Genomic DNA, 65,931 nt, shown 5'->3' on the forward strand with positions numbered 1-65,931 from the left:
ACGACTTTTTAGTTTTTATAGTGTTAGTGTCCAATAGAAAGGGGTTGAAGATGTTACTAGCCTTAGACGACCATTGAAAATGTTGTAATAATATCTACGTATTATAATAAATTTCAATTAACAAATCATAGTAGATTGAAAACAATTGAAAAAAAGAAAAAGAAAAAAAGAAATGATAATTAAGAGAGGAGAGAAGTCTTGTGGTGGGCCCCGGGAGACCCTACTCGAAGTCATTTTGACTTTGTATTTACCGTCCAATTCAACCCCACCATTGGGACCATCCTCTCTCTTTAAAAAGTTATAATAAGAACAAAAACAATAAATAATCACTGTTCATGCTAATATATTTTCTCTATCAACCTTCTCAACTCCAATATTCTTATCATTTACATTTAATATCTTTAACTTAAAAAATCATTTAATAAACTATATTTTTTTAATTTTATAGGATTAAATATTGAATATTGAATTTAATCTGTCAAACATCCAATTATTATCAAAAGTTCAGATTTTATGAATGATTTTTTAAAAATAAATAATAAATTGGGCTAAGCTAATTATTATATTTTTTTACTTAAAACTTTATCTAAAAAGAATATTTAAAAGTTATATACATAAATGATGCAGCCAAAACACGTCTTCTAAAAAGTTGACAAATTAAAGAGAATTATACCGTGACTATTTTTCCATGCAGGAGAAAATAGGTTATAGTACTTTTGTAAACTTGAGATTATTTTTTATTTTATTTTTATCTAAATTAGATAAATAATAATAATGATACTCAAAAAAAATATATTGTAAAGTTTTTCAAGGTGTAATGGAAAAAAACAGTTTTTTTTCAATTATTATTCTTTAAAAAAAACCCTAAGTAAATATATTGTGGGTTAAAAATACAAAGATTAAATTTTGGACAAAAGTAACTAAGTAATATAAAATCTTGAAGTATAAATGAAAAAGTTATTTTAGATAATAAAATAAGATCCATCAAACAAGGGAGATGTCGGCATATAATCCAAACTTCTTACTTATTTTATGGATTAAATAATCCTGCAATATTTCAATGAACTTGACCATATAACGAAAATTTTCAATACTAACAAAATAAGTTTTCAATTAATTTAATGAAGATTATGTATTGTCTAACTATGTGGGATTATGAATTTAAAAAATATGGATTCTCTTCCCATGTGATCCTTAATGTCCTTTACCTAATGATGTCATCATATAACATTGTCAATTATTGCATTGCATTACTATTTATAATATTACTTAAATCTTATAACTTTGACCTACTTTCTTCTACTTCGTACGTCTTCTATAATATTTCTTTATTTCTTGTTAATTAAAGGATTATAATTTATAATATAAAGATTAACTACCTTTTAAAAGGCACTTAATTTTGTTTTTAGTTTTAACACTACTTTTAGCATTCATATATGTGTATGGTATAAGTGAAATGTGACGTCTCAATTGATGTCATTTATGTATTTTGGGATTAGCTTTGTCATTTTTTTTTTTTTTTCAATACTCAAAAAGAATTTCAATATTAAAATAAAAGGTTTTGTTATTAATATTAAATAATACAAGTTTAATTTCTAGTTTCTTCAAATTATCATAAGTTTTTTTGATAGATCATTTCCATAATGTTCATATTTGGTCCAATAGAATCTATTTGATATATATTCAGTACAAAATTGAAAGAGTCGTATTAATATAAATAGTCTAATTTTAGTTTTTAAAACACCAATTGATTGTTACAAATATTTTGAACATGTGCGTAAAAAATATTAGAAACACAATTGAAAATAAGAGTGAGTATGACGATAGATTGATAAACCGAGCTGATCGAATTGAAGGTAGTCGGTCGGAGATAGGAAGGGATACGGTTGGGTGTCGATCGGTTAGTGAAAATCCAAATTGACCACATTTATTTAAAAAAAGTTTTTCGACCTAAACCTACTGATTCGATCAACCGACCGATTTGTACTCCTTCATGGTTGGCGTTGATTTAAGCATTTACTCGAGTAATATTAATATAATAGAAAGTATAAATTATATTGATTTTATTATATGAAAATCATTTGTTGTTAATAATTAATAGCTAAAGATTTTAATTCACACGATCACAAAAATTTTATTTTATTGTAAGGTTATAAAGTGATATTTAAAAAGAAAGAAAATGAGAAAAGGTGTTTTAACATAAAGTGTAAAGCATTAAAGAAACATATGAAAACTCCAAGATGTGAAAAAAAGAATTGAATTGCCCACTCATAAGAGACAGCTTCATTTTTTGCCCTAAATAAAACCCTAATGTCCAATTCATAGTCCACTTTTTTCTTATTAAAAAAGTTTATTTTTCTCACTTTTTGAAATTTATTATACACTCTTTTCAAATATACTTTTCCCTCCTTTTTAATTTTTTAAAATTAAATTGCAAAACTTTTGAAAACCAGGTTGAAATCTCAACTCTCACTTTTTCTCAAGTTTGATAACATGAGTAAAGACTTTAACACCTACCCTTTAAGACAAAATGTACGATACAATTTTTCTATTTTCAAGTTTAGGAATTATAAGAATGAGAATTAAACTAATCTTTTCAAATGGGAATTAACTTATTTAACTTTACTACTTAATATTTAAATTAGTATGTCTTGACTTATCCAAGCTAATTGTGTTAGTTAATTAAAAATATAATTTTATTTTATTTCATAAAATCTTTAACTATATCACATTCAAACTATATAAAACACAAATTTAAAATGGTCAAATTAAGCACCATAATTTATTATTTTTGTCTTTATATTTTAAATAAATAATGCAATACTACATTTTAAAGCAAATCCCTTAACTAATCTACATCATAACACCGCCATTCATTTCTCTAATTTTGCGGACTAGTAATTACGACAACCAAAAATTCATATATCCATTATAGATCTAAGTTAACATGTCTGTTAACACAAATTTACTCATTCTAGTAATTGTCTCCCATGATATAATAGATCAACTTTTTTTCTAAGAGTAGAACCATGTCTAGAAGATTAACGAATAAAATTTTGTGGATCAACCAACGTCAAGATTGTGAATAATGAAAAAGATGTGTTTTTAACCAAATAGAAAATAACTTCTTTATAGATTTATTCGTAGCTATTCAAAAATTCAATTATTAAAAATCATGAAATGATGCATCAATTCATGAAGAAACACAAACCATTACTATTTATTCCAACAAGAACATTAAACATTTATGTAAAAAAAAGATAGAACCATGCTAGTTAACTAGTCTTAATAAAAAGGAACACAATTTTCAAAACTAAAAGCTAAAAGTATAGAAAAATATTACAGTTTATCCATAATAATATATCGTATGGAAACTACTATCTACGACCCAAAATAGATATGAATAGTAGTCTATCGTAATTTATTGCAAATAGAGTATTGTGCTATTTTGCTATATTTATAAATATTTTCATTAGTTTTATAACATTCAAAATAATAGCGTATTGAAATAATTTAATTCATAAAGCCAACATTCTCTTGCCAAATTCTAAGTTGTCTAACTTTTCACCAAATTATAAAAAATCAAATCAAATTCTAAATACTAAATTGAACATTATATTAAATTTAATTTCACCTCTCCATTTAAATTTTAAAGTAATTTGTACATAAAAATCCTCCATCATAGTTGATTTAAGATTAAAAAAAAAACTCTAGCTACGATGAAAACAAAAATAATAATTATTATTATTGAAGGGGAAGTTAGGAATTGATAGGTGTATAATAATTAATAATTTTAAAGAAAAAAAGAGAAAGAAAAGTTGAACTAAAATTACTACAGTTTTTGTTGAAATATAATGTTCTTTAAGTTAAACATTATTTTTAAAAAGTGCAATAAAAATTGATGGTTTACGTGGGCATTAGGATAGAAAATTGGAAAAGGCTATTTGATTCCTTCCACACATTGGTCAACTAATTGGCCACATAACTCAAACTCATAATGAAAAGCTCTAATTAATTACTCATAATTAAGTGCTAATTGGATTAAACAAATCAAATCAATGATTATTAATGTATTAGAGAGAGATTTCCTCCAACGTTTTGCCTCTAGTCAAAAAGTAACTACAAATTAAATGATTTTTTTTCCATACATATGGTTGTCCCTAAATCATAAATTATTTAATAACAACGTGTAGATAGATACAAAAGATATATCATTGAAATTTAATATAATTTTGAAGTAAGTTTATGTTAATGAAGATTGATATGCTTTCATTTCTTAAATTGACGGTTTGATCCTAAGATCTTATCATTGTTGTATAAAATAATTAAGTTTTCTATACCATACTTATCCTTTTTCATGCTATTTTGAGGACTAACAAAGTTATTTATTTGAAGCGTGAAGAAGTAATTGTTTCTCTCTCCTTAATTTCTTATTTAGTCTCTCACACTGTTTGAAATATTACACATTTTGAATATTTAAATTTATATTGGAACATACTATATAACATAATAATATTGTATTGTAATTTTGAAACAGCTTCTACGTTACAAAAATAAATAGTAGAAATTAAAACAACTTCGAATAGAACTTGCAAAACATTAAGCTCGTTAAAAAGAATGCTGAGTTGCGGATCACGCTCTTTTTAAGACGTTTTACGACTCTGTTCAATGTGAAAATAGTTTCTAAATTTTTATAGTGCTCCCCGTGATAAAAACAACCCAGTTCTCGTCTGTCTCAACCAAAATATGCATCGAAAGTTGATATAAATTTTAACACTCTTCCGACATTGCTTAAAGAAGGAAAAGAAAGTGTGCTTGAAAAAACAAACAGAGAATGATCGTAAAAGACTTGAGTAAGAGCAACTTGACGAATGACGACAGCGTACACATTTACCTATCTCTTCACTCCTCTCGATCTCAAATATTTGTTTAAATAAAAGGAAGCACACCATATATATTCCACTAATTTGCTTTTATGGTGGGAGGAGGGCAGAGGGTATGTCCCTATGAAAAGAGGGAATGAAATGCAATCTAACCTAATCTCCAACATCATATAAGATTCTTCCCCTAATGAATAATGTCTTTTAAATGTTGTAATTGTGGGTGACTCAAAGGACTATCCTCCCTCCTAACTTCTTTTCAATCCTACGTTAACTTTCACTTAATTATACATCGTACACTCTTTTAATATTCTCAAAACGTTTTAAGTTACATTTATAAATAAATAAATATATGACCTATTTTTTTTAGAAAAAATTATTATCTAAAGATTTATTGTAAGTAATATAGCAAGCTAAGTAAATACAGAGTTAATAATAGCATTTTAACATGATAATTTTCATGCTAAGAAATGTGAAAATAATTTCATAAATTATGATAGAAATTCTAATAAAAACAATACCATTATTCTAAAAAACCAAATTGTCATTTTAAAAACAAAGTTTTTTTTTTTTCTAGGAAAAGGCAAATTAGATTTTAAAAATGATGTATGGGAAAAATAGAAGAAGAAAGTAAATAGTCACCATCAACCATTTGTCAAAAAAGCACTCATCCAATTATGCTAATTTATTTACCCTTTTTTGATGGAGGTAGAGAATTTCAAAGATTTCAGCTGCCATACATATCATCTGTGTTCATTGACTATATAAGACCACATTCCCTCTATTCTCAATCCTTTTTTTTTTTTTTTTTTTTCTTTTTCAAAATGACCCATATTGCCTAAAAAACTAAAAATTAAACTATATATATTTGTTAGTCTCTTAGTTATAAATAATAAATGTATTTTACCTTTAAATTTTTAAAATATACATTTAAATATTTAGTTATTCTTCATTTTATATTTATACTACTTTTAATTTTACGTTACTTTCAAAATATGTGTTCAGCTTTCTTTAATTTCAACTCTGAGTTGTTTTGGTGTTTGTGTTGTTATAAAGTTTTGGTTTCCTAAAAAAGAAAATGAAAGAAGTATAAAAGGAAATAGCCAAGAGTTGAAAATTCATAATTAGGGTTTATATTATTTGAATTTTTAAATTATTATTTTAAAAAATTAACATGTCATTTAATGTTTTTACAAAAATAATTTTTCCCCTCCCTTTATCCTCCTTTGATCTTCTTCTTTAATTCTTATTTTTAGTTAATTAAAATGAAATGTTGATCTTTAAACCGAGATAAAAATGAGAGACTTTTTAAATCAAATTTAGAGACAAAAAAGATACACTAACCAATATTTAAAGGTTGATTGATAGAGCTAAACTAAATGTTGATATTGAATTCTAAATTAAAGAGGAAGGTAATTTAAGAAATAATAATTTAATATATATAGCAAAATGTATGAATAATAATATATTCCATCACTAATTATCTTTATAAACTTATTTGTTATATCTAATAATGCTTAAAAGATTATTTTTTTTATATTTAAGAAGGTTAGAAAAATATATGTAATTTATGAAATAATAAATACAAGATATTTGGGTATATATTCGGCCATTGAAATTATAGAGATAAGTTGGCCTCCACTTTAGATACCAACCACCATTGTATTATGGTTTAGATTTTATTTAAAAAGAAGAATTTTTAGTGGCCAAAACGCATGCTTTCTCTTTTCAAGTACATCTCCATTTCTTTTATGTTTGACTAAGTCCACGCCATCTTTCTTTCTCTTTTTCTTTTTCTTTTTCTTCCCCTTTATAATTATCCATTAAAAGGATGGACCCAAATTGAAATCATACTCAAATAAATCAAATATCTCTAAAATGTTTTTATTATATTTATAAGTATTTTCAAGTTAACTAGTGGGGTTTTTGTAATAATGTTAAAAGTATGATATGAGAGAAAATGTCAACAAAAATAAGTTAGTGTGAGTTACTGAAATTCAGAGTCCACGACTTCCATGAGTTGTTCAAGTCGAATCGCAAGACTCATTTCATCATGCACACCTTTTCATACATGATTGTCTTTACTTTTTATGTGCACATAACAATTAGCTAAATAACAACATAAAGACTAATGGTTTAAACATATATCATTTCACAATCATTTGTAGCATACAAAACATAGCGTAAGCTTTTCATATGAATCTCTTTTGGAAACATTCATTTTGAAATCATCACTTCAAACCAATAAATACTTTAAAGAAACTTTTCAAACATATGAAATGTTTTGAAGAAAAACACTCATACAACTAGAACTCATATCCCAAATGCTCCTTTTCGTCTCCTTCTCGCATAATCACTTCAACATCACTTTTACACTTAGCTTTTCTCTCCAATTTTCGAGAGTAACAATTACTTGACAATTTGACTTCACCCCCCTATTTATACTAATTAATCCTAAAATTGATTGGTCACCTTTAAACTCTTGTCATCTTGCCAGCTCTTACTCTTAGTGGTGTACGTGTAAACTTAAAGTTTAACTTAACATGCTTAGCTTAAAACTTCTACATGTGGCTATTAAGTAAACTCACAAATTTTTTCAAAAGTTCCCTCCCTTCAACACCTAGTTCCAACTCACGAAGACCCTTAATCGCCTAGCTGTACAATAACGCCAATCATATCCTATCACATAACCCTTCCTCGTGAACTACTTAAATACTAATTCCTATCACCTAGTTCTAATCAAAACACCTTCTTTTATCACTTAGTCAAATTTGACTCAAGATTTTGTCTATCTTAAGTCAATTTTTTGTCTTTCTCAGTACGAGTCTCACAATAGTGTTATTGATGACATTGATACAAATCGATAGAATCTGAAATTTTCATATATCTTGTAAATAGTATTATCCACAACTTTCCCTTTTAATTACTCTTTCAAAAAAAGATTTAAATATATTGTTATTTAATTTTAAAATATACTTAAATTATAGGAATATTTTTAAATATAACAAAAAAAAGAATGAAATTATTTACAACAAAATCTATCAATTTTTTTACTATTTTTTTTATAAATAGTTTCAATTTTTTTTAGATTTTCCCTAAATTATATGATACTGTAAACAAACTTATTGTTCTTACTAATTTATTTAATTCATCCACAGTAGTGAAAAATAAAAGGTATATATAAATAGTAGAACTTTTGTAAATGAAGGGATAAAAATACAAAAAGAAAGATATATTCTAAAATTAAGAGTATACGATTTAAAATTACCTTATTAGATAACCATTACCAAACACTCCTCTAATTATTCAAAATTATTTTGACATGATTAAATTTAATTTTAAATGATTAAAAAATATGTTTAAAAGTACATTTAAAAAAAAATGTTTATAAAGAAAATGATGTAGCTGCTGCTTTGAATTATATCCTTTTTAACAATATTAAAAACTGTATAAGGTCAATGTCCTTTCAAATACATTTATTAAAAGAAAAATGATGACAGAATCATCTTGAAAAAAGAGATATCAACAAGTTTGATGTCTAAAAAAAATAAAATAGTTAGTAGGTTTGAAAAAAAAAAAAGAGAATTGTGTTGACTTTAGCAATAATAATCTCAAAAGTTAGGACATTTAATTTGTCATTAATACCTTCTAATCATCTTAAAAAGAATTAAAATTAATTTGTCTTCTCCCTTTATTTCAACCTTGAAATGAATACATGATAAACTAAAGTACGACTCAACAACAGTCCTATACGTCAAGAATTTGACACTCATGATTATTTTAAAATTCCTCAAATTCTATTTTTAATTTATTATATCTATATATCATTGTAATTTTAATCATAATGAAACATTGCTCTTATTAATTCAAATGGCTATGGCTCTATTTTTTTAAAAAAAGAAAAAACTATGGATTTGTAGGGGAAAGTGGATGATGTCCACTACTCTCTGTCTTCTAATTAGCATCCAATTTAAAAATTGTATTAGGTATGGTAGTTTGTTTCATCTATAAATATCTCATTTTAGTGTCATTGAATGGACAAAAGTGTATGCCACGTGTCTCAATTAACAAATAGAATCAATTAGGGCTAAGCTATATATATCAATTTGTAATTAGCCTAAGTTTGGTATCTTATTTTAAAATGGGGAAAAAATGATTAAGGAAGGTCAAAGCAATATAATAACTATATATATATATATACACATGCCACATGTTTTGAAACAAATATAAAGCATGATCACTAAATTGTACCTCAATAATTATTAATCTTACCTTGTTATATTCCCATATGGGTGTTGGTTTTATCACTTATCCAACTAATTAAAATCTGTAATTATGAAATTTAACTTTAAAATAATAATGTGTATTGTTGATCAAAATGCCAAAAATTTAAATTCAATTTCCAAATATGATTGTAATATCAATGTCAATCCAAACAATAATAACAATAATAATTATTATTGTCATCAATGAGAAACCATTGAAGGGTGTATTTTTTTTAAAGTTTATTTCTATTGGTTTTATGGTCCATGAATGCAACATGGAATAACTCAAAACTAATTAAAAGATACTCTTTTTTCGTCCTAACAAATTTTTGGAGAATAATATTATATATATATACACATTTTATTAAATATAACAAACTAAACTAAAAGAAAAATTTTAAATTTTATCGATGATATATATTAATAAGCAATAGACTTCTATCGGTGTCTATCAATATGATTATAGGATACTGACAAAAATTTATCAACTTCTATCATTGATGGTTAAAACTAGAAAAGAGATGGTAAAACACGAGACATAGAGAAGAAGACAATATTAATAAGGACAACGAATATAAACCGAATAATGACAAAAGAAAGAAAACATATTATTAAAACTAATGTCCTTAATTCTTATCTATATTTCATTTGAACCATACAATATGAGTGAGGAAGACAAATAGGGAGACGTGAAGAATGAAACCAAAGAATCACATTCTCATGTACAATTATAAGATCATGCCAATCAATTTGCCCTTACATCTTTTTCTTACTTGTATTTTGAAGAAGAAGGCTTCGCCAATTACTTTTCTTATTCAATAATCACCTTGACTTGACTACATTCCTTCCCTTTCTAATCCAATACTTTTAAGTGAACCATTGAATTTAACTATTTAAACCAAAAACAATTTTAACTTAATATCTAAATTTATAAACATGGCCAATTAGTTATTCTCCATAAAAGGGTTAAATTTATTGTCGTCCATCATCACCGTTATTAAAATTTACTAGAGTAGGAACATATCAAAATTTCAAATAGACATTGGAACCTAAACGAACGTGACTATAACAAGAAAACAACATAGTAAGCTTATATATCAATTTCTAACTAACTCATTGCTACTAGTATTACAAGAATTCTAAGATTGACTTTCTAAGTTTTAAAATATACGTTCCAACGTGCAAAACAATAATTATTTTAAAACACTAAAAAGGTCAATCCAAATGGACGATGTACTTTACAATTCTAAATTTTATCAGCATTTTCTAAAGATGAATGAAAAGTGAAAGGGTAATATTGTAATATAGGAAAAAAAAGAATGTACTCTTTTGAAATAATGGAGAAACGTAGGGATATATTTGTAATTTAGTTTTATTTGAAAGTTGCCCAATTAACTCATCTTAAATACATCCGATATGAAGTTTCACTTTTCACTCTCACAACATTTGAGAAAAAAGTCTAAATAGGAGCATTCATTTCTACCATATTATTAATTGCCAAAGTATCTTTTTTGAATCTCTTTTTTTCTCACCAATTTTTTTCTTATTATTAAAAGAATAGGAAAATGGAAAAGAAACCTTTAATAGAGCAGTAAATGTTAGTAAAGAGGTTGCTAATTTAGAGTTGACAGCGATGAAAACTAGGAAGTTGGTTTTGATTTTGTTTTTATTATTGCTATTTTATTATTATTTTCTTAAGAAAATAAATTTGTTAGAATTGGCACCCTCATCAATATTGTAAAATTGTTAAAAAATAAAAATGATTGTATACACTGACAGATATGAAGGTTAATGATAAAATTAAATTGAAAATTTGAGATGAGTTGTAAACTTACAATTTTGTATTAAGTTTCTTTTAAATTCTTTTATATTTTTAGTTGAAGAAAATGTATGAATTAAAAGCTTAGAGAAAGTGATCTTGTGATTGATTTCAAAAGCGAGAAGATTATTGCGTGTGATTGTAGTAATTTTTTATATAATGAACTTTTTTATAATTTGTAGTTTTTTCTCATTACTAAATTATTGTATTTTTAATTTATATTTTTACCTATTTCCAACAATAGAAGTGTGAGGTTTTCTCACACCAAGTATTAATGTGTATGATTGACAACCAACCATATTTTCCTATATATATAAATAAATTGATATATTTGTTAATAGGAAAACAACCCTTAATTTACTTGATATTTGTTATAAAGCGTAAAAAGAAAAAATAAAATGGATAGAGAAGAGATGAATTGTGATAAGATAAAGATATGACTTCAAAACAATTATTTAAAAGAAAAAAGAAATAGAATGAAAAAAAAAAAGGTGAAATAAAAAATGAATAGAAAGAAAAGAAATTAAGAACACATCTCGAGAGTACTCTTTATGCTTATCTTTCCCATCGTTGCAGTTAATGGACATGAGTGCTCGAACTGGATGAGGGCGAGTGTTTGGGAGATGAAATTAAAAACCGACTACATGACAAAAATATATTGTTGTTCTTCTTCTTTCTAAATTATCTTTTTACTTTTCCATAAAACTGCTAATATTATTTGTAAATATCCAAACCTCTCAATTTTCCTTTTAATACTAATATTATCTTACTCTTATATTTTAAAATTTAATATATGTATTTTGAATAGTAAATATTTGGACTCCCAACTTACAATAATACTCGTGTGTTTGATTAATAGTTAAAAGCATAACTGGCGCTTCAACATATTGAAACCATTTCAAGATTCTCATTCTCGGAGCTTATGACCTACTAATATTGGTAATAACCAAGTTTTTAGAATGGTAATTTAATAAAAGAAAAAAAAAAGTATTTATGTATATTATTTTGGAAAAGGTTGAAAGTATTATTTATAATTGAGTTTAGGAAGAAGGAGATGGCAATGGGTCCCACATATAGCCACGTGGTTTTCACACCCTTCCTTTCACCACTTATAAATAATCCCCTTCACCCTCTCTTCCATCTTCATCATATAATTAATTATAAAGCAAAAGAAAGAGAAAAACTCCATTTTTGATTTGAAGCTTTTGGAGTTTTAATTGAATTAAAGTCCATTTGAAGTTTTTGTTGAAAAATCCTTGAAGGTTGTGTCGATGGCGCAGTTTTAGTGTCAGTACTTTTTAAACCGCCCTGTGACTTCGGGACAGGGAACAAACACACAACACACAAATCTTAATTACATACATACATACAAAACACATTTTCCAAAATTACACTCTCAACCCCCTTTCCAACTCCTACACCCATTTCCTCTTAAAAGGGCCTTTTCGGCTTTTCAATCTTTTCCATGGCTAACAATCACCACCATCATTCCCTCAACATTTCTGCTCCTCCCCACCCCGCCTCCGCTGCCGATACTGCCTTCGACGACGATGGCCGCCCCAAGCGAACTGGTATGTCGTACAGTTGCCAGGTTATTTATTTATTTTTTTTAAAAAAAAAGAAAAAAATTGGAATTTGAGATTTTCATTTTTTTTTGTTTGTGGAATAGGGACTGTTTGGACTGCAAGTGCTCATATTATAACCGCGGTTATTGGGTCGGGGGTTTTGTCGTTAGCTTGGGCGACGGCGCAGCTTGGTTGGGTGGCCGGACCCGTCGTGATGATGTTGTTTTCGTTTGTGACTTACTATACTTCTACGCTTCTCGCTGCCTGCTACCGGTCGGGTGACTCCGTTAACGGCAAGAGGAACTATACTTACATGGACGCCGTCCGAAATAACCTCGGTAGGAATAACCACCGTCCATCTCCGTTACGGAGTTTTGCATAAATTTATATTCTAACTATTTTGAAAATAATAATAATAATGGTGATTAAGAGACGTTTGAAAAATCATTTTTGCCACTATTGGTAACTGTTTATTTTTTTTGTTTTTTATTTTTAAAGGTTATATTTTTTTCCCCCAATTTTTTTTCATGATTTAATCTATTTTCTTACTTCTCAAAATTTCTCCATTTTTTTTTAAAATTCTAGTAGAAATGAAATTGTGTTTAGCCTAGAGTTATTTTTTGGTAATTTATTTTTAAAAAGCATTAGTAGAAAAGGAATTGTGTTTTTAGACTAATTTTAAAAAATAAAAAGCAATATATGTTTCTATGTATGGTTTTTTTTTCTTCAAAAAAATTAAATTATAAAGTATACACATACTACTTAGTACCAATTAATTTTGCAAAGGTTGTGAAAATTTTAGTAAATTTTTTGAAAAGCTAAGAACAAAAGGTTTTTGTGTGGTTGGTGATGCAATAGCAAAAAAAGAAATGAAAGGAAGAATTTTATTTAAAAATTAAAAAACAAAACATAAAAAGAAGAAAAAATATGTTTTTCATTATTTTCTTTTTAAAACGTGTTTGGTACAATGAAATTATTTTTTAAGAACAAAATTTCCCAATTGAAATTGAACAAATTATATATATATTTTTAATATTGAATATAATTTTGGTTTTTTAATTTACTTAATTTTTGTCACAGGTGGGTTTAAGGTGAAGCTGTGTGGGTTGGTTCAATATGTTAATCTTTTTGGAGTAGCAATTGGATACACAATAGCCTCATCCATAAGCATGATGTTAGTATCAATTTTTCATTCCTTTTATTAATTTTTTAAAAATCTTAAATAGCAAACTTGTTAAATAATATTTACAAACTTAGAAGTAAATTTTGCTTATTTTAAGGGAGTGTTCGGATTAATGAATGAATTAATTTTGGGTTTTGAACAGGGCAATTAAAAGATCAAACTGCTTCCACAAAAGTGGAGGGAAAAATCCTTGTCATATGAACAGCAATCCATATATGATTTCATTTGGAATTATGGAAATTTTCTTATCACAAATTCCAGATTTTGATCAATTATGGTGGCTCTCCATTGTTGCTGCTGTTATGTCTTTTACTTACTCCATAATTGGTCTTGTTCTTGGAATCATTCAAGTTACAGGTTCATTTCTTTATTATCATTATTATTATTATTTCTTTTACCTATGATTATTATATGGTAAATAATAAATATAATTTTATTTATCTTCAGATAATGGAAAATTCAAGGGGAGTTTAACAGGAGTTAGTATTGGTAGTGTCACTGAGTCTCAAAAAATATGGAGGAGCTTCCAAGCCCTTGGTGACATGGCTTTTGCTTACTCTTTCTCCATTATCCTCATTGAAATTCAGGTATAACTAATTATGTCATCATTAGTTCTTCACTCAAGTGGAGATTTGAATCTATGATCTCTTAGGAATATCAGATTGGCAATTTTTGTTGTTGTTTTTTGTTTCAAGTTTTGAGAAACAGAATTGTTGGTCTTTCGAGAAATTGTTTTGTCTCAATTTGATACCGTTTCTTTTTTTTCTTCTTCCTTGATTTGAGAAACAGAAGTGATGGTCTTTCAATAAGTGATTATCTTTCGATTTTTCTTTTAGAAGTACTCGTTTAATGTCTGTTTTCTTCCTCTCGTTTACTGTTTCTCATTTCCACTTTCCAGTTTTGGGAAACATAAACGATGGTTTTTCAAGAAATGATTTTGTTTCACGTTTTCTTTAAGAAGCATTCATTTGATAATGTATCTTTGTTTCTCGTCCCAGTTTTGCATGCAGTAGAAGTGTTGATTTTGTTTTAATGCTTCTTTTAGAATCATCAAAGGTTCTACAGAAGTCGAAAAATGTTAATGATCCATGAGTTGAAAAGTATGGTGTTTTTATTTGCAAACAGGACACAATCAAAGCCCCTCCATCAGAAGCCAAAACAATGAAGAAAGCCACTTTTCTTAGTGTAGCAGTGACAACGGTTTTCTACATGCTTTGTGGCTGTATGGGATATGCAGCCTTTGGGGACCTTGCTCCTGGCAACCTCCTCACCGGTTTCGGCTTCTACAACCCATATTGGCTTCTTGACATAGCCAATGTAGCCATCGTAGTCCATCTCGTCGGTGCATACCAAGTCTTTTGTCAACCCCTCTTTGCCTTCATTGAGAAAAACGCATCAAGCCGATTCCCAGATAGCAAATTCATCAATGAAGACATCAACATCCCAATCCCCGGCTTTCGTCCCTTCAAACTCAACCTCTTTAGGCTAGTTTGGAGGACAATCTTTGTGATCATCACCACCCTTGTCTCGATGCTCCTCCCATTCTTCAACGACATCGTCGGACTTCTAGGAGCCTTGGGATTTTGGCCTCTGACTGTCTATTTCCCTGTTGAAATGTACATTGCACAAAAGAAAATCCCAAAATGGAGCACAAGATGGATTAGCCTCCAAATTCTTAGCATGGCTTGCCTTATAATTAGCATTGCAGCAGCAGCTGGATCAGTAGCTGGAGTTATTCAAGATTCTAAGTCAATTAAGCCATTTCAAACAACCTACTGATTCTATTGAAAATTTTACCTTTGTTATTAATATCATTACAGTTTGCTCTACTGCAAGAACGAGAACAAGAACAACTGCCACCCAATTACGCAATTGCTACTGTCAAATCTCTTTTAAATTTCAGTAACTTTTGTACTGGTTTAGTAAAGTTTATCCATTGTTTTTAACTACTGTTGTTGTTGAGTAAGTAGTAAAAGTAAAGTAATCAAGCACCCATGAAAGGAGAGTTCTGTAAATTGTGAATCTAAAAGATCCATAAGTTTCAATCCCAAGATTGCAACTTTACCTATTTTCTTGAGGAAGTTAAGAGTATTTATATGGAAAGTTTCATCTTTTAAGAATTTCCTACTTTTCCATTCTTTTTCTGTTTGGTTTAATTATTACTTTATTTCATATACTTTTGGTTTTGATTTGTCTATAGGCTTAAAATAAAAATTTTAAGACGTCTCGGTCTTATGCATTTACACTTTTGAAAAATTTCATACTATCTATACAGTTTATTTCCTTCCTCTCTATCTATCTCTATCTTTATACTTGGCAATTAAAATATACACTTTTTTTTTCTTGTGTATTTTTGATAGAAGTGAAATGGATAAAAACAAATACATGCACGCGATGCACAAGTTGTTAGATCGAATATTAATATTAGAATATGTTGATGTGACAGTGAATTAATGAGAATAACAAACTTTATAATATAAAGTTTTTATAAGGAAGAAATGTTTTCTCATCAATCCAATCTTTTTCTATAAATGGAAAATCTTGTTTAGGGCATTTTGGATATCAATTTGAATTTCCATGGAAAATGTGAATTGCCTAATTATTTTCATATGGAAAAGTCTACTTTATGGGCACACCATTGGAAGTCCACACATGTGCATAATTCTTGCATATGAAAATTCTATGCATTCTGTGCCTTTAAGGCACCATTCAAAGTGCACAACCTTCCCCTTTTGTATTCCACAATTTGAGAAATGTTCTTGTGGACCATTCTATATATATCATTTCTTCCCAATGGAATCATCATTCAATTGACTAAAATATTGGATATGATCCATCTATAATGTATATCATCGCTAATGTCTTTTAAGATATAGGAAAGAGATTAGCACACACTAATAAATTTAAGAAATAAAACTAAATTGATAAGTTATTGTAAATTAAATATTATATCAATATACTAACCAGACCTTAATTGATCAAATGCTTAGAACCAAAAAAGATGTGATTCAAATCCCTTACCTCAATATAAAAGTGAATCAATCATAATTTAAAAAGAATTTGTAAACAAACCAAACGTAATGCCTTTTAAGTAAACACAATTAAATTACATTTGGAATGATGGCGAAATTAGGATTGAACTATAATAGAATTTTCATTGCAAATGGGTGAAACTCAATTGAGTTAATAATGCTAGCTTATAAACAATTGTATTGAAAAAAGTAGTTCCCTATCAAATACCAAAGAAGAGAAAGAAAAAAAAAAAGTTGTGACGTTTGTTTGTTTTGGTTCCAACAATTTTGACTTTTGTGGTATTCATGATTGCTTGTAGTGTTAGCATAATGACAACAAACTTTTGCCACATGTTTTCAATGCCTCTGCTTATGCTCTAAATATTAAATTTCATAGGGTTAGATCAAATCCAAAACATTTTCATTTATATTAAGTATATTATGTTAGAGGTTATGTTTGTTCAAGTCAAGGCTCAAAGTTTATGTGTATGTCCAGGTCTCGAGAGTATTGGAAAAGAGTAGAGAGGGACCACATGTTAAAAGTAAATGTCGATATCTTGAAATTTTTGTTGGATCAACCGAGTCAATAAATGTATATACAAATCGAAACATAGCTGAGCTGGGACTGAAATAGCATTCTACAGCCTAAAGCACCATAAACGTCCTTAACTCCTACCATCACATGCAATTATGGACATATGTCAGAGGATTAGCTTATAAATGACCACATTCAATCATCACAAAAGAGAGATATCTGATTTTTTTTTTTTTTGTGCTTAGTTGAATTATCCACTTATAATACTAATTTAAGCGTGTGAAAGTGCAGTATACTTTGACATCACAGCAAAGGTCTCTTGCTTAAGTTAGCTTGGAAAATATTGAGACACCAAGTGCACCTAAACAAACTATATATGAGCACCAACATTTACAAACTGATTCTTGACTTTTAAATGTTGTGCCTATTTAGCTGACAATTTAGACAAATGTATAATTAAGTGATTTAGTTAGGCGTTGAGAATTTCATAAAACATTATTAACATGTTAGATTCCAAATCCTTGAAGTGTATCTTCTTGGGTTATTTACATGTTCAAAAGGGTTATCGTTGTTATTGTCCTACCCTTAAAAGGTATCTGGTTTCGCCTGATGTTGTCTTTTTTGAAGATACACCCTTTACTTCATCACCATCGAGTTTGTGTCAGGGGGAGGATGACAATCTTTTTATATATGAGGTTACCTCTCCCACACCATCCTTGTCTACTGATGTGCCTCCTTCCCGCCCGTTGATTTCTCAAGTCTACTCCCGACGACCTCCACCACAACCTTCAGACTCATGTCCTCCATCAATGCTTCCTTCATCATGTGATCCAGCGCCAAGTGATGATCTTCCCATTGCTCTTCGCAAAGGTAAACGCAAGTGTACTTACCCCGTTTCTTCCTTTATTTCCTATCACCAGTTATCTCCCTCCACATATGCGTTTATTACGTCTCTTGAGTCCACATCTATTCCTAACTCTGTTCATGAAGCTTTGTCTCATCCTGGCTGGCAAAATGCAATGATTGAGGAGATGACTGCTTTAGATGATAATGGTACTTGGGATTTGGTATCTCGTCCTGCAGGAAAGAAGGCCATTGGTTGTAAATGGGTGTTTGCTGTCAAGATGAATCCTGATGGAACAGTGGCTCGTTTAAAGGCTCGCCTTGTTGCCAAAGGTTATGCTCAAATCTATGGCACTGATTATTCAGATACATTCTCTCCGGTTGCCAAGTTAACTTCCATTCGCCTATTTCTTTCCATGGCTGCTACCAATAAATGGTCGTTGCATCAACTTGACATTAAGAATGCTTTTCTTCACGGTGATCTTCAAGAGGAAGTTTATATGGAACAACCACCAGGGTTTGTTGCTCAGGGGGAGAGTGATAAAGTATGTCGCCTTCGAAAATCTCTGTATGGTTTGAAACAGAGTCCTCGTGCGTGGTTTGGTAAGTTTAGTCAAGCCCTTGTATGCTTTGGTATGAAGAAGAGTACATATGATCATTCAATTTTCTATCGTCGATCTGATAAGAGTATAGTTCTACTAGTTGTATATGTTGATGATATTGTTATTACTGGAAATGATGCATTGGGTATTTCGTCTCTCAAAACTTTCCTTCAGGGTCAGTTTTATACAAAAGATTTGGGCCAATTGAAATATTTTTTGGGCATTGAAGTGATGAGAAGCAAGAAAGGTATTTATTTGTCTCAACGAAAATATGTACTTGATTTGTTGTCTGAAACAGGAAAATTAGGCGCCAAACCAAGTGGCACTCCAATGATGCCAAATCAGCAACTTGTTAAAGAAGGAGAATTATGTAAAGATCCTGAGAGATATAGGAGATTAGTTGGGAAGTTGAACTACTTAACAGTGACTCGACCAGACATTGCATATTCTGTAAGTGTTGTAAGTCAATTCATGTCTTCCCCTACAGTGGATCATTGGGCTGCAGTAGAGCAGATTTTGTGTTATCTAAAAGCTGCTCCTGGACGTGGGATCCTATACAAAGATCATGGACATACGAGAGTTGAATGTTTTTCTGATGCTGATTGGGCGGGGTCTCGTGAGGATAGGAGATCGACTTCTGGATATTGTGTTTTTGTAGGTGGAAACTTAGTTTCATGGAAGAGTAAGAAACAAAATGTTGTTTCTCGTTCGAGTGCTGAGTCAGAATATAGAGCTATGGCACAATCTGTGTGTGAAATAGTATGGATTCACCAACTATTATCTGAGATAGGCTTCAGTATTACCGTGCCAGCTAAATTATGGTGTGATAATCAAGCTGCACTTCATCATCTAATCCAGTATTTCATGAACGAACTAAACATATTGAGGTGGATTGTCACTTCATTCGTGAGAAAATCCAAGATGGGTTGGTGTCCACAGGATATGTGAAGACCGGAGAACAATTGGGAGATATTCTAACTAAAGCTTTAAATGGAACAAGGATAAGCTATCTGTGCAACAAGCTGGGCATGATCGACATATTTGCTCCAGCTTGAGGGGGAGTGTTATGATATATATATATATACATATGTCCTTTATTGTAATTTTACATAGTCTCTAGGGTTTAGTTTATTCTCTATATAAATATGCAACATTGCTTTGACTCAAATATGATAAAACAGATAATTTTCTGAATTCTAGATTACAGAGACCATCACTATGAAATCGTCTTCAAATTTATGTAGTCAGCTATCTAATTTCTCAATTAGAAAGTCTAACTTTATTAGAAAGTCTAACTTAACTAGATGCGCATGTAATTATCACTATCAAAACATACATTGTACATAATAATTATGTCATAAACTCAAAGGTACTTAAGTCAGACCAATATAAACATTTATCCAACATAACTTAATAGAATATGTTGTTTCTTGACAAAATTACTATAAATTTACATCAAACTTAAATTTGTAAATCAAACATCATCCAAATTGATGTTTAAACAACAATTTGCATGTCATTGCCATAAAACAATATTTGATGTTTCAGTTGATTAATATATAACTTCTTTTTCAAACATAACAAAAAAATTCAACAAGTTAGAATCAAAGTGTGAATTTGACTCATTTACCATACATACAATAACTTTAATCTTTAGTTTTGGAAAATCTTGTCCATTGACACATGCAACAATGACTAGAACACTTGCATGAAACCAACCTATAGTGATGAATCTATCTTAATTAAGCTGCTTCACATACACGACTTATCACACAATTGTTGAAGTCAACTATACGTACATAACCTTGCTATTTCGTTACTAATAAGCTTGATATTAAAAAACCAATAATCAAATGATTAGAGAAAGAAAACAACAATCATGAGCTTAAAAACTTGATGATTGATTCTAAAACATGCAGGGAACAAACATCACTGACATTATTGAAATTTATGAGATTTGAATAAAATAAATTTGTCTTTGTGTAAACTCAAAACTGTAAATGGTAGGCATTTTTGTCTTTTTGATAATTATGTCCCTAAGAATTCAAAGTCAAAAAAGAAAAAACCATCTCATTGCCTCTGATTTCGCCGAAGATTTTCAAATTTCCCCTACATAATAAGCCCCCACTTCCACTTCCCCTTCCACCTCCATTTCTTACCAATGGACACCGATGAATTTTACCGGCAACCGGCTGCCGTTCCTTTCAAATGGGAGATTAAACCCGGCGTCCCCAGAAACCATCACCGCCTCCGCCACTCACCAACTCACTCTCCCCCTCAACACCACCGTCAAAAGCTGAAACCTCCTCCTGCTGTTTCCCATTTCCCCCATCCTCCAAATTCTCTTCACTCGTCTCCTCGAACCCAGTCCGAACGCTGGCGGTTCGTCCGATCCGAGCAAGTCTCGTCCTCTGGTTGCTTCCCATCGCCTTTGCCGAACCGGAAGTCCCCCAAGTCCGTCAGCCGGAAATTACCCGAACCGGATTACTCCTCTGACTTGGACACTTTGTCTCGCTGGTCGGTTTCCAGTCGGAAGTCGATTTCGCCGTTCCGATATTCAGTTTCGTCGTCGCCGTCGTCGTTCTCGTCGTACCAATCGTCTCCCCGTCCGACAAGTGATACCGAATGGGCAGGTTTTGGGCTATTTTGATTGGGCCTTAAGAGACGTTGCGGCCCATCTAGCTGGTGATACTGAATGGGCTTGGTTTTTGGGCTTTTTGGTTTAGTGGATTTGAAGAGACTGTGGGCTTTAAGTTGTTGTGTAGAAATAGGAAGCTCTAAATCCCTAATTGTATTGTGATTTTTGCAATCATAGGGATTTTCTTATAAAACCCCATAAATTACTTAGTATGTTATAAAAAGAATAAAATCTAAGATTGTGTTTCATTGTGGTGGGATTTTATTTGGGTCAATTTCATAAAATTAATGAGTAACTAAAATTAAGAGTTAATTTTAGTTGAAAATGTGCATATGCTTCAGTATAATTTTGTTGTTGGTCTACCTTATTAAGTTGAAACGTCATAATTAAATCAAAAAAATATGTATATATACTATGAAAAAAATAATAATGTTTAAAAAAAGTTCACTTTGTTTGTAGATTTTGAACTTTTGATTTTAGGAATCAATGCTTTGAAATTTTTTTACACATCTCAACAATCTTAGCATGGCAGGAAGAAGTAGAAGTGAATTCATATTCAGGTTTCACATTTTTCTTCCTTAATTAGTACTTGAGGAAGAGAATGTAAAAATTGACAATAGTCATAAATATTACAATAATAACAATAAAATAAAATGATATTTTCAAATTAAGCATGATGAAACAAAATATTTACACAATTTAGCCAGAGTTTTTTTGAAGTTTTTGTGAGTTACTCTAATTCATAATAATGCATCTTGTTTCTTTTGGTATCAAAAGAATTTGCAAGGATGAAAATATACGTTAATACATTATCTATAAATTGAAGTGTTAGGCATCGTTATTAAACATTGCCTAATATTCTCAGTATCTTTTATAAGTGCTAGTAAAACATAAAAGCAACTGTCATCTACTTTGTCAAATACGAGTACTAACAATAAATTTAGAAGTAAAAATATCTTAGTTTTTTTCATGTAAATTAGTTTATAAGTTGTGCTAATAATAACTTGTAAAGTATTATAAATATATCCGTAGAATTGAAATCTTAATAATGTGAAAGTTAGATATGGACAACAAGGGAAGTAAAAGGGGAAAATGAAAAATTCACCATAACTAATTCTTCTAAACATCAACATCAAGGGAAAGCACATCCAAGGTGTAAATTACCAAGAAAAAGAAGAATGGAAGCACTTCCATAAATGGTTTTTTTTTTTCAACTTAAACAACTAACCTTCTCCCTTTTCCTCTTTTCTCTTTTGTTCTTTTTACATCTAATTGAATGCAATTACAAATTACAATCCCTACTATGGCCTCAGGTTAATTTCCCTTCTTTTTGCTCCCAAAAAGAAAGGTTAGACAAATGAACAAATCTCTCTCATGGAACATTATCATTTCCTATTTTATCTGCCCCTCTTTCTTTTTCATCGTCGAACAAATCAACCTTCAGAGGAAATCAATTAATTCAAGTAATCTTTCTTCCAAATTCAGCCTAGGCCAGAGCTGGATCCAGTAACAGGCCTCATCATTGGATGACTGAGAGAAGGCTGTGCATTGCTTGGACCATTGAACATGGCATTAGAAGAAGTTGTCGAGGGCAGTTGTTGTTGTTGCTGCTGCTGCTGAATTGCCGATAAGGGTAGTCTTTGTCCCAAACCAAACATCGGCTGTCGAGGCATATATGACATGTGGGGGTGAAGTGGTTGTTGGTTGTTGCTGTACCCTGAAACACTCGGCTGTGAAGCTGGAGGTGAGATCATATTCGGCCTACTGTTTGTGTTGCTGTTGTTTACTACCATGGAAGGGATAACCCCTGGTAAACTCGCAGGTGGCGTAACTCCAGCAGGTCCAAATTGGACACCTAACATTCTTGCTCGCTCTGCAACAAACCTCTGCCTTGTCCTCTCAACTTGTTCGCATTCCTTCATCAAGAAGGTTTCTACTTCTGCAAACTGCTTCAGCTTCAGCTCCAGTCTCTTTAACTGTTGCATAAATTTAGATAAAACGGAGACATCAACCTCTTTTTACAAGTGAAATACATAGTTTCAATCTCAAACCTTTCCAACAAACAAGACCGTCGTTCTATCTGAATTAGAAAAGTATGTGGCCTAAACTTGCGAACAGGCTTTTAACCAATAAAAAACTGACACATTTAGATGCAAAAGTAAGGACAGGAAATTTTGGGAGAAAATGGTCAATATAATGCATGCATGTTCAGAACCCTCCGTCAGTCATTTCTTAGGAAGCATGAACATACATCGGACATGTGTCCAACAAACTAAAAATGTAGATTTGAAGCAGAACATCAACTTATAAAGACATAGTTCTGAATGATTAAGCAAAAAATGTCGACAACTTCTACTAAAAATTATAGCTGCGGTACCTGATGATTTATAATATTAGCAGACAGTCGTTGGATTTCTCGTTCTTCGTGGTCAGCAAACAATTTTGCCTTTGTTGCAGCAGCAGCAAGGCCTGCTTTTGCTGCAACTTTAACTCTTTCAGATGATAATAGTGTTGCTTCTGTCTCTGCCTTGTTCTCATCTGAATTTGGCCAATGCCACACATATTGAATAAATTTCAGAGTAATTGTTAAACATTAGTCAAGAAAGAGAACTGGCATGAGTAAAAGTCTCAAACCAAACCTTTTCGATCGGTTGAATTTGGAAGTTCTCCATAGGAGCTACCTTCTCTGGCTTGTTTGGCATCCACATTCATCCTTAATGTTGGAAAAGAAATGTCAATCTTCAAATAAATTATAATTTAAAATAAAACCCGTGTAACTGCATCATAATACATAATAGCATTCATAGGATTATCTCCAGGGAAGTGGGAAGTAGCCAGTAGGAACCTGTTTCATCCTCTAAAATGTCTCGCATATAACATTAGTTTAGATGCAGTATGTGCTATACTCTACCTCCCTGTTCCTCAGTAAAATACACATGCATGCACAACCTCCTTTATGTGCTCAGTAGGAAGAAAGACATCTCTTGAATAAATAAAACTTACCTATTACTATTAGTGATCCATCAACTTTTTTCTTTTTTTCTTTTTTTTTTCTTTTCCTTTTATTTATAAGAGACTATTTCATTGATGTTATGAAATATCAAAGGTGCACAGAACCCTACCGTATGAAATATCAAAGTGATATAACATTTATGATCAGTAAGAAAATGAAAGTTACCTATTAGCGTTGACAGAACCCTCCATATGAAAAATGCTCCCAGACGAAGCTACACTGTCCTCAGATAATGCAGCTAAGGATGCATGAGCACAAGATGCAGCAACTCTTGGTCCAATAGCAGATGCGAGAAAAGCAACCTTGCAAATATCCAATAGTTAAATCAATTACAACCCTATTTACAGAATGAAATTCTCATTTTTGTAAATGAAGAGTCCAATATCTCTATGGAAGTGACTTCTTAGCAGAATAATATGTCAATTGTAAATTAAAGAGCTTGGAATATAGGCAATGCTCTGAAGGCATATCAAGATAAGCCATCTACGGTGGAAAAAGAAGCATATGTCAAGATACTACCCAGTCTAGCATTTATTGAGATAGGTTGGACTCAACTGTAAAATTTATGGAAACCCTTCGCTTGCATTTGTATTTAAACATATGATTTTGCATTCATGTTGAAGGTAAGAATTAAGATAAGAAGATAGGAAAAGAGCTTGACATTTTCTGCCCTTCTTTTCAGTTCTTTCCAACAATAATAGTGAGAGTCAGGTCAATTCAAGAGCACCTTGCTCAACTAATCTTCTAGACATCCTCTGAACCTCCTAACCCAGTTCTGTATTGACTTGTGACGACAGACCACCATACTTTAAACTATGATATCAGAGAACCTGAACTTACCAACCACTGACCATTTGATTCTGGATTTTACCTATCTTGTGCACATTCTTATTACTCACAAGCCACCGATACTAGTACTACTACTAGCTCACTCCAGGTCTGAAACAGCTTCAAACACTCCTCACCACTCTTTTCCCTGCTAAATTGTGCTATGCTCATTGTTCCAAATCATCAACCAGTAATCCTTCTTCTGGTCTAATACTCACAAGTTATTCACTCACAACGTAATGATGGCACATCATCCACCCCCCCCCCCCCCCCAAAAAAAAAAAATGATGTAGATAGCAAAACTTTGACTTGATTGAAGAACTAGATGGCAGACGCTCAAGATATCAGCAAATATAGGAAATATTATAGCAATTGAATATTGTTCTGAAACAATTTAATTCTTCAATCTTACTTGATGAACTGAAAGATGTATAAAGCATCAAAGAAATGGGCACATACCAACGCCATGACTGGATTCCCAGAATTGGCAAAGGGAAGCCTATCGTGCATCTCCTTATTATCTTGAGAGGAAGATCCTAAGAAATAAAAATATATTTAGAAAGAATATGTCAAGAAGTCACGAAGAGGCTGTCAGTTAAAAGTTCAAAATACCTGCTATGTTTCCGTTCATATTTGAGCGTGACTTCTCACTATCTCCTCCATGTGAAGCACTTGATGAGAGAGAAACCCCAGGCACATCAACATTTTCTAGAAGGCCATCCTCCACTGATAAGCGGAGAAAATGTATAATGCACTGAGCTTTAGACTTGGACCCAACGTGTTCGGTAATTTCATTCCAATTCTCATTATACAATTCTATTGCTTCTAAAAGCAATAGAGTTTCTTGATCAGTCCAATTTTCACTATCTAGTTCACCATAATCTTTCGCCATGTCCACCCTCAGAAAATCAACGCTTGAATGGCCAGCAACGTATTTGCCTTCATGAAAGCAGTCAGAGCAAAGTAAAACATCAACCTGTAACAAGAATGCCAATAAGTCATTAAAGAATTAGGATCCAAAAGAATTCAAAAAATTTCTAAAAGTCCTGCATCAGAAGCAATATCTTGCACTATCAGAAGGTAAAAGATTTCATATGACTTCAAGATCCAATCTTTGATCGATGTTCCGCCTAATAGAAAGCAAAGGCCCCTTTCCCATGATTCCCAAAACAAAAATACTGTCTTTTACCTGACCATCGTTAATGTTCCTTCAAAGATGAAATACTATCTTTTGATTTCCCCAGTAAACACTTGAATTACAGAGCTTTTGTATGCAATCAAGCAGAATAAAAAAGACCATGGAAACCTAAAAGCCAGCAACGTTTGATTGGTCCAACGGTCTTCCCCAAAAAAACATGGTTCTAACTCAATATACCAGCCTTAGAAAAGGACAGAGGTCAGTGGGTAGGATTAGAAATTCTACTCTGAGATGAAAGTTTAAAAACTTCTAATTCAATTGCTAATCCCCATGACTTCTTTTGTGCACCATCAAACACAATAAATCCTGTAGATGCAAGTTCAGTTATGATGTAGTTTAAAGAGATTTCAGGTGGAAAAAATATGCAACAAAGTCTTACATGCTAGATCAAAAAATTATGAAAGAAAAATAGTTGGCAAAATCTTCAACAAGGTCAGAAGAAAGAAACAACTACAAAAATACAGACTTCGATATGCTTGAGGAAAAAACTGCCTAGTCATACAGACCTATACTATTTCCTCTCATTTTCTTCCCCTGCAAAATTGAATAGCCTAGACCCCAAGGTCTCTAGAATTTATCATTTACACGCTTCATAATTCTTTCAGGCCTATATACAAGGTTCATAATGCTGGTACCCTGAGTCAGAAAAACAATGGAGTACATATGGTGATGGAAACTAACCTCCTTCTGTGACTGGTAGTATGCAATGGGAACAGACCGAGAACAAGAGCTACAATGATTTTCAGCTAGACGCTCTCGAATTCTGTTATCCAAATCACACAAACCATCAATGTCATCACGGCATGGAAGTGCCGAATAGACATCAGCCGCCTTGAGCCTACATTTTGGTTTGTCAAATTTAACCAAGCTATCAATAGGCTTCAAAGCAGCTGATGGCACATGAATCTCACCGTTCATATCTTCTCTCAAGTATGAATTGCTATTCCATGGTTCACAGCTAGGTGTAGGAGCACAATAATTAATAATACCCCAATGATCAAGAAATCGAACAATTCGAGTTAAATCTTCATTACTGACACCATCAACCAACCCTTGACAATCTGAAACTGTGACCCTTTTCTCAGGATTCTCCATGTATTTGGCAACAACAAAATTTCGAATCTCCATATACTTTTCAGGAGTGCGGTCAGGCAATTTCCCAGAGAAAAAATGTGGAACAACTTGTCTCTCAAGTCGATGCACCGTGGCAGGTGAAAACCAATCTGTTTCCGAAAAATCAATTGTCACAAAGTAGAAATCTATTGTAGGCATGTAACATGTTAGATAATATTCCTCTCCCCCTTTTTTCCAATTAAGTGCAGTGCAAGTAATCCGGAGAAAGAAATTGACGGTAGATGCATTAAACTCTACCTGCATATACTAATACTAACACACAAAATCTACTATAATTTTCCTATGCACACAGATCTCGACTTAAATTTGATCACACTAACAACTACAAAATTTAATATAATTATCTATGAATTCAAGCTATTCCACTGAATTAAAATTCCCTAAATAGAACTCATCCCACAACAAATATAAGGTACGATGCTAATGCACATTGTTTTCCCCCAAAAGATTAGTTGAAGGGAACGAGAGGATCAGACCTGAGTGCATAGGGACAACATGTACCCTACTCCCAAACCTCTTAACCACGCCACGCCCTTCCATGATCGGTGGCGGAGTTATTACATAGGCAGCATTCCCAGCCTCCACCCTCTCCTGATCCAGCAAAGCCGGACTATCCGCCGGCATAGCAGACAGTGCCTGAAGCTGCCCGTAAGACACATTCTCCAAAATCAAGGAATTTCCAGGCACCCCTTTACTCTCGCCATACTGATTTGTCCTCTCCATTGCCACAACAGCCAAAACAGAAGAATGAGGCCGAGTAACAGCCCGTTTAACAACCTGAGGAAACTCAGAAACTCGAAATTTATCATCGGACAGTAGTTCAGGCTCCTGAATAGTGGAATTGGGCGTGGGGTGAAGCCCAATCTGAGGGTCCTCAGAGTCATCATTGTTATCACGTTCCATTTCGTCATTTTCAGCAGCAACAAGGTCTTCATCTTCATCATCATCATCATGCCGGTTAGTACCGTTGTTGAAAGTGTTGGAATAGTTGTTCCTACGGCCAATTTGGGAATCCCTCTTCTTTTTCCGCCATTTTCCACGAGACCCTGGGATGGGTTGTAGTAAAAAAAAAACAACAAAAATTAGCAAACTTTAAACAGAATTGAAGATGGGAAAGTTTGAAGAGAGAGAGAGAGAGAGAGAGAGAGAGTTAGGTTAAGAAGAAGTTACCAGATGGGAAGGAAGGGGAAGGTGGCATTGTTGAAGGAAAATCAGAAAGAGAAAATTGTGGGGTCTGTTGATTGTTGTTATGCTACGAAATTGAAAGCATGGGGGAAGAAGAGGAGAGAGAAATAGGGCTTTTTCGTTCTCTTTCTCTCACTAAAATTCCTCTCTCTCCATGGTTCTGTGACTCGGAGCTTTGGTTTTTCTTCTCTCTTCCTTCGAACCAATTTCTCAATACCATTTTTCTTTTTCTTCTTTTTTCTTCTTTTTTTCGTCTTCACAGAATACCGTCACGTGCGTTGCGCGTGTGTGCTCCCAATATTTCTAATGTCAAATTTACAAATCCCTAAATCAATTTTTAGTGTTGGGGATGAAATAAAAAAGAAAACTATTAATTTAATCTTCTAAATTTTGATGATAGATTAAATTATGAATTCTAAACTTAGTACTCATTTCACACAAAGATGCTGTCAAATTTATAATTGTATCCATTAACTCCTAAATTATATTTACAGACTTTTAGTTATAATTTTTTTTAAAATGGTCTATTTATCCTTTTAACATCAATATTCGAATATGTCTACCTAAGATAATTTGTAGAATTAATCCTAATAAGAATTCTAAATTGATTGACTTATGAAAATTTGATAATTTAACTTACTCAAATAAAAAATGAAGAGTAAAACAAATTCACCGGCTTGCAAAAAAAATTAAAAATTTAAACTAATACAACTTTTAATTTATAATTTAACGTATGGGTATATATATATATACTTTTACACCTTCATATGTTAATATAACATTAAATTAATTTATGTTAAATTTAATTAAGTAATTATTTAAATGGGCAAAAAAAAAAATTGTTGAAAACGTTTGAAGTTAATGATTATTTTGATCCTCGAAGTCCGCTAAGTGCTAAGGGAACCCTAATTATAATTGATGATTTATGATAGCTTGAATTAGTTGGGATTAAATTTTAAAATATACAAATATGTTCAAATTTTAATACCTTTATTGCATTTTGGTATTGATGAATAAATATGTCTCAATTCTTTGGGATCAGTAATTAACACGATGGCTTATGCAAATGTTCAAACATTTCTTTTTCTCATCTGGTTAATGTTTTAAAGTTATGCCAACATGAGTTTAGTTCAATTGACACATGTATGTTCGTGTGAACAAGGGATCCCAAGTTGATATCTAATAGATAGTATATCCACAAAACTTATGAACTCATTAAGTCTAATGGTTGTCAAGTAAACCACAAGTTGTATCCAAGAACCTTCATTCTACCATCGTTAAGTTTTGATGGCTCACACATATAATGTTTGTTTTGCAAACCCTCTTTACGTGGAAATATGTCTACTAACATAGATCACATCGTCTTAATAACTTATGACTAACATTGATTATTACATATTTCTTATAACACAATGAACATTATATGATTAATAAGTTTTTGTGAGTGTTTTTTTAGTATAAGTAGATATGAGAATTTGAAGTTTCAACCTCAAAAAAATATTGTACATATCTATTACGATTTATCTAAACAATCACTTTAACATAATTTATTAAATTGAATATTACACTACAAAAATATATTCCAATAAGAATACTTATATTGATATTAGATATAGAGGGAAATAGAAGACTATGTGCATTGCACTTACAACAATTTTTTTTTTATGGATTATTTTATACATGTTATATTTAAATTTACTTAATCAGTAAGAGTATATAAAAGTAAGTTAAAATCTTATTTTGTTTCAAATTTATTAGAACTCCATTGACTAAATCTTATTTTGGTCACTGAGCCTGCCAAAAAGAAATCCAAAACAATTGAAGTGGAGACCCTAGTTTAATATATACAAGAACTAACAAATATTTCATGGTGGTATTGCCTTCATCGATCATAGAATAAAAGATTTGAAAGAGCTCTCAATACGAGATGATCGAGCAGAAACTTGAGAGTGTGACCAGTAAAAAACTTTATCTCACAATTTCGCTCTAAAATTTCCATTAATTAAAAACTTTGGGCTTTTACGAACTCAATAACCAAATCAATTGGGCTTTATATTGCAAAAAACGGGCTTTCTATTGGGTCGCAAGTCCAAACCCTCCAAGTTTCTCTCAAACACTCCCAACTCCTTCCCTCTCTGCCCGACGGTTATCTCTCCACTGTGGATATGAAAACACCCGCCATTCTTCTTCCATCTCCCGTTCTTCAATTTCCGGTTCTCTTCAACATGCAATTCTTTCATTTCTGCTTACATTTTCAGTTCCTTTCTCTCGGTTTATGATTCTACTTGTTCTAATTTTCCGAACAACCTTCTTTGATTGCTGTGAAGTACAAATCTAGTAAAATACTCATGATCGATACACGATACTTCTCTTTAAATTCAACCATAACCCCTTTCTACGATCGCCTCTTCTAGTTAATTGATTCAATTTAGGATTTGGGGTTTCACTATTTCATCTTTTTTCGCAGGAGTGTTTTGATTATGTTGTAATTCATTAGTTTTTAGTGGAAGCTGAATCTATACGCGTAATGGGTAATGTAGCCAGTTCATTGGCCTCTGATGTTTTTTCGGCCATTGGCAAAATCTTTGGATCTCCACTTGATTTTCTCTCTGGAAGGTCCTGCAGGTTGGTATCTTTAATTTTCTTTTGATTTTCTCACCATGTGGCTTCCATCCGTAAACGTAATTATTTACCTGATTTTGTCATGTTCTGTGCCTTTTTTTTTTTCCTTTTTTAATTGAATGTTGATTGCCTGATTTTTTGTCGTATTTTTTTAAATTTTTGATTTGAGTATTGTTTACCTGATTTTGTCGTATTTTTGGCTTTTTTGATTGAGTATTCTTTACCTGATTTTGTCGCTGCTTGCACATGTTTGCAGTTCAGTATGTGGATCAACATGGGATTTCATATGCTACATAGAAAATTTCTGTGTTGCCAATTTGCTAAAGATGGGAATGGTTTTTATTCTCTCATACTTTGGTGAGTTAAACAATATAGTTATTTTGTGCGTCTCTGCCTTGGTATATCTAATATGCTGGAATTTCTCTGGTTTCCATGGTTGGAACTTGGAAAAAAGCAGCTAAATCCTTGCATATCGAGGTCTGAAGTTATTGACTAATACAACTTAGGTCAAGTTACAAGTTTAGTCCCTAACTTTGAAGTTTGTCTCGTTAGTATTAAAGTTTCGAAAATGTCTAATAAGTCTTTAAACTTTCGATTTGTGCTCTTTGACAGATTCAAAAATTTTAAAACTAGTTGATTTGTTAGAAATAAATTAATTTTTGATGTCAAACGACTCTAAACTTTCTATTTTGTATCTAGTAGATCGGTGATTTTGGAATCTTTGAATGTGATGGGTCTAAATGTGTGGTGACTAATTTATACCCTAACCTACAACTCAATATACAAGCACTTCTAGTTCTGTAAGCATGGCAAGGTTACCATCATATTTGATTACAAGTTACAACTAAAGATTCACTATTAATAAACTGGCTTCTCTTATTTATAGAAGACTTCTAGTTCAATAGTTTAAATTTGGTATGGTATGAAAACATGCAATTGTTTCTTCTTGTTTTGAAATGTATAATTCATATCTATCAACATTTTAGCCGTCAAATTAAAGTCACTAGCATCAGTAACTTTCTGTGTATAATGATAAAATGCCAACCAAGTTTTATATGGTATGGAAAAAACGTAGCTATTTTCCCTGTGTTTCGAAATGTGATAACTTTGAGTTATTGAATGAAGTCTAAGGTCACAAAGCTTTGGATTATATTATATAACCTTATCTATGCCTGGTATGACTCTAAATCATAGGCTCACAAGGTCAAAAGAAATTTTTCAGTAAAGGGACCTAAATCCTGTTTAGATGTTTTAGTTACAAACTTACAAGTAATAGTGATTACTTTTAGGGTCTTAGAATTTAGTACCAAAAAATATATGTGCATTTTTGTTTGTTGTTTATTACATAGAACACTAGTTTATTACTTGAATTTGCCTTTTCCTATGCAGTTCTTTTACTTCTCTATTTGCTACATAAAATTGGTATCTTTAGATGCATTGGTCGGGGACTCTGCAGAATGATATGGACTTGTTTAGCTTCTTATTTTTATGCGTGGGAGTACTGCTGCGGTTTCATGTGTATCAAGCTTGCCAGTGTCAAAAGAACAAGAAGACGACACGTTAGGAGAAGAGACATGGAAGAAGAGTTTGAAATCGAAGAAGGAAAATGCCGGCATGAGTCAACAAGCGACTCGACCAATGTCCTTGAACATGTCGAGTCGAAAAGTAGCAGAAGGGTGTCTCAAAGATGGAGAAGGAACCACAGAGATTCTCAAAGGAGAAAATCGTTGAGGCCGAAAGGTCATGGAGTTCGAGTAAGGAGTGGTAGAGTGTTGGTTTATGGTAAGCATAGAAGAAAATCTGTTGAAGTTGGGAATCATTTGAATGAGATAGACAGCTTTGGAATGTATGGATCATCCAAATATGTGCATAAAGAAAGAAAATATAGAAGAGGAAGGCCAAGATGACAGTAGCTGGTTGTGATTGGGATATGAACTGTATATTTGCACTTTGTGCTCAAAATTATTCTAAAAGTGTCTGAATCTATTTGTTTCTTTTTGTTTTTCTTTCTGTCATTGTAAAAACTCTCATTTTTGTTTCATTATTGCCTATTGTTTGTTTCTTTCATATCAATTATCAGGTTTTAAGTTTAGATATTTCTAATGGCTTTTTTGGGTCCCACATGATGATTGATAACGATTTTTGTTTTTGTTTTTCTGGAAATTTTCACCTTAATTCTTAATCTTTTTTATTTGTCAAACTTTAAAAATCAAACTGATTTAATTTACCTAACTACGATGGATAATAGTTTGAGTGATATTAAGTTGGTAGCAATATTTGAAAATTTCAGTGATAGAGTTTAATATAATTTGGATTCAACTTGGTAGTAACTTTATGTCTTTATGTAGTATGTAATAATTAAGATGATTATTACAATCAATTTTTCATAGTCTACATATATACCTCTCTATCAACAGTATTCTTTTTCTCTTCCAAATTTCTCACCTTAACTAAATTAGCAGCCACCCTTAATTTGGTCCAAACACTTGACTTTGAATTGTATATAAAGGAAATTTCCTAGTAGTTTTCATAACTATTTATGCAAACTTCTAACTTTATATTTGTCTCAAATTGATAAAATTAAATCATTATTCCATCCTAAAGCTTGGTGGGTTCAATGAACTTCCACAATTATTTATTAATTTATATGCCTACTTGATTATAAAAATAATTACATTTTCTTTGCTCATCCACTACTACTACCACTTATTATTATTATTAATATGAGTGGGCGGTTTCGAGTTTTTGACAAAAACACATGTATTTTTTATTAATATTAATAAAATATGTATGATATCAAATTTGTAGATTACATCATTCTTTTGAACCATATATTATATTCTATATAATAATCATATTTCACAAAATGTTAAATTACAAATAAAGGAATTCAAATCAACCCTTCATTAAACAAATTATTTCTATTTAATTATTAATAAAATGTTGAAGTTGAATATTCCTTTAGGTGAAAAGGGAAGAGTAATAATATGAGATTTTCATTTTATAAAGTGGCGAAAAATCATTAAAATTTTTTTAAAAGAGATTAAATTAATTAATATAATTAGGTGAGAGATTACATATTCTATGCTTATTTTTTATTTTATTTTTTAACAATCTTTTAAATTATTATTTGATCCACTGCAAAAAAATAATATGTACATGTGTTACAGAGTAGACTTAATTTAAATATGATTTATTACCTGCTTTTTTGTGCCACATTCATATGCATCTAATTATTAGTTTCTCTTTCTTACAAAAAGTCAAAAAAATTTGCATACTTAATTATACAATCCCTACTAGTGTCTAAGAGTTAGGTTTTTTCTTTGGGCACATTTGTTGAATTCCTCCATTTTTATTTTACATAAAACTATTATTAGTTGTGTAGAAAAACAATATATTGTAGAATTTTTACTTTTAAAATTTGCACAATTTGCCAATATTTGGAATATGAAGTTTACAACAATGCACAACAGCTTGCATTATAAAAGAAATTGGGAAATAGATAGAACAATTTTCTGATGCAAGTTGAATACAAAAATAATGCAAATATTCTTTATATAAAACATATATATTTTTACTAGTTGGGTTAGGTTGAAGCTACTAGCTCAAACATATCTTTATGAAAATATAATATATCTATCACATTGTCTATATAAAGTTCTCTCAATTATTTGATATTTAAGAAAATTTTATTTAAAGTTATAAACAAATATGTATATAATACAAACTTGGGTAAGTTAATTTTGAAAATTTTCATTAACTTAAGAGAATAAACAAAATGTACCTAACATAAAGTTCCTAACTAAACTTATGATTTATCACTAACTCTATTAAGAAAAATAATTGAGTATGGTTGGATCTCATGCTTATCGATTGGTTGATTAAAAATTATGAATATAAAAAAGAAATTATTTTTTAAAAAAAGTGAAATGATTATTTTATTGTGATGATGTATAGGTAAGAGTAATGAATTATGATTTTTCTAATATGGAAACCATAGTTTTGAAGGCACCATGTGTATCATGGTCAATATCTCATTGGTTCAAGATTTGACTTTTTTCTATTTATTTATCTTTTAACTTTGATTACATAATCTGATTTGATTGCCTTCAACCCATCACCCTCACCAATATATATATATAAATAATCAGGAATGACATCTTCTTTTTCTTTTTCTTTTTCTTTAAACTATTATATATTGTTTTTAATAATTGAGGTTGCAAGTTATTCGTTTAATTTTTAAGAATTACTATTAAACTTCATCACTCCAAATGGAACTAAACCATGCATTTTAATTAATTACCTAATTCAAGTTCTATATAGTCGATATACGTTTACTAACTTATTTCAACCTTGGAAAATGATAACTTAATTATGCCACACTAAAACCACGTTAATCACTAATTAATATTATGTATTATTGCTACCCTAAAACAACAAGAATACAATCAAATGGTAAAACATCAAAGATAAATATTGTAATCCATTCTTATATCAAATCCAATTAATTGAATTGAAAATATTTAATCGATTAAGAGAGGTCACAAACAGTTAGAAGAGAGATTGCCCTTCATCTATATCTCTATCTCAAACAAACTTAATCGAATTGAACAAATAATTAGAACTACTAAAATCAAATATATCTCACAGTTCTAAAAAGAAGGGGGTTTTATGCTACTGGTTTTTATTTCTTATAAGAAAACAAAAGTTAACTTTATATTTTGGGATCCAGCATATGTATAGATGTCATTGGTAACTTTTAATGTTGAATTTGCAACTTAATAAAAAAAAAAATGGAACCTAATAAAAAAGAATTGATGCCAAAATAAAAAATGGAGAATATTTTCAATGATTTATTACGTAGAAAAAGTTGGCTTGAGTTATTTCTTAAAGTTGAAGGCACGTCCAATTTCCCAATTGGCCTAGATCGAGACCTAACATTTTCTATATTATATTATTGTTTTGTGTCGTATTTTGTTTAGAAAAAAAAGGGATTAGTAAGATAATTGTTTTTTTATTGCTTGAGTTAATACAAAATCATGAAATTAACATAATCAAGAATCACATGGTCGGGTGAATCATGACTGAATTATAAAATAAATAATGTAATTTAATAAGATGGAAAACAATAAAGTGATATCAACATGCACCTATACAAACTGTGACAAGTCATTAGAAGTCGTACGGAAATTTAAACAATTTTCTTTGAACATGACAGACCAATGATATAAGGCCACGTAAAGGGAGAATTGGGAGCTCAAATAAGGACACGACAGAAGGGTTGTTCGTAGTGAATCACTGTCACGGCAGATTGTGGAGGTCACAGTCATCCCCGTCACTGACCACGTGTCCATCACGAGGAAGTTGAGAAAGAGATTCGCATTTATCTCGTGGGTGATATGGTGTTTGTGACCACCAAATGGTAATATTTTGTTTTATGAACTAAGGTAGGGTTATGTGGCGAGATTTTATTGGTCTGTTAAACCATAAGAATGATTTCCCGGGAAAGACAAAAAATAATGCATGTAACGGCCACCGAAAGCGAGATAGACCATGCCACGTAATCGGCTCTCAATTCCACGCGTTTATCTGTTTTCTTTATCTATTCTTAGTATTTAGGTCCAAAAGTTATTTGTCCTCTCTCATTTCTATCTTCAAAATTTCCTCTTACTTCCTATCTATTTGTTTTACTTTTAGAGAACCATACCATTTCATGTTGTAATTTTAATAATTATGATTATAATCTATCCTAAACAATATGAGACCAGGAGGTGGGTTATTATTATATAGTATATTTAAGTTATCTAGTTGCATTCTATTAGATTATATTTGGAATTTAGTTTATAATAGAATCTCTTTGATTTGTAAACTGTTTTTGTTTAATAAAAAAAATATAGCAAAAAAAATGAAGATAAAATAGTAAATTAAGTAACAAATTCAGATTTTGAAATATACTTAGTTGAACACTTTTAAATGATATTGATGGTAGCAAAAAGTGATTAATATAATCTTACAAAATCATTGTTCCAAAAGTTCTTGTAGTGTCTTGAGTACGATGAAAATTTAGAAAACTTTGAACAACATATATTTGTAGTTATTTATATATTTAAGTATAGTAAGAACAATTTTTGTAATGTAATTTTTAAGAATGATATTAAACTTCCATCCCAACCATATAACCCTTAGCAAGATGAAAGAGACAATCAAAGCAAACTGGAGTTGTAAGTGCAAGAGATAGATAATTTTAAACCTAAGTGGCAAGATCATGAGGCACCTTTATTTATGACAGGCTCTCAAGCTCAGATCATACAAAAGATTTGTAGATCTCAATCTTCTCAATAAAGATAGAACGACCCTAAGTATAAATGACCCCATATGAAGACAAAAGAGAAAGAGAGGGATTGAAGTTTTTTAACAATTCATTCGAAATCAAACTCGATACATATCACCTCAAAACTTAAAGTTCTCGACGAAACGTAAGCCTCACAATGGACCTGAAATCTCATCACCTTCAGCATCAAAGGAACGCAAGTGGAAAAGAGCACACGAGCAACATGTTTGGATTTCATGTCATAAAATTCGTGTTTTACGTAAATATTAGATTGTTCTATTATTCAATAAAATAGCTATTGGAGTATTGTTCGATGAGTTGTTATTTAATAAAAGTTTTACTTTTTATAAATTCAAAATCTAATATTCATGGAGCGTACTACTTGAACTTTACTTAGTCACATATCAATGAGGATCAAGTTTCGAGTAATGTTCTAAATGGTCTTTGGTACTAGAAATAAGGTTAAGCACGTCTTAGCTCGATTAGAAGAGTTTAACTAGTTAATCTTGAATCGTTGGAATTTATGATTTGTAGATCTATTAGGTCCATCAACTAGCTAATCGTGGAATTAAACTTAGAACATACTTAATTCAAATTGTTTGAGTTGATATAAAGATAGAATGGTTAATAATGTTTTTATAGTTAACGATTCTAAATTGAGAGAGAAATGATATTTAAATTCTGTTTAAATATCAAAATTTTGGATAAGGATTTGAATTAGGTCAATCAAATTCATAATAGATTAAGTAAAATTTAATTAATTTAATTATTCAGTTAATTCTTTCATTTAAATTAATTCACCAAGGCTAGAAACATAATTTTGTACTTTTAACCAAAAGTGAAGGAAGTCAAATATTAACTTTGACTTTGAGCTGTTGGTTGTGGTCAGGGTCAAACTTATTAAGGGGTCGGGCTAGTGGTGCCTTTCACATTATCGATTTTTGTAGTTTATTATTAATTTTAAAGTATCAAATTACAATATATATTAAATAATGCTTGATTTTAAACAAAGTATATAACTGTAGCATAGTGGTTTGTGACCCCACTTTATAACTATCGTATGATAAAACCTCAACTTATTTTTCATCATTTGTTAACTAATACAACAAAATCCGTGGGAGTATTGTTTTTTTATTTTTTATTATGCAATTTTTAAATTCACATTTACATTATTTATGTATATATTTATTTTATTTAATGTACTTTATATAAATTTTCTAAATTCACCACTGGTCGTGGTGTTATTATTTTTTATATAGAATAAGCTATGTGTTTGTGATTCATCCACCAAATTCACTTACTTTGTGATGGTTAATGTTAAGTGTCAAATTAATTAAAATACACATAGGATTTGGCATGTTTCTAGCTAAACTTAGTGAATTTTGTTGAATATTCACACGTGTTAGATAAGTTCTTCCTCACTCGAAATCTTACAAAATTGATCACTAATTTGGTCTACAACGAAGTTCTTTGAGCGCAAAGAATAGTAGGAGAAAACTTAGGTGGTCGTCCACTTGTCCTAGAAGGGTTCACGATCAGATTCATCATTAAACACGTGAAGATTTGTGCTACAAAGATACGAACACTTAAACTTTATTTTTGTTCATATTTAGAAGTATATGTTTAGTCGTCTGAATTAGTGTAATTAGTATGATATTTGATCTAATTGCTGTCGCGACATGATTTATACATCCTTCAAAGCAACTATCTTACCTCGAGCGTCACAAATCTCGACACACAACTCCACACCCTAGCTTTTGAATGACAAGCAACATTTGTATTGATTTTCAAACACTCATTCGTTGGAGGATTTCCATCGCATGCACCATCCTCTCAACCGAACTCAACACGTGCGGTAGATTAACGCCTATTCTGATAGCATTCGAATCACCAAGAGCGGCAACAAGTGACTACACCAATTATGGAATAAACTTTTAATTTAATGTTTACAAAAATTAAACTTGTTTTTAGTTAATTTTTAATTTATTAAAATATATTTTCTTAATTTGTTTCCATGTTTTGAATAGATAACACAGTTATAACTTTTCAAACTTTTGTTCATGTAATTACACTTTTAAAACATCACTACCAATTATATTCAATTGACATCCAAGTTAACCCTATTTCAAAATCTTATTTGTTACACTATTCACTATTTTATCTTTATCATTTATTTTATTATTTATTATACTGTTTATTATTTTCTTCTCAACTAGAATAGTTTAACACTAAATCCAAATCATAATAATTATTTTCAAATCAAAAATAATATTTTAACTCAACTATAATAACATAAAATTATAATAGCCACGTCGGTTTGTGTATTCTTTAATTTGTATTTTAGGAGCTTTTAAGTGTCACAATCTCAAATAATTGTGCATTATACCAGAGTTGTCAATTTGTAGTCCTATTACAAGAAAAGATGATAAAAATCGACCATTTTTAATCCTGAGCTCACAAAATTTATTTTGACTAAAACAAAGAGTGGGTCTGGTAATTCCCATTTCCTCAATTATTTGGAAAAAAAGAAGAAGAGTGAAGTCATACTAATTACTTTTTCTTCTTTGCAAAGTTTTGTTTTATAGTTTATTATTGTAAATAATTTAAAAAATGAAAAGTCTAAGAACAATAATGATAGAAGTCTTGGATTTGCATTATTAACAGTTGACTACCAATTATTCCCACCTTTCTTTGTTATACATAACAAAACAGTGTTCATTTAATAAAACATTGTTATAATTATTATATTGTCTTTCATTGGTGGATTTAAGAATAATATGATGCAGGTTTATATTTGAAAACCAATAGAAAATAAATTTTATATATGCAGGTTGATTCAAATATTATTTAGCTTACATTATCATTTTCATTTAATCATACTTCATTTTATTTTGGTCAATAAATTTTTCAATAACTACCAAAATTCAGTCATAGTGTTATTAATATTCCATGTGTTTAACTTATTGTTGGATTATTAAAGAAAAAAACTAACAAATAATTGTTACCTTAAACAATTATGAGAATTTTAATATATTTGTAAATAGTTTCAACATTTTTTTATGGATTAAAATGCTACTTCTATTTGATATATAGTATTGATTTCTCAAACCATCCAATCTAAAGTGTATATATTTATTATTATTATTTTAATTGAAGAGAAAGCGTAGTTGTGTAAATCATTTTTAGAGTTGGTAAATCTTTTCCGTCAATGGGGTTAATTCCACGTGAGTACCTATTGAACTATTGTTTTTGTCTATTTTTTTAAAAAATTAATTCTATAATATAATCCATCAATATCGAATTAATTTTATTAGAATTATAATAAGAAGGAGTAAACTTTTAAATTTTGAATTAAATAAATATTATAATAATAAACTAACCCATACTAAAATATTTATAAATTTAATTTGATTGAAATTAGCATGTGAACTTTAAGTTCTACCAATCTATTGACTCTTAAAAACGAAGGAAAAATGAGATATGAATAAAAAAGCTACATTTGGGCTCTATTACCAATCTAATTCTTTAGATACATGAGTATATTTGTAACAAAAATTTATAAATCCGTGTCACTGCTTCAATAACTTTTCTAAAAAATAAAATCTTTAAAAGTAGTTTGGTAATATATTTAGGTATATAATACAATTATTTAAAAGAAAAAAATGGAGACGTACCTACATGAATAATTTAAATGACTCCCATATCACTGTACAGGAAAGTTCTCATCCAACGAAACTGCAACACGTGGAAATCATGGATGACGTGTAACAAAAATCCACCGTTAAATCAACTGGCCGACTTCCCGCGTGATCTCATAATCGTAGCGCTCACTTAAGCGGTACCTAAAAGACCCGACCCGGATGACGTAACAAGCGCTACAGTCCAAACACACATTTCGTAAGTAATGACCAAATCATTTCCCCCAAACAGCACTGCCACGCACGCACCTCACTTTATTTTCCGCCACGTGTCCCACATAAGGGACCACTTGAAATTTTTACCGCCCACGTGTCTTCTAGAAACTGCGTCCTTAACTGTCCACGTGTCCCTTTTCTTTTATCTATAAAATCCTCCTCTTTCTCTTGCGTTCTAATTTTCAAGCCCAGCTCAAGAAATACCTTTCCAAAGAAAAAAAGAAGAAGAGAAAGTCATGGCCTCCGATTTGCAGTTACCGCCGGGATTTAGGTTTCATCCAACTGACGACGAGCTTGTGACGCATTATTTGTGTCGTAAATGTGCGTCGCAGCCGATTTCGGTGCCGATTATTGCTGAAATCGATCTTTACAAATATAATCCATGGGATTTGCCTGGTACGTACTTCTTTTAATTTTATTTTTTTCTTTACATACACGATCGGAATTAGCTTAGTATAATTATATTAAGATTGGAGTTTTATCTATTCGTTTACAGAAAGGGCTTTGTATGGAGAGAAAGAGTGGTATTTCTTTTCACCGAGAGACCGGAAGTATCCGAACGGTTCGAGGCCGAACCGGTCGGCTGGGAGTGGATATTGGAAGGCGACCGGAGCTGATAAACCGATAGGAAGGCCGAAGGCGGTTGGGATTAAGAAGGCTTTGGTTTTTTATTCTGGGAAAGCTCCTAAGGGTGAGAAAACCAATTGGATCATGCACGAGTACCGGCTCGCTGATGTGGACCGCTCGGCTCGAAAGAAGAATAGTCTAAGGGTATATTCTCTACTTCTCAAGCTATTCATAATTTTCGCACTTATCTTTTTTAAGAAAGAATTTTCAAAACCTTTTTGTATACGTAAATTAGAAGAAATAGCTAAATTCAAATTCGTTGTCCTAAAAAGAAGAAAATTACTAATTTCTAATTTCAATTGGATCCCTCAACTTTTCAAATTATAAATTTATTCCTGGAGTTCTGAATTTTGCAATTTAGACCCACCTTAGGGACTAACACTAACGCTTTTGATTTTGCAGCTAGACGATTGGGTACTTTGTCGCATATACAACAAAAAGGGGGCAATCGAGAAACAGAACCCGCCGGAGATGAACACGATTGGGTTCTTTGAAAATGAGGAACAAGAGGAAAAGCCCGAAATTCTGAATGACAGAGCAATTTCTGGGCGAATCCCGCCGGCATCACCTTTGCAAGGTCCGCCATCGTCCGGCGTAGTCAACGATTACGTATACTTTGACCCCTCAGATTCGATTCCTCGTCTTCACGCGGACTCGAGCTGCTCGGAGCACGTGGTGTCATCGGAGTTCACGAGCGAAGTACAGAGTGAGCCTAGACTGAAAGAAGAGTACTGTGGATTAGGATTTCAGTATAATTACACGGACAGTTCATTGGAAAGCGCATTCTGTGCTCAATTTCCGTCGTTACATCAGATGTCGCCATTGCAGGATATGTTCATGTACAAGCCATTTTGAATTTGAATTGGACATGGGTCAGGAATTGAACTGATGGATCGATTGTACGGTGGCTCGAGACGACGGTGGTCGATGACTGCGCCGTGGGATAATTTGCAATCGCGATAAGAAAGTTGGGTCTGCGGAGAGATTGAAACTTGTAGCGATGAGCGATTTTAGCACGTGTGTTGTCGATTGTACATATCGTGTCAAACGTGCCAGTTAATGGAAAAAAACGTTTTTAATATTGATAATATGCAATTTGCTTACTTCTTTGTTCATTAATTTAATCACTGATAATCGGTTTGTTTAATTCTAATTAAAACCATACGAAATTACTGCCTAATAAAATAGCAAACTAAATATGAATGATATAAGTCTGCGTTCTTTTTTTTTCTTCATTACGCTTACTATTTTTCTTAATTAAAGAAGAAGACGCTAGAATTTAGATATCCAGTGGAAGAGTATAGGATTGTTTTTGCAATTATCTCTATGTGTGCAGAACCCGAAATGAATTGTAATAATTGGATATTGTTTTTATGTTTTAAGTCTTAATATTATTACAACTTGAGAATTTTTCTGAGGAAAAAAAGAAAAAAAGCTGTGATGACTAAAAAAAGGCGTTTCTTTTGGTTGCATATAAAAGGGCCATTTCACGTGGATGGCACTGTCATAATATCAGTGTAGGATAAAGGCCCAAAAAGCCCAATAGAGGATATGTTTGCGTGGGCCTTCATTGTTATCATATTTCTACCTATATAGCCTTGAAGCTTAAACGTAGTTGTTTGTATTATGTGTCTTTTATATATATATATATATAGAGAGAGAGAGAGAGAGAGAGAGAAGAAAAAAGGAAAGATGTATGGTATAGGGGAAGTTGAAATGGGGATTGGGTGAAAGAGGGAATGTGTTAGATAGATCAGATGAAAGTGAAACGATGCCGTTTTGTATGAGGAAGGGGTCCCATGTGTGTTGAATAGGATGGAGAATTGAGAGACAATGGAGAGGACATCCCTTTCTGATAGTGAAAGGGGCCTTCTTCCTCTTTTCCTTTTTTCCTTTCTTCCCATCATCCCCCCATGTTTGGTTTCTTCTCATTATTTTTCTCCATTTTGCTTCATTCCCCCCCTTCCCTTTTGTTTCTTACCCTTCTCTTTATTATCACAATCATTAAATCATTCTTATAAATATAAATAAATAAACACACCATCTCTCTAAAAATTAATTAATTGTTTGAATCCTATTTTGATTTTGTTTAAAAGTAACTAATCATTCATCTAATCGTGCCTACTTCTTACTTACCTACAAACATCATACATTTATTTCATCATAATTTTTAGATATAAAATCTAAACTAGTTGATAACTTTTCATATCATAACTTTACGTCATAAATATTAAAAAAAATTGTAACTTAAAACTTTTTATTTCTTTTCTATTCTAACAGTTTGCATATCTAATTTTCACATTATTGATATCATCAACTATGCTCCTCCTAAATATGATCATCAAACACACGTACCTTAAACTGTTGACTTATTCATTCTAGAGTTCTCATTTATGATCGATGTTGGCATTAAATCAACTTTTTCTTTTGTTTTGTAGACCATATCATCTTCATATAACAAATTAACCAATTACCGTTGTCTGTTGTTACGTGAAGACCATATGTGTTTTCTCATGTCCCTAATAAATACATTTTTATAATTTCATAAGAGAAATCTTAAACTCAACGATACATTGTATTTTAGCCATGACTAAAATTAAACTTACGGCTTCTTCTCCATTTTAGTGTTTTCATATATGATTTTGATATTGAAGTACCTTTTTTCATGGTTTACAAATTATCTCTTCTCCAAATTAATAAATTTATCGTTCTTACCATGTGGAGTCGTCAAGTGTTTCAATCCATCCGAATTTTGGCATCGATAGGTTTGAATTCTCATTCATGAATTTGCTTAAGTTTTGGTGAGTGAGTGGTATGATAATTATATCGTCTTCAAATTTTGATTATTCATTCTAAAATTGGAAAGTAAATTAATTATATACTACATTCATAATTTTTCCTTTTAAAAAAACTTAACTAAAATAACTAAAAATAAAGTAAAAAGATTTTATTTTTTAAGTTTTAACAAACGGTGATAGTGAACAATCGAACAATCAACATTTAAAATAGTAATTAGTGTCTTATCCACTGAGCTATCTTTACATTTGATTAAAAAAAATGAAAAAAAACTACTTACATACTCTAACCAACTATAGTTATATGATATTAAAAAATACAATGTGATATCTATGGTAGGTTAGGATTCAAAAGAAATCGAAAAGTTGTATAAGAATGATAAAAAAGAAAGAAAAAAAAGTTGAAATAAAGACGATAGGTTCACTTATGGACCTCTCAAAATAAATATTAGTCTTGTAATTTCTTATATATATTATTTTGATACTCAAACTCGCCAGATTCTTACCCAATTCAAATCCATCCATTCATGAATACAAATCGTCAAAGCGAATATAGTTCAATTGAGAGTAAAGCGTGTTAGAAAATTACGAAATTCGTGGTTCAAATTTCAAATAATATTTGTGAGATTATATTTGAAGGGGGTGAAAAGGGGAAAATAATAAAAATGGAAGAAATAAATTGAGTAAGGGTGGATAGATGTCCAACATTGACATGTGGTGTGGGATTCTCAGAGATTCAAATTACCTGGTGATGGAACCCTTTACATTTATACTCTCACTATCTCTATTCTCTACCCTTTTTCCAATACAATTATACAAAACTGTTTCTTTTTCTTCTTATATCTATATTTATTGTACACTTATTATGCTGTCTAATTATAATTAGGGCCCTTAATTTAATTCAACTACCCTCATCAATTTAAACTTTTTCATTCTTAAAGTCTGCTCCCCCTTCATATTGCAAATTGTGTCTCTCTGTTTCTATGTACATAAACACACCATAACTAATTGCCTTTTATTTGTTGCTATCATCACATTTGAACAAAAATTATCTCAAGGTCATGAAAACACGATTAAGAAAGACTTAAACAAATTAAAAGTTGCTATCTATACTAATAAAATGTGCTTAACTTGGAGTAATAATATCATATGCTATAGGTAACCTTTAAAAAAATACTCTTGTTGGTATGTAAGAACAACTTTAGATGCACTTGTGAAATATTCAGAACAATCAAGGATCCATGATGTAGCTAGGTCGCAAGGAGGCGTTAAGAACATGGGTGGTGGGAGATTAAGAGATAAATAAGAGTAAGTTTTAGAGGATTTTAAATGGAATAGTTTTGTGTTAGATAATGATAATGGTGGTATCTGTTTTAGGGTCCACTAAATCTTGACCACATGGGTGGTTCTTTATCAATGAATATTTTCTGCTCTCTTTTTTCTTTCCCCCTCTCTTCTTTCTTTATTTCATTGTCACAACTTATTAAGTTTATGTTTGGCCACAAAATAATATTGTCATTACTACAAATTACTATTTTTATTTTAATAATATCATCATTTATATTTTAGTTTAATGAAATATGTATTAAAAGCCCCTTTAATTTTTGTGATGATATGCTTTCATTTAATTTCAATCTGTTATTCTTATGAAAGATTTTCTACAAATCTCACTTTTTTTTCCCCTTCAAATTAACTACAATTTTCTTTTAAACTTATTATTGTATCTTCAAATTGTTTTTCTCCCTACATTATTTATCATATTCTAATGAATAACTAATAGATTATTTTGCTTTTTTTTTTTTTATAAAAGATATATTGGAAAATGTCACTATATATCATTATATAAATAGATAGTGATGGGGATTTGACGTATGTATCTATTTATTTATTTTTATTAAGAGACTTTTTATTTTGCTAAATAAAAATTATTTAAGAAATTTCTAATAATTATATGTTTCTTTTTTTTTTTTTTATAAAAAAGTAAGCTTATAAAATTCCACACAAATTCAATCAATTATGAACTCATTTTGGGATTCATCAATGATCAAATAAGTAGATTATAAAATATATAAAGGATAAAATTGAAATAACACTACACTACACTAGGCATTAAATATCATGAACTAAAACATACATATAGCCTTCAATGTATTATTTAGTTTTTCACCCTTTACTCTAAAAACATGAAAGGTCGTGTATAAATAATTAAAACATTGAATCACAAAATATAATTATAAAAATCCGAACATGTACTATGAGTGATCTGTCGAAGATAAGAAGGAACGATCTGTGTTGGTTTGAGAAAAGTCTAAATCCACTGACATTTTTTAAAATTTTCAAAGACTACTTAAACCTATCAATCGATTGACCAATCGATTTATACTCCTTCATGATCAGTGTTGATTTAAACTTTTACTAAATCGAGCATAGTCGATTTGGTGGTGATTAATTTGATCGAAAAACTGATACCGATCGACTAATGCTCACCTCTACAATTACATGTCGTTTACATGGTTAAAAGCCTCTGGGATACCATCAATAAAAATCAAATCATGATATATGATTTAATTTTAGACAAATATCATCATCATTATTTAAAAAATGAGAATAATAACATTATAGTATGTAAAATTAATTGGAAAGCAAAGTGTTATTTTAAGATTGGTCAAAGGAAAAATAATTGATATAAGTAAAATGTATAGTGAATTGGGCAATTAATATGATATTATTGGAAGATGGAAGTAATTGCCTATTTGAGACTTCATTTTACACATTTACACGCAAAGCTAATATTGCATAATGCATAGTGCTCCCTTCCTATTCCATCATCTCTTCATTGCTCTCTTATTAATTTAAATTTTAAAAGCAAAACAACAAATTAATTTACATCTCTAAATTTCAATTTTACAGTTTAATTATCCACTCAAATTTTAAACTAATAAACGTTACACTATTTTTTTTTCTATTTTAAAAATATTTTCCCCTTTAATTAACTTACAAGTTGAATTTGGCAAAGTTTCTTAAGGAAAAAAAAATTGAATTTGGTAACATTTAATTTTATATATATTCTTTTCGTTTCTAGTTTAGTTTTACACCAACTAACCAATACTTTTAGGGTCACTTTTTCATTTTTGTAAATAAAATGGAATAAAGCAACATTGGATCGTATAGTTAAGTGACATTAATTAATTAATTTGAGATATAAAGTTTCCTTTTCAAAAAGGAGATATAAAGTTTCCAATACAATTATTTTATATGTTGTAATAGTAATTTATAGAGTTTACATTTCACGTTTTATTAAAATTTAAACATTAAAACCATTTTAGGTGGGTGATAAAGTATAACGACAAAGATAATGATATTATTGGTGTCCAATTTATTTTTAATTCATATTTCTATCTATACTTCTAACGTAGCATAAAGTATAGATCAACTTCTACCCTCTTGAAATATTTATTTATAGTTTGTTCTATTGTCTATAGCTTTAACTAAATTTGTTGAAACAATAGTAAGTTTATAGACTTGGAGCTATTATTCTCATTCTATTGAAAGTTGATTCTTATTCCTTGTTTGTTTATGATTCCATTGTAATACTTAATTTAGTAAATAAAGTTGTTCATTCTTTAGTTGTTGAGATGATCTTTTTAATAAGAATCTTTCTTATAGTATCACAAACACATCAAGTATATTTGTTCTATATTTATGTAAGAAAAGAGAGAAAAATAGGCATTTGAAATAGTTGAATGAGTTAAGGTAAAAAATTCTGAAATTACTCCAATATAGTCAATAACTTGAGCATATAATAAAAATTTAATTGAATCTCTTTCTTTATTTTGTGATAGTTTATAATGAAGAACTCATTCTTCAAAATGCTTTAGGACCCATTTCAGGTTTGTCATCCTCTTTGAGGTATAGAGGAAGGATTGATGCGGAAAGTTATGAATGAATGAAAGGATATGTGAAGGGACTTTCACAGTAAAAATGAATGAAGGTGGGAATGCAATTTGGTCCAATTTGTTTGTGAATTGCATTATACATACGTACGTGTACCCTACTACCAATTTTGCTTCCTCTTATTAATATTTTATTTCGTTGGATGTGGTACTAAAAACAACAAGCATATTTTGAAATAAAATGAGAAAGGTTAAAAGTAGTTTTAGAAAAATAAAAGGAAATGTGGGTGTGGGGAGGAAAGAGGAAAGAGGTGGAAAGAGGTGGAAAGAGGTGGAGAGTGGAGGGGCAGTGGGCTTATTGCCATTCGCTTTTTTTCCTTCCAACCGAATCCCAATCACCCGCGCTTTTATGACTATTCTATTTATTCATTCTTTATTTCTTTCTTTCACAGTTTTAAAATTAAAATACAACAAATAAAGAAAAACACACACTGAGGGCTGAGGGCTGAGGGCTGAGGGCTGAGGGCTGAGGACTGAGGACTGAGGACTGAGGAGGAATATTAATAAAAACACAAGAAAATTAGGAAAAAAGAAAAAGAAAAAGAAAAAAAAGAAAAAAACTGCACACATCACACATGGAGGATGGAAGCGAAAAGACTGAGACTCTGAGACTGCTTCTATCTCTCTTCTTTTCCTCTCAAGCTCCCGTTTTTTCTTTTCTTTTTTTAAATTTCTTCATTTCACTTCTTTTCTAGTTCATACATACCCAATTCCCCAGTTTATCACCCCCAAATTCAGGTACATTTCCAATTTTCCACTCCCCAAATCATGTTTTTCTTGCCCTAGATTCTGTGACGCTACTTCTGATCCGATCTCCGTACTTTCTTTTTTTTTATTATTATTTTTTTCTATTTTTTTGGTTTTGTTTCTAAATCTGAATTACTTCTTCTTCTTCTTCTTCTGTTGTTTTAAGTAATTTGGGTTACTGGGTTTCAGAGATCTTTTACTGATTCAACTTTGATCTGCTTCTTCTGGTTGCTGTTTTGCAGTGGATTTGTTTTGATGTTGGTTTGTCGGTGAAAGATCACACTTAACTGAGGTTGCTTCTTTTTGGATTTTGGAGGAAATAGTTTTTTTGGAGTCTTTGGAGATGGAATTGAATTGGGTAGTGGGGTAGTTGGGGTTTTCATGCTTCTGAGTCGGAAGAAGCGGCCTCCGACTTGTGGTGGAAGGTGGAAGTTTTTGGGGTTCTGCTTCTTCTGCATTAGGGAGATCGAACGAAGGAAGTCTTTTAACATTTTCTGGATTTTGGATCTACAGAAGAGTAACAATTTGATCTTTAACCCTGTATGCATGTATGTCTTGTGGTATTTTGGAATTTGGATTTCGAGTTATTTCTGTTATATACTTGTAGTTTAAACTCGTTTATGAGTTTATCATTGCTATGTAACTGCAACTTAAAAGTGTACCTGAGGAGTTCTGAGGTTTTATACTTCATCTTGCAGGTGAGCCGGGTGAAAGCTGAGGAAGTGAATTCATGAAATGTCGAAGTCCCCTGCCACAGAAAAAATTGAGTCTCTGTCACCTTCTACTTCTAGCCCTCGGTAGGTTTTGTTTCTTTCTTCCTTCATCCTCTCTGCTTGGTGTGGCAGTTGGTTTTGTTAATGGAAAATATGACAATAGATCAACGTTATGGTATATAAATAATAAAATTTAAACCAGTTTATTTGTCTTCAACTACATGTCTACATGCAAGTGCCAATTATCAACTCTTGGTAAAATTAAAATATATTTCGTTATTGTTTAAACGAACCTCATGGTCGTAAGGTACTGAGCACGGATATTTCCAATTATCAGGGAAAATAATGGAGCAGCAATTATGGATGATCCAGAAACTACAATGGCTACTGTTGCTCAGCTTATTGAGCAACTTCATGCAAGTATGTCTTCGTCACAAGAGAAAGAACTTATTACAGCACGCCTACTGGGAATTGCTAAAACACAAAAGGATGCTAGAACACTTATTGGCTCCCATTCTCAAGCTATGCCTTTGTTTATCAACGTTCTCAGAACTGGGTCTGCGGTCGCAAAAGTTAATGTTGCAAGAACTCTAAGTGTTTTATGCAAAGATGACGAACTGCGGTTGAAAGTGCTTCTTGGTGGGTGCATCCCACCATTGCTCTCACTCTTGAAATCTGAATCAATTGAGGCTAGCAAGGCTGCAGCTGAGGCAATCTATGAAGTTTCTTCAAGCGGTCTTTTGAATGATCGTGTTGGTATGAAGATATTTGTCACAGAAGGTGTGATACCCACCTTATGGAACCAACTAAATCCAAACAATAGGCAGGACAAAGTTGTAGAGGGATTCGTTACTGGATCTTTGAGAAATCTTTGTGGAGACAAGGATGGTTACTGGAAAGCCACACTTGAGGCTGGGGGAGTGGATATCATTGTTGATCTTCTTTCTTCTGACAGTGCAACTGTTCAGTCAAATGCAGCTTCTCTTCTAGCACGCCTAATGTTGGCCTTCAGTGATAGCATAGCTAAGGTTATAGAATCTGGAGCTGTGAAAGCTTTGCTTGGGCTTGTAAGTAAGAAAAATGATATTTCTGTTCGTGCAAGTGCTGCTGACGCTCTGGAGGCTCTCTCATCAAAGTCAACTGGGGCCAAAAAAGCAATTGTGGACGAGGAAGGTATTCCCGTACTTATCAGGGCAGTAGTTGCCCCTTCTAAAGAGTGTATGCAGGGTAAACATGGCCAGTCTCTACAGGAGCATGCAACACGAGCACTGGCCAATCTTTGTGGTGGGATGTCTGCACTAATACTTTATCTAGGGGAACTTTCACAATCCCCTCGTCATTATGCACCGGTTGCTGATATAGTTGGAGCACTTGCATACACTCTAATGGTTTTTGAGAAGTCCATTGATGAGGACCCATTTAATGCTACCAAAATAGAAGATATTCTTGTAACACTTCTAAAGCCTCACGATAATAAGTTGGTTCAGGAGCGTGTCCTCGAAGCAATGGCTAGTCTATATGGTAATGTATATTTCTCAGAATGTTTAAACCATGCAGAAGCAAAAAAGGTGCTTATTGGACTTGTTACTACTGCTGCTACTGATGTGCAAGAGTACCTAATTCCATCTTTGACTAGTTTATGTTGCAATGGGGTTGGCATCTGGGAAGCCATTGGCAAGAGAGAAGGAGTTCAGTTACTTATATCATTACTGGGGTTATCAAGTGAGCAACATCAGGAGTATGCTGTTCAGTTGCTGGAAATCTTGACTGACCAGGTAGATGACAGCAAGTGGGCTATCACTGCTGCGGGTGGAATTCCTCCATTGGTTCAGTTATTAGAGACTGGTTCCCACAAGGCAAGGGAGGATGCAGCACATATTTTGTGGAATTTGTGCTGTCACAGTGAAGACATTCGAGCTTGTGTTGAAAGTGCAGGTGCCATCCCGGCATTTTTATGGCTTTTAAAAAGTGGTGGATCAAGGGGCCAGGAAGCGTCTGCTATGGCACTTTCAAAACTTGTTCAAACTGCTGATTCTGCTACTATAAACCAGCTATTAGCCATGCTCTTAGGAGATTCTCCAAAAGAAAAAGCTAACATAATTCAAGTTCTAGGTCACGTGCTTACTATGGCGTCATATGAAGATTTTGTGCATAGAGATTCTGCAGCTAATAAGGGTCTGAGAACTCTTGTTCAAGTTCTCAACTCATCAAATGAAGAAACGCAAGCCCATGCTGCTTCTGTTCTAGCAGACTTATTTAGCTCAAGGCCAGATATTTCTGATAGTCTTGCAACTGATGAGATTGTGCATCCTTGTATGAAGCTCTTGGCTAGCAATACTCAAGTTGCCACTCAATCTGCTCGAGCATTGGCTGCTCTCTCCCGACCCAGCAAGACAAAAGCAATGAATAAGATGCGCCATATTGCTGAAGGGGATGTCAAGCCCCTGATTAAGTTGGCTAAAACGTCTTCTGTTGATGCTGCTGAAACTGCAGTTGCTGCCCTGGCCAATCTTCTATCTGATTCTCAAATAGCTGCAGAAGCTCTAGCAGAAGATGTTGTCTCAGCTCTAACTAGAGTTTTGGGAGAAGGAACTCCAGTTGGTAAGAAGAGTGCAGCTCAAGCCCTTCATCAATTGTTGAACCATTTTCAACCTGGTGAAGTGTTTGCAAGTGAAGCTCAGTGTCGTTTCATTGTCCTTGCTCTAGTTGACTCCTTAAGGTCTATGGATTTGGATGGGAACAATGTTGTAGATGCTTTAGAAGTAATTTCACTCTTATTTATCACCAAGGTAGGAGCTAGCTTGACTTATGCACCATGGTCTGCCCTGGCTGAAGATCCTTCAAGCTTGGAACCACTTGTGTACTGTCTTGCTGAGGGACCATCTCCACTCCAGGACAGGGTCATTGAAATTTTGTCAAGACTATGTGGAGACCAACCTGTTGTTTTAGGTGATTTGTTAGTTGCAAGATCAAAATCACTTGATTCTCTTGCTAGTAAAATAATAAAATCTTCAAATCCAGAGGTAAAGTCAGGAGGGGCTGCATTACTCATCTGTGCTATGAAGGAGCACAAACAGCAGTCAGTGGGAGCGCTAGACTCATTTGGATGTCTTAAACTACTCATACATGCTTTAGTGGGTTTGATAAAACAAAATTCTACTTATTCCTCTCCAGATATTGAAGTTAGGACCCATAGAGGTTTTATTAAACGAAGTACTTTTCTAGACGGAGATAGGTTTGATGCTTCTGACTCAGCCACAGTCATGGGAGGTACCATTGCCCTCTGGTTGTTGTCAATAATTGCTTCTTTTAATGTGGAGAACAAGGTTGCTGTTCTGCAAGCTGGAGGACTTGAGGCCCTGTCTGACAAGCTTGTTAGCTATACTACAAATTCACAGGCAAGTCATTTGTTAACTTGAATGTTCAATCCCCGTAGAAATCATTATTTATTTCCAATTGTTTTCTCCCTTCTTTTGTTCTGCTGTTAGTGTGTCAGGTGAGCAGATTTTTTATATTTGTTGAGAACGGAAGTTATTACTTTTTGCTGCAACTGTGACCCAAAATTTGAGAAAATGTGCTATGTAGGGAATATTAATGTTCTTTCTTCTTTTTTGGAAGAATTGATTTTAACTATTGGTATGTATCCTGCCTGCAATTACATCAAATCTAAATGTCTTTGCTCTAAACCATAAGTATCATTTTTAAGGAAATGTCTTTCACATAAATAGTTTTTGCCACTTTCCCTTTCATCACCTCTTGTGGAGTAAGAACAACTTAAAAAGAACATTTTTTGGATATCATGATAAGGTATGCTAGGTCCTCCTGTTTGATGAGCTTGAATCATAAACAACACCAATGTTCTATTTATCAAGGCCTGAGTGGTGCACGTACTTAGCATGTGTGTCTAAGTGTATTGCTGCTATCTTTTCATTTATACTGGATTCTTTTAGGTTTGATATGTGATATCATTGTAACAGGCAGAATTGGAGGATGTGGATGGTATATGGATCAGTGCCCTGCTCCTAGCAATTTTGTTCCAAGATGCAAGTGTTGCCTCATCCCCTGCAACAATGAGTATTATTCCTTCACTTGCTTTTCTGGCAAGATCCGAGGAGGTGAATGATAAATTCTTTGCTGCACAGGCAATAGCAAGTCTTGTTTGTAATGGTAGCAAAGGAGTAAATCTTGCCATTGCAAATTCTGGTGCAATTGTTGGGTTAATTACACTAATTGGGTTTTTGGAGTCAGATATGCCAAACCTTGTTTCTTTGGCAGATGAGTTTTCTTTGACACAGAAACCAGATCAAGTTGTTCTTGAGCATCTATTTGAGATTGAAGAAATCAGAATTGGGTCAACTGCACGCAAAACTATACCTCTTCTAGTTGATCTTTTGAGACCATTACCAGATAGACCTGGTGCTCCTCCTGTTGCTGTAAAGCTCTTGACCCGTATTGCCGATGGAAATGATGCAAATAAATTAATGATGGCTGAGGCTGGAGCTGTGGATGCTTTGACAAAGTACCTCTCTTTGAGTCCGCAAGACTCAACAGAGGCCATAATATCTGATCTCCTGAGAATTTTATTTAGCAATCCTGATCTTATTCGTTATGAGGCATCGGCCAGTTCCTTGAATCAACTTATAGCCGTGCTGCGTCTAGGATCAAGAAGTGCAAGATTCAGTGCTGCAAGGGCTCTTTTTGAACTTTTTGATTGTGAGTACATTAGGGACTCTGAGCTAGCCAAGCAGGCTTTTTATCCATTAGTTGACATGCTCAATGCCACATCAGAAAGTGAACAAGGTGCCGCCCTTTCTGCATTAATTAGATTGACTTCAGGATATTCTTCAAAAACGGATCTACTGAATGACGTGGAAGGAACCCCTCTTGACAGTTTATGCAAAATTTTAATAACTTCGTCATCCTTGGAGCTAAAGACAAATGCTGCAGAACTATGTTTTGTGCTGTTTGGTAATATTAAGGTAAGAACAAATCCAATTGTCTCTGAATGCATACAGCCACTCATATTTCTGATGCAGTCAGATTCAAGTGCAGCAGTAGAGTCTGGGGTATGTGCACTTGAAAGATTGTTGGATGATGAACAACAAGTAGAGCTTACTTTACCCTATGACATTGTGAACCTCCTTGTTAGTTTGGTCTCTGGAACTAATTATAGATTGATTGAAGCTAGCATCTGCTCTCTCATAAAGTTGGGAAAAGATCGGACTCAACTCAAAATGGATATGGTTAAGGTTGGGGTCATTGACAATTGCCTCGAGTTACTGCCAGATGCTCCTAGTTCGTTATGCTCCTCAGTGGCGGAACTATTTCGCATTTTAACAAATAGTAATGCAATTGCCAGGAGTTCAGATGCTGCAAAAATAGTGGAACCTCTTTTTTTGGTTTTGCTTCGTCCAGATTTTAATTTGTGGGGGCAGCACAGTGCCTTGCAAGCCCTTGTAAATATTTTGGAGAAACCGCAAAGTCTTTTGACTCTAAATCTTACCCCTAGCCAGGTTATTGAGCCTCTGATTTCATTTCTTGAGTCCCCATCCCGAGCTGTCCAGCAGCTCGGCACAGAGTTATTATCTCATCTTCTTGCACAAGAACATTTTCAGCAAGATATTACAACTAAGAATGCAGTTGTGCCACTTGTTCAACTTGCTGGGATTGGAATATTGAATCTACAGCAAACAGCTATAAGGGCATTGGAAAAAATTTCCACTAGCTGGCCTAAGTCTGTTGCTGATGCTGGAGGTATCTTTGAGCTTTCTAAGGTTATTATACAAGAGGACCCTCAGCCTCCTCACACTCTGTGGGAATCAGCCGCCATGATTTTGTCTAATGTTTTGCGATTCAATGCTAAGTATTATTTTAAAGTTCCTGTGGTTGTTCTTGTGAAAATGTTGCATTCAACTGTGGAGAGCACTATCACGGTGGCTCTCAGTGCTTTAGTTAATCATGAAGGTAATGATACATCAAGTGCCGAGCAAATGGCAGAAGCTGGTGCTATAGATGCATTGGTGGACCTTCTAAGATCTCATCAGTGTGAAGAAGCGTCTGGAAGGTTACTTGAAACTTTATTTAATAATGTCAGAGTGCGAGAGATGAAGGTTTCCAAGTATGCAATAGCACCCTTATCACAGTATTTATTAGATCCACAGACTAGATCCCAGCCCGGTAAGCTTCTTGCAACTTTAGCACTGGGAGATCTGTCACAGCATGCGGGACATGCAAGAGCTAGCGACTCTGTATCTGCTTGTCGTGCATTGATAAGCTTGCTTGAAGATGAGGCAACAGAAGAAATGAAAATGGTGGCTATTTGTGCTCTGCAAAACTTTGTCATGCACAGCAGAACAAATAGGCGAGCAGTTGCTGAAGCGGGTGGAATACTGGTTGTTCAGGAGCTTCTCTTGTCTCCAAGTCCAGAAATTTCTGGTCAGGCAGCATTGCTGATAAAATTCTTGTTTTCTAATCACACATTACAAGAATATGTGTCAAATGAGCTCATCAGATCTTTGACAGGTAGTTTAAGCCTCGAACTGTTAAATCTCTTTGTTCTACAATATATTGGACTTTGGTTTACTCTATATTTAAGCATTAGTGCTTTAGAAATTATCTAATGAACATAAGCACTTTGTTTGTACGGAGGGATGGAACACCTTGTTTAGAGGTTAATTTACTTCAAGGCAGGAAAGATTTAGTATCATTTTCCTGAAGGGGATATTAATCTTTTTCTAATGCTTTTTTTAGAACATTTTTTTTTCTCAGTTTATTCCTTTCTCCCTTGGGTTTCTCAAATTGAAAATGACCGCATTGAATATTTTATTATGCAGCTGCACTAGAGAGGGAATTGTGGTCTACCGCAACCATCAATGAAGAGGTTTTAAGAACCTTGAATGTCATATTCACCAACTTTCCCAAACTCCATGTTTCTGAAGCAGCTACTCTTTCCATACCTCATCTGATTGGAGCTCTAAAATCTGGTAATGAGGCAGCACAAGAAACTGTTTTGGATACCTTATGTTTGCTAAAGCATTCGTGGTCATCCATGCCAATAGACATTGCAAAGTCTCAAGCTATGATTGCAGCTGAGGCCATTCCTATACTGCAAATGCTGATGAAAACTTGCCCTCCTAGTTTTCATGACAGAGCAGATAGCCTTTTACATTGCTTACCAGGTTGTCTGACTGTTATTATTAAGCGTGGAAACAACTTGAAACAGACGATGGGAAGTACAAATGCTTTCTGTCGATTGTCTATCGGGAACGGCCCTCCTCGACAAACAAAGGTAATTAAGCAATGCTATTGCTAGGACTTTCTTAAAATCATTTATTTTCTTGTTTCCATGTGATGCCTAAGCCAAATGCATTTTGGCAGAATTCTCAGTTCTAGTTATTAGGAAATAGAATTTGCATAAGCTTTTCTTTTTACTTGTGGGGTTTAGCTAAAGTTGATTTCTGGCTCATGGTCAGGTTGTTAGCCACAGTACATCTCCAGAATGGAAAGAAGGATTTACTTGGGCATTTGATGTGCCTCCAAAGGGGCAAAAGCTGCACATCATCTGCAAAAGCAAAAGCACTTTTGGGAAGGTAAGTAGTGTGCTCTCAATTATTTCTAACTGAAAGATGAATTGCCCATTTTATTCCTCTGGTCCTTCTTTTTAATCCTAAGACAAACTAGGGCCAGTACAATTACCCCTTTGACACTGATCGTTTTCCGTTATGATTTTTGGATCGATTTTTTCTTGATGCCAGTCCTGCCGATTATAAACCATTCTACAATTTTCACCTATTTGACGTATAGGAAGATTAGTTCGATGGCACCATCTTAAAGCAATAACACAACCTTTGATTTTGGTTACCTTAGTTCTAATATGATAACAATGATCCTTTACAGTCTACTCTCGGAAGAGTGACCATCCAGATCGACAAAGTTGTAACGGAAGGATTGTACAGTGGATTATTCAGCTTAAATCACGATGGAGACAAAGATGGCTCTTCACGAACACTCGAAATCGAAATTATATGGTCAAACAGAATATCAGATGAAGAACTGTGATGTTGGCATTAGTAAACATAAAAGCAATTAATGAGGCGGAAGAGGTAAGTTTGCTTGTAATTATTATTCATCATATCATTCATATATATGGAAGTTTCAATTTTGTAGCATGGGAAAAAGAGACTACATTAAAATGCAAAGTGTAAATTATATTTTGTTTAAATCTCCTGAGAAAATGTGTGGAGAAGGAAAAGGAAGGAAGGGGATTCCCACTAAAAGAAGGGTACTTAGAGTTTTGTTGTTGTTGTACAGGCTTTTGCTTTTAATTTTTTTTCTATAGAAAGAATGCTACAAATTACAAAGAAACTACATTATGTGAAAGAAAAAGTGGTTTCAGCTTTCGCACGAAGTGCTTTTTTTCAATGATACAACGACGGATATCATACATCTTACTCTATATTTTCTAATTCCCCTCTACTTTTCTTTTTCTTTCAAATTTTTGATTGAGTTCGGTTTCGATGGAGTAGGATCAAAATCGACCAATGATTAAGGAGAGGGAATTTTTTTGTTAATAACCCGAGATCATTTTTTATACGGAAACTACTCTTATTAATTATTGATTGAGATTGTTGTGTGGAGGAACAAGTACCAGTATCATTGTTTTATTTTTAAAATTTTTACTTTCTAATTTTAATAAGACTGAAAAGGAGAATATGGTAACTGGAGGTGTAAATTATCTCATCTCCTTTTATGGTGGTGGGTAATAAAATAGAAATGGGTTGAATTAAACTTAGACCAAGTTTGCTCATCCATACATAAAACATATGAAGCAGTAATAATATGAGAAGTTTATTTTAATTACATTTGTTGGTGTTTGGCAACATTCTGCTTTTAGGTATTTTAAAATCCTTATGAACATTGACCCCACAAGGAGAGAGTCTGTGGAATCCATTACTTTTGTGCGACCCATTGGTTATTTGATTGATTGTGTGGTCTTGGATGCGTTTGAAGTAAACATATTAGTAAATTAGTACTGGCAATCTATCTTTAACAATCTCGTGGATGTGAATGACCTCAATCAAGATCAAATTTCTGTTACAAACTGTTTATATTACACAAGCTCAAAACAATCCAATTTCCCTTGTAATTGAGATTTATTGATTGAATGTAAATCCATTATAATTGGGATCCGTTTTAATTTAGAATGAAAATCAATATCAATAATTTCAGTTTAGTGGATCTCGTCCAAGCTATTAATTCATCCATGTAAATCCAAAATTTTCTACATCCATATTATTGTCAAAGTTCAAATTCTCATCCCACACATTCAACTCAGTTCAAAATAAAAAAAGTTAAATTAAATTAAATTAAAGTTCAAACGTTCAAGAACCCTACAACCTGAATTCCCATCATATTTGATTATTCAATTACCTGTTTCTGTTTTGCTAATTGATAAGGAATATCCTGAAGTTAGAAGCAAACCTAAAATAAATCAGTTGAACAAGATTCTATCAAAATCATCATTTTATTATTTTTGTATAACCCCTTCAAATACAAGAGCTATAGTATTATATGCCTTTGGCTAGTAATTGATTGTTCTCTTGAGTAGAACACTTACAAAATGTAAACACATCACATACTTTCATTTCCTGGGAGGCTTACTACAGTTTGCAGGAGCCCAACCGATCTGCTGTCTCTCGTTGTCATAGACCATCATTTTATCAAGCATAGAGATATCTGTACATGAACAATGGGGTAAAATGAAGTTGAAATTATGGAGGAAAACTTGTTAAAGAAAGATCCAACTGTGTTTCTCAGTATCTTACCTCCAATCAGGTTAACATTTCCCAATCCTACTTGGGACCCATTCAAAATTCCCAAGCAAACATTGCCTAAATTCTGTAAAAGTGAAAAGGAGCTTGTTAAGATCAGTTAGTTTAAAATTCTAGTATTTGTGGTTTGGAAAAAGTTAGAATTTAGTTTCTATTTGTTATAACTAGATTTTAATCCCTATGGTTTGATAAAAACCTTTGTAAATTGTCCTTATGATGGGAGATTGTTTATGGGGATTTTGTCAAACTATATATTAATTATGAGATTTTATTAAACCATATAAACTAAATTCTAACGATGACTAAACTCTAACTTCTCCAAAGCAAAGGAACCAAATTCAAAATTTAACCGTTAATTGTGCAACAGATGAGAGTGATTTGAACCACCAACACTTATGCTCGTTTTGGTTCATAAGTATTATATTTTGTAGGTAACATATGGTTTCATTCAGTTAATTATGGATAAGCAAACTAGATATCTGGGTAACTTACACTGATGATCAGATAGGCTTCAGGTGGTATTTGGAACTGAACCTTGGAGTTTCCAAAGCTCAAGGCCAAGGGCTTAAAAAAGTTTCTCACATCAGCCACTGATTTGAAAGCTTTTGAGCCTTTCCAGCATATCGGAAGGGTCTTATCTTCAGGTGCATCTCTTAAAGGTTGTCCTTTTAAACCGTTCCTCAACTGGGATGTCATTTCAGATTATTAGTTTCTTTCTACAAACTCCTACTTCTGATGATATCTCATTCATCACATTTATAACTGTAAAAATAATTTCTTGTTACCTACTTACCAGATTCAGTACTGCTCCATAAACTTGAGAGTTGAAGTAAGTGTAAGAGCTTCCACTATCAAAAGTTAGTATAAGGCCTCTAATTCCAACAGGATTCCCACCAAAATAAACCTCTGCAGGTCCAGCCGAGTACTTCCTGCAATTGACATCAAGTTCAAGTTCAGTCACAACTACACAAAGCTTTATGAAGCACTAATCAATGTCAAAGTTATCAGAATTGCTCACTGACCCTCCTGGGGTGCGTAAAATCGGCATCCACGACATCCCCGAAGATGGAACAAGGTCTCCTCCAAAGAATAGAAATCCTCCCCCTTGTCCACTGAAACAGTGCCCCAGTACGTTGCGTACATGACTGAGAGCGCTTAGCTGAGTTGCCATGGTAGCTTTACTATTTCCAAGCCCAAGTACGCCAGCCGTCAACGGAGGCAATTGCGAACCGCCATTATGCTGATCATATCCACAACTGCAGACAAAAGCATCATATGCAAGAAAGATTGATACTTAGTTTCCTTCACTGTTGGCAAGCCAAACCAAACAATCAAAACTACCAAAAGAATAAGCAAATTCTATACAAACCCAAAGCCCAAATTGGGAGCTAAGATAGTTCCATTAGTGAGTCTCAAAGGAACAGGATCTTTGACCAATACACCAATGGATGATCCATGGTCAGCATACTCAACCTCATAGTCACATTGATCATTTGGGTTCTTACAAGGGGACTTGCTTGCGGAGAAAAGTGCCGAACACAATGGTTCTCCACAACGCACAACGTTATTATGCGGTTTATAGAGCCTATCATGAGGCTACAAAAGTACAGAAACAGCTACTAAAAATCAAAAGAAAAGAAAGAAATAGTCAAATAAAAACTAGAAGTAATTTAAATTCAACTAACCAGAGTGCAACCAGTACAAGGAGCATCACATTGAACCCAAGTTAGATCACTCCCAGTATCAATATCCAGTTCAAAAACCTTCGGCGGATTGCCAATAGTAACAGAAACCGTAAAATGCCTGCAGAATATTCCAACCCCATTATCGATAAAATTTCAACAGAAAAAAGAAGAAGAAGAAGAAGCAAGAAAGCAGTAGAAAGACAGACCCTAGAGGGTAAACATTCCCTTTGACGGGAAGCAAGATCGAGGAATCAAAAGGATTGACTGCCGATGACTTCCAGTCGGCGAGGCAAAAGGTGCCGCAGAAGGAAAGGGAGAAAATGAGAAAGAGAAGGGAGAGAGGGGAGAGATTGAAGGCATGCATTCCGAATGTTGGAAAGGGAAGCGAGAAATGGGGGTTGAGATGGTATGAACAGAAAAAGGTTAGAGGAAAGAGAAGTTTAATGGGGACTTTGGGTTGAGGAAGTGGACCATATATACATATATTAGTAGATGTGGGATCAGTGAGGAATGATGGGAGGGAAAAAATGGGGGATAAAGGGGTTAGAGATCAGGGGAAATGGAAATGAAGAGAAGAGTTGGAGGTGTTAAGGGAAGACGAAGAAGACGAAGAAGACGAAGAAGAAATGGTTTTAAGCGCGTTCAAAACGCGGGACGCTATTGGTAGGTGAAATGTCTAAATTACCCCTTTATAACAACTCTTTGCTTTTGATTTTGAAAATTCGATCGTCGTTTTATGTCTTTTGGGATTTTGGTTATTATTTGATTTCCATTTTAAATTTAAATTTGGACTTTGGTAGCTCAAGAGGTCAACCTTAGTGATGCAAACATAACTCATAATTTTATTTATATATCCACTCTTCTTTTTATATACACTACAAATCTCAAGGTTTTATTAAAAATATAAAACAAGTTTTTTTCAAACTAAACTTATAACTTTTTTTTCTTTTTTTATATTTATAAGCATATACCTGTCTATTGTTGCATACTTGAGAAAAAAATATTTTTCAATTAGCATAGTAGACTTTATATAGTGAATTAAATTTGTAGAATTAGCATAGTAAACTTTACAATTCTTTTTTATTTATTTTTAACATTGACAACTAGAAATGAACAGAAAATTGAATCATTGTTGGTTGGTGAAATTTATTTAACAAATTTTTTAATTTTTTAATGTTACACTTAGAATCACTTAAAATGAAAGGAGCAAAAGCGAAAATGATAGACATCGTTTTTTTTAGGTATAATGGTTGGAATCTTAGCCAAATTAAAAAAAAAATAAAACATTTTTTTTTAGTTTTAAAAATCTATCTTGGTTTTATGAAACTTACAATTTTTGAAAACTTTGGTAGAAGGTAGATAATAAAACAAGGTTGGAAGTGTATTTGTACGGTTAATTTTCAAAACAAAAACAGAAAATTGAGGGGTTCGTATATAAAGAGCCTTACAATAAGCCTATATTACATAAATGTTTTAAGTTTTCAACTTTTGATTGATGTTAGTGATCATTTAACAATTTTAACAACTTCAAAAATGGAAAAGTCCCACGGACCTTAAAATATAAAAAATGACCTAGTCAGCACGAGATTAATTGGCACACACACGTAATATAATTGGCTACATCTATTATTTCTTCTTCTTCCTCCTTTTTTATTTTTATTTTTTTTGTAAAAAAAAGGTAATGTGATTTAATTAGGGACGAGGGAATTTGAACCAATGATCTTTTATCCTCTGGAACATGAAGGTGGCAGCTGAGCTCATGTTTTTCTCCTTCTCGATAGGTGGTTGCAAACAAAAGGTGGGGTATAGGCGAAGCTCATGATGGGTTATAAGATGAAGATTTTAGAACCATTCTTTTATTAGTCATTCATCAGTTGACGACATGGATTCTAGACGAGATGAAAATGGGAAGAAGAAGAGATGAAGATAGAGAGATCTTGGACACACACCCTAAGGAATAAATGTACACATACAATATACATAATTATCATAAACGATGGTAGTTGTTGTCGTAAAACCAATTGTATTTGAGTATATATCAAATATACTTTCATTTGAATATTTCCAAAACACTCGAATATTTAAGTAAGGTCAAAAATTATATTAAATGTCATTTTCTCTATTCAAATGAAAATGAAAAAAATACCCCTCTTTAATTAAAAATGAGAAAATATCATATTAAATGTATAATGGAACACATCAAATATGCAAAAATATATGAAATATTTTAAAAAGTATACTATGTAATATAAAAAATCAACGTAAAAAAATGAATTAGAAAATAAAACTGTTCTAAATGTCATTTTCTCTCTTCAATTAAACAACAATAGAAAAGATTATATAAGAAATTTCCAAAATGAAAAATTATATATTAAAATATGTATTTCTCTTTCCATCAACGTGAAAATGATAAAACTATTCATAATTTTTTTCGAAAATTCTTCGTTGAAAAATTTCAAATTTAAGAACATTTTTTAAATATAGAATCGAAAGTGATTTTTCCTTTTTTTCTTGTAAAAATCTCAACCAAAAAAAAGTTTCCAAAGGGTTTTTAATTCTAAATTGATTTTCACTCTACTTTCACTTTCAATTTCTTTTTCTTGTTAACTACATTTTATGAAAATGGTTTGAAAAGAAAAACCAAAATTTAAAAACTAAAAATAAAAGCTTTTGAAAACTTGTATAAAATGAGAAGAAAATAAACTTAATTTTCAAAAATAAAAATCAATAAACAAAATAATTACCCAACATAATTAATTAATTAATACACTTAAAAAATAGAAAAGCTTATAAATATATAACAATTAGTTAAAAGATGAAAATATCCATTTCATTCCTACACTCCAAACTTTAAAAGGAAAAGTGTATATATATTTATCAATAAGCATTAATAAGTTTGATTTAGTAAAAAGAAGTACCATTTATTACCATTAATTACTATCATTATTATAACAAGTTTGATTTAGTCATCATTATTCATTACTATCTACTCCACCATATCTAAAAACAATATTAAGAATTGTCAAATGTATTGTCTAAATAAATTCATAAGTAACTTCCTCATAAAAATCCATCCAATTATTATCATTTTCTTTTCCTCAAAAGTATTGAAGATTGAGTAACAATTAGGTTTTTTTAAACATTACAACATTTTACAAGTAATCTTCAAATAGATATGTCTAGAAAAAGGAACAAATGCAACCTACACCAACGTTCTCTCTTTTATTGGTATATTGATCTTTTTTTTTTTTAATTAAGCTTGTAAATTACTTAATGAATTTTGTTTATTAATATTGTTTCTATAATTAAATTTCCTTTTTTCTAGCAATTGAATCACATATGTGTTGGAATGAAAATGTTGGTTTGACTTTGTATTATTTCAAGTTGATATGAATTAGAAATCTTTGCACATACAAAGTTGATATGAATTAGAAATCTTTGCACCAATGTGGTGTATAGTTCAACTAAACTTACGAAAAGTAAAACAAGAATTATCTTTTGTAGATTATTTGTAGAGTGTCATTGTGATTTTATCTTAGTTATTTTCCAATTTATATATTTATTGGTCGACTTAACCTTGGTGATCCTTTAGTAGGCTTTGAGTTTGTTTCGACAACTCTCAACACGATTGATAAACGATACATCGACTATTTTTTAAAAAGAGGCTTTATTACTTGTAAAAAACGAAAGGTCTAACCAAATTTGAAAACTAAAACAAAATAGTGGGTAAAATTTATTATTATTTTTAGAATGATTTTAAAATTCAAATGTTTGTTTTTGGGGAAGGTGAGAAAGTAAATATAGATTAAAGAGTGGGTTGCATGGTGATGAAATCAAATTGACTGATCTTCCTTAAACTTTATTAATTTTTTTTTTGATCATTTAATTATTTTTAATATTTTGTTCTTGTGACAATTAACAGAAAAAAAAATCTAATATATGAAAAATTGCTACAGTTATTAAGATTAATTTTTCTCTCCCCTAATTACAATAAAAAGAAATTTAATTAGGGTTG

At 32.0% G+C, this 65,931-nt stretch overlaps 7 protein-coding genes across 11 annotated transcripts; 5 read left to right on the forward strand and 2 right to left on the reverse strand.

The window, feature by feature from the left end:
- Positions 1 to 12,109: 12,109 nt before the first annotated feature.
- Positions 12,110 to 15,832, forward strand: LOC101220992 (amino acid permease 3). The gene is made up of 6 exons (XM_031884647.1): positions 12,110 to 12,535; positions 12,634 to 12,867; positions 13,610 to 13,703; positions 13,855 to 14,069; positions 14,160 to 14,299; positions 14,838 to 15,832. The coding sequence occupies exons 1-6, from the start codon at positions 12,430 to 12,432 to the stop codon at positions 15,489 to 15,491; spliced, it is 1,443 nt and encodes a 480-aa protein (XP_031740507.1). The 5' UTR covers positions 12,110 to 12,429; the 3' UTR covers positions 15,492 to 15,832.
- Positions 15,833 to 20,542: 4,710 nt separating this feature from the next.
- On the forward strand, positions 20,543 to 21,642 carry LOC101220757. Its single transcript, XM_004142586.3, has one exon. It carries the CDS (start codon positions 20,865 to 20,867, stop codon positions 21,351 to 21,353), a length of 489 nt encoding a protein of 162 aa, XP_004142634.1. The 5' UTR covers positions 20,543 to 20,864; the 3' UTR covers positions 21,354 to 21,642.
- A 763-nt stretch (positions 21,643 to 22,405) lies between these two features.
- On the reverse strand, positions 22,406 to 28,924 carry LOC101220514 (SWI/SNF complex subunit SWI3C). The gene is made up of 9 exons (XM_004142585.3): positions 28,685 to 28,924; positions 27,991 to 28,560; positions 27,062 to 27,603; positions 25,795 to 26,158; positions 25,642 to 25,718; positions 24,520 to 24,656; positions 23,981 to 24,054; positions 23,719 to 23,879; positions 22,406 to 23,317 (listed from the first exon to the last, which is right to left on the reverse strand). Exons 1-9 carry the CDS (start codon positions 28,710 to 28,712, stop codon positions 22,823 to 22,825), a joined length of 2,448 nt encoding a protein of 815 aa, XP_004142633.1. The 5' UTR covers positions 28,713 to 28,924; the 3' UTR covers positions 22,406 to 22,822.
- Positions 28,925 to 30,778: 1,854 nt separating this feature from the next.
- Positions 30,779 to 33,417, forward strand: LOC101218855 (protein HAPLESS 2). 4 transcript variants are annotated; one of them, XM_004142658.3, is made up of 4 exons: positions 30,779 to 30,912; positions 31,167 to 31,324; positions 31,578 to 31,678; positions 32,711 to 33,417. In XM_004142658.3, the coding sequence occupies exons 2-4, from the start codon at positions 31,227 to 31,229 to the stop codon at positions 33,226 to 33,228; spliced, it is 717 nt and encodes a 238-aa protein (XP_004142706.1). In that variant the 5' UTR covers positions 30,779 to 30,912; positions 31,167 to 31,226; the 3' UTR covers positions 33,229 to 33,417. The 4 variants fall into 4 exon arrangements, with proteins under 4 accessions (XP_004142706.1, XP_031739639.1, XP_011653782.1 ...); XM_031883779.1 differs by lacking the exon at positions 31,578 to 31,678; XM_011655480.2 differs by having other exon boundaries at positions 30,780 to 31,324; positions 32,754 to 32,887.
- Positions 33,418 to 41,725: 8,308 nt separating this feature from the next.
- Positions 41,726 to 43,308, forward strand: LOC101220287 (NAC domain-containing protein 2). Its single transcript, XM_004142584.3, has 3 exons — positions 41,726 to 41,962; positions 42,063 to 42,337; positions 42,596 to 43,308. Exons 1-3 carry the CDS (start codon positions 41,803 to 41,805, stop codon positions 43,046 to 43,048), a joined length of 888 nt encoding a protein of 295 aa, XP_004142632.1. The 5' UTR covers positions 41,726 to 41,802; the 3' UTR covers positions 43,049 to 43,308.
- A 6,070-nt stretch (positions 43,309 to 49,378) lies between these two features.
- On the forward strand, positions 49,379 to 58,856 carry LOC101220047 (protein CELLULOSE SYNTHASE INTERACTIVE 3). Of its 2 annotated transcripts, XM_011655481.2 has the most exons (8): positions 49,380 to 49,679; positions 49,931 to 50,236; positions 50,387 to 50,485; positions 50,739 to 53,799; positions 54,379 to 56,923; positions 57,235 to 57,689; positions 57,874 to 57,990; positions 58,298 to 58,856. In XM_011655481.2, exons 3-8 carry the CDS (start codon positions 50,424 to 50,426, stop codon positions 58,457 to 58,459), a joined length of 6,402 nt encoding a protein of 2,133 aa, XP_011653783.1. In that variant the 5' UTR covers positions 49,380 to 49,679; positions 49,931 to 50,236; positions 50,387 to 50,423; the 3' UTR covers positions 58,460 to 58,856. The 2 variants fall into 2 exon arrangements, with proteins under 2 accessions (XP_031740021.1, XP_011653783.1); XM_031884161.1 differs by lacking the exon at positions 49,931 to 50,236 and having other exon boundaries at positions 49,379 to 49,679.
- A 1,008-nt stretch (positions 58,857 to 59,864) lies between these two features.
- LOC101218615 (aspartic proteinase Asp1) lies at positions 59,865 to 62,523 on the reverse strand. The gene is made up of 8 exons (XM_004142657.3): positions 62,123 to 62,523; positions 61,917 to 62,034; positions 61,601 to 61,827; positions 61,254 to 61,487; positions 61,025 to 61,160; positions 60,724 to 60,915; positions 60,226 to 60,298; positions 59,865 to 60,136 (listed from the first exon to the last, which is right to left on the reverse strand). Exons 1-8 carry the CDS (start codon positions 62,278 to 62,280, stop codon positions 60,042 to 60,044), a joined length of 1,233 nt encoding a protein of 410 aa, XP_004142705.1. The 5' UTR covers positions 62,281 to 62,523; the 3' UTR covers positions 59,865 to 60,041.
- Positions 62,524 to 65,931: the final 3,408 nt, after the last annotated feature.

The sequence above is a fragment of the Cucumis sativus genome, chromosome 4 (assembly GCF_000004075.3).
Source record: "Cucumis sativus cultivar 9930 chromosome 4, Cucumber_9930_V3, whole genome shotgun sequence".
NCBI classification, from domain to species: Eukaryota; Viridiplantae; Streptophyta; class Magnoliopsida; order Cucurbitales; family Cucurbitaceae; genus Cucumis; species Cucumis sativus.

Excerpts from the sequence above, each read along its gene's own strand:
- LOC101220757 (XM_004142586.3), top strand. The coding sequence starts at position 20,865 with ATGGACACCGATGAATTTTACCGGCAACCGGCTGCCGTTCCTTTCAAA.
- LOC101218615 (XM_004142657.3), bottom strand. The coding sequence starts at position 62,280 with ATGCATGCCTTCAATCTCTCCCCTCTCTCCCTTCTCTTTCTCATTTTC. Across the intron at positions 62,035-62,122 it reads GGGAATGTTTACCCTCTAGG|GCATTTTACGGTTTCTGTTA; the intron begins GTCTGTCTTTCT and ends AATATTCTGCAG. Across the intron at positions 61,488-61,600 it reads GCTCCCAATTTGGGCTTTGG|TTGTGGATATGATCAGCATA; the intron begins GTTTGTATAGAA and ends TTTTGTCTGCAG.
- LOC101218855 (XM_004142658.3), top strand. The coding sequence starts at position 31,227 with ATGGGTAATGTAGCCAGTTCATTGGCCTCTGATGTTTTTTCGGCCATT. Across the intron at positions 31,325-31,577 it reads CTCTCTGGAAGGTCCTGCAG|TTCAGTATGTGGATCAACAT; the intron begins GTTGGTATCTTT and ends ACATGTTTGCAG. Across the intron at positions 31,679-32,710 it reads TTTTATTCTCTCATACTTTG|TTCTTTTACTTCTCTATTTG; the intron begins GTGAGTTAAACA and ends TTTCCTATGCAG.
- LOC101220992 (XM_031884647.1), top strand. The coding sequence starts at position 12,430 with ATGGCTAACAATCACCACCATCATTCCCTCAACATTTCTGCTCCTCCC. Across the intron at positions 14,070-14,159 it reads TGGAATCATTCAAGTTACAG|ATAATGGAAAATTCAAGGGG; the intron begins GTTCATTTCTTT and ends ATTTATCTTCAG. Across the intron at positions 14,300-14,837 it reads TTATCCTCATTGAAATTCAG|GACACAATCAAAGCCCCTCC; the intron begins GTATAACTAATT and ends ATTTGCAAACAG.
- LOC101220287 (XM_004142584.3), top strand. The coding sequence starts at position 41,803 with ATGGCCTCCGATTTGCAGTTACCGCCGGGATTTAGGTTTCATCCAACT. Across the intron at positions 41,963-42,062 it reads TAATCCATGGGATTTGCCTG|AAAGGGCTTTGTATGGAGAG; the intron begins GTACGTACTTCT and ends ATTCGTTTACAG. Across the intron at positions 42,338-42,595 it reads GAAAGAAGAATAGTCTAAGG|CTAGACGATTGGGTACTTTG; the intron begins GTATATTCTCTA and ends TTGATTTTGCAG.
- LOC101220514 (XM_004142585.3), bottom strand. The coding sequence starts at position 28,712 with ATGCCACCTTCCCCTTCCTTCCCATCTG. Across the intron at positions 26,159-27,061 it reads ACTACCAGTCACAGAAGGAG|GTTGATGTTTTACTTTGCTC; the intron begins GTTAGTTTCCAT and ends TTCTTGTTACAG. Across the intron at positions 23,318-23,718 it reads CTAATATTATAAATCATCAG|TTAAAGAGACTGGAGCTGAA; the intron begins GTACCGCAGCTA and ends TTTATGCAACAG.
- LOC101220047 (XM_031884161.1), top strand. The coding sequence starts at position 50,424 with ATGTCGAAGTCCCCTGCCACAGAAAAAATTGAGTCTCTGTCACCTTCT. Across the intron at positions 50,486-50,738 it reads CCTTCTACTTCTAGCCCTCG|GGAAAATAATGGAGCAGCAA; the intron begins GTAGGTTTTGTT and ends TCCAATTATCAG. Across the intron at positions 57,991-58,297 it reads GCAAAAGCACTTTTGGGAAG|TCTACTCTCGGAAGAGTGAC; the intron begins GTAAGTAGTGTG and ends GATCCTTTACAG.